At 39.4% G+C, this 72,089-nt stretch overlaps 3 protein-coding genes across 4 annotated transcripts in view; 2 read left to right on the forward strand and 1 right to left on the reverse strand.

Annotated features, from left to right (window-relative positions):
- glis2b (GLIS family zinc finger 2b) overlaps positions 1-17,046 on the reverse strand; it is a 44,488-nt gene extending 27,442 nt beyond the window's left edge. Inside the window, exon 1 of the mRNA XM_048244749.1 lies at positions 16,277-17,046. The gene's annotated coding sequence lies outside the window, so the exon portion shown is untranslated. The remainder of the gene's footprint in view (positions 1-16,276) is intronic.
- A 13,850-nt stretch (positions 17,047-30,896) lies between these two features.
- tfap4 (transcription factor AP-4 (activating enhancer binding protein 4)) lies at positions 30,897-48,994 on the forward strand. Its single transcript, XM_048246734.1, has 7 exons — positions 30,897-31,210; positions 34,381-34,546; positions 34,999-35,097; positions 37,484-37,654; positions 37,948-38,100; positions 41,491-41,658; positions 46,206-48,994. The coding sequence occupies exons 1-7, from the start codon at positions 31,122-31,124 to the stop codon at positions 46,359-46,361; spliced, it is 1,002 nt and encodes a 333-aa protein (XP_048102691.1). The 5' UTR covers positions 30,897-31,121; the 3' UTR covers positions 46,362-48,994.
- An 11,473-nt stretch (positions 48,995-60,467) lies between these two features.
- Positions 60,468-72,089, forward strand: part of srl (sarcalumenin) — a 23,892-nt gene continuing 12,270 nt past the window's right edge. For both annotated transcript variants that reach the window (XM_048246831.1, XM_048246832.1), the window contains exons 1-3: positions 60,468-60,552; positions 69,133-69,231; positions 69,460-69,555. In XM_048246831.1, coding sequence (XP_048102788.1) covers positions 60,495-60,552; positions 69,133-69,231; positions 69,460-69,555 — 253 coding nt within the window. In that variant the 5' untranslated portion in view covers positions 60,468-60,494. The remainder of the gene's footprint in view (positions 60,553-69,132; positions 69,232-69,459; positions 69,556-72,089) is intronic.

Here is a 72,089-nt window from a genome sequence, read left to right on the forward strand (position 1 = left end):
GGCGATGATGTCATTAAAAAAATGACAAGGTATAGTGCTGCAGAGATATCAACCTGAATTAGCATGCTAAATTACTAGCCACAGCCCGACAGGTGTCATAATACCAGTTTCGGCCATGGGAGGCGGTATGCGGGCAACATAACCGCCAGCCAAAATGCAATACACGTGTCTTGGTTATTACTCTAGGGTAGACCAACTCGCTTTCTGGAGGTATACTGCCCCCATCTTTTATGGAATGTGGAGTATGAATTGATTTTTTGGCGGACATTACACATGGCTCCTTTAAAAGTCCAGCCATGACCCCAAAGTAGATACCCTAATTCCACTCCTGTTCTCTCCTTGTTTTCCCTGATCCTTCTCCCCTTTTTCCCCTCCCTCCTTGTTTGCTATGTTGATTCCAAGAGGCGCTCCCTCTACCACTGATGCAATCCATACACTCCTGAGTGCAATACAGGGTTGTTAGCATAAATGTCCAACAGTAAACTCACTACTTTTCATTGCTTTATTTTAACTGTTCTACTTTGTCAAATGTATTTTTGAAAACTTTAAAACTTTAGTTTTAAAACTCAAATTGAAAGATGAATGAACTCTCACTTCAGTTATTTGGGTGCCAGTCAGATTGGTCAGTGGTTGTATGGTAACTGTGTTTTAACATTTTTCTCCATTGGAAGTCTGAACTATTTGGGTGTATGTATCAATGCTCATGCGTATTGCTTATTGATTAATTCAGACAAAACCAATGCTTCCTCAAATATTCATTAGATTAAAAAGGTAGACTAGTCCGCTTTTGTGGTTCTGTTACTGCATGGTGCTCTAAATGGCCTCAGAGATCTCCTGCACACATGCATGCACACACACACACACACACACACTGTAGGCCTCCCATGGAGCCTTAAGGGGAAACAACCACAAGGTCAGCGCAAGAATGTGGACTACTAACACCTGCTAAAACCACCAGGAAAACATAATAGCAAACTTTCTCCATTTGTTCTCAAGCAGGATGGACAGTCTTTGTAACTGTCAACATTGTGTAGGTACCAACCCAGTCTTTGTAACTGTCACAAGTTGTGTAGGTACGAACCCAGACTTTAGTTAATCCCCCCAAAGTCTTTGAATTTGACAAATTTAAGATAATTATATTCATAATTTTTTTCTTACCTCTAATTCTAAGCACCCCTTCAAAATTCAACTTGCATAACTCTAATCTCCAAGTCTGCAGCAAACACCTCATCAAGAGGCTTATGAGGTAAATTGTGCAGGATCAGTGGGTCTCACCTGTCACATCTTCATTACCTTCATAATCTATATTGACGTGTTTGTTAGTGTGAGGGCCTTTGAGAGACCAAATTATGGAATGTGTAAAAACGCACCTATGCTTGAAACCTTGCTTGGCGGTGTGAGGTGGTACCGTAGTAGTACAATGGTATTTCTTAAGGTTATGACCCTGAATATAACTTCAGGACACACTGAGTGCCCCTTAAACCATAGTATGGTATGTATGAAATAGATTGCCCATGAATGCAACCGCATTCTGCCTGTAATGACAGCTTCAAGACATCGCATCAGTCTCAGTATTCAGGTGTGATTTTGGCCCATTCTTCTTAACAGATAGTCTTTAAATCTTGAAGAATCCAGGGGTCCCTTGTGTGAATCCTGATTTTTAGTTCCTTCCAGAACTGTTCAATTGGATTTAAGTCAGGGCCTTCATTTCCTTTCTCTGAAACCAATTGAGAGTTTCCTTTGCTGTATATGCTTTGGATAGTTGTCCTGCTGGAAAGTCTAGCTGTGTCTCCTCCTCATCATCCTGGTGGATGGCAAGATTCTCCTGGACAAAAATGACTCCATTCATCACACCTTTAATTGTACGAAGTCTGCCAGTACCATGAGATGAAAAACAGCCCCACACCATGATTCTTCCACCTCCAAACCTCACTGTTGTTATGGTATTTTTATGGTGATGTACAGTACCATTTCTCCTCCAAACATGGTGTGTAGTATGACATCCAAAAAGTTACATTTTGCTCTCACCTGACCAGACTACATTCTCTCAGTATTTCATAGTTTTGTCGAAATATTGTGTAGCAAACTTTAAACGAAGTATGACATGATTTTCTTCTGTAAAGGAGTTGTGTGGAGTGAGCGTGCAGAGAGGCCATGGCGGTGGAGTGCATTACCTAAGATTTACATATACACTATCTTGTGTAGCCTGCTTCTTCTTCATCAACCAATCAGGAACTAAGAAATTAAACTCCTTCCATTTCAATCAATCTTTCTTACACACACTAGTATACTCTCTCACATACCCAACTATGCTCACACACACACTACTATACTCTCTTATACAACTATGCTATTTTACACACACTATTATACTCTCTCATACACATATCTAAATGAAGTATAGTAGTATTTGTATGTGAGTATAGTGATGAATATGTAAGATTATGATAGTGTGTATGTGAGACTATCATAGTGTGTGTGTATGACCAAGTATGAATTATTTCTCAAGCGGCCCCTTATAGTATGATCATTTTCGTTAATTTCAGACAAATACCTTTTTTACTCCATATTTATTTATTTATTGTTGCTGACACTGTCACTTTTTATCTTTATCCTGCTAGGTGAGTGATTGATGTCATCTTAATTTTGTTTTATGAAATTGGGAATTCATACATGGTGTTACTTTAAAAGCAGGTGCAGGCTAATCCAAGCTGTGGTAATTATTGTTTCAGAAATTATGGAATCAGTATCAAAGCAACAGTTTTGCTTATTTGTACCGAAAGCAACCTTTATTTTTGTTTGCCTTGCCTTTTAATGTCTTTCTTTCACTTTTTCACATCATCCACTTCCCTATGCCTGATTGACTTTTGTAATTGGTATGTTATAGCTGCACAAAACTCGAAATCTTTTAAATGGAGTAATTGCTTCCCTGCATTATCTCTCTGGGGTGCGTTTCTAGAAAGCGTAGTTGGCTAACTTCCGTTGCAACCTTTGTAGTTAGAACCGTGGTTCTTGGATTTGGTGTTTCTAGAAAGGATAGTTTAAATTTTCAATCACAAAATGTTTGGTGGTTGGAACTACTGCCCCTAAGCAGTCACACTTGTGTCGTTCCTTTGTAGTTCCGGTTAGTGATGTCGTCAGTGTCAAAGGATAGGACAGGAGCCTAACCAAAAATCATGAAGTGGTTTTGTTTCTCGTGACTCAAGGATTGTGCTGTGCTGTTGTTGGCTTAATGTTAATTAAAAGATATCAAAGAGAAATAGGCCTAGCTACTGACTTCCTTACTGGGCTTATTTTTGCTATTAATGTTAATTCAAGTGTTGACTTGTGTTTTGATAAGCTAGTGTTATCATCTTCACAGACTCTGGAGATTAGCACATTGCTCAGTGGTACAGTGGCTAAAGCAGGTGACTTGTTGTCTGAACGTTGTAGGTTCGATTACCATGTAAAGTGAGATTCCTCTTACTTCTGACAGGTGGCAATACCAAATAAATCAGTGCTACTTTATTTGAAACACTTGTTTTTGATTGATGTCATGTTCCTAATAGTCTCTTGATGTAGAGTAACTACGTGTCCCCACACACTCAAAACACAGCTATGATTGTAAAAAGGAGAATCATAAATGATCAGACAAGTGCTCTCTTTGAGCAAGCACTTTCACTAAAGTCAAGTCAACTGTCAGACTCTGTAGAAGACTTATTTGATCACTTTAATGCAAAAATGGCACACATTATGGATGACATTGCTCCATTACAATTCAAGAAAGTTAAGGACAAACAGAAAGAACCATGGAGGCAAAATCCAGCAGTTAAACTTCTAAAAAGAGAGTGTAGGAAGACTGAAAGAAAATGGCGTAAGTTATCAACTGGCTAAAATCATATCTACAAGAAAGGAGCTTCTTTGTTGCCATCGGAAACTGTACCTCAACACCAACGTCCTTGACCTGTGGTGTTCCCCAGGGGTCGATCTTGGGGCCACTATTATTCAACCTCTATATGCTCCCACTTGGACAAATCATTCAAAATAATTTGATTTCATATCATAGCTATGCAGATGACACACAAATTTACTCTCACACAAATTTAGCTCTATCACCAAACGACTATGGTCCTCTTGAATCTATGTGTCAGTGTATAGAACAAATCAAGACCTGGATGTCTCAATTTTTTTCAGCTGAACAAAGAAAAAACTGAAGTAATTATATTTGGTAAAAAGGAGGAAAGACTTAGGGTTGCCACTCTCCTTGACACAAAAGGGTTGAAGGCAAAGGATACTGTTAAAAATCTTGGTGTATTAATTGACAGTGATCTAAATTTCAACAGCCACATGAAAGCGATAACTAAATCAGCTTTTTCAAAACTGTTTTTCACCTCATAGCGGCGGATGTCCTTCAAATTGTAAATGTATCAATGCTGTCTGGCACTTTTCCTAAGTCACTGAATACAGCTGTTGTAAAGCCACTTCTCAAGAAGAATAACCTGGATGCCTCCATGCTAAACAATTACAGGCCCATATCTAATTGGTTTAAATTAGAAAAATGTCGACATGTGGCAGAGAATTTCAAGGGGGTGGGGTATTACACGTTGCCACCATTTCCACCAATGATATCTATCACTGCATCATCAATAACATTGTTGGAACCACGTGTTCAAACACCAGCAAATTGCGACATAGGTGAGGCTACGATGCTTTCTAGAAACAGGTGTTACAAACGTGTTGCATCGTACCATGGTGGCTAAACAACGTCGTTGCTAACTTTTCTAGAAATGCATCCCTGTTTGATAACATCTTATTAGCATGTGTTACATTATTTTCTGATCGCTTAAATTTGTATTCCTGTCCTCTGAGTCTGCAGTTGATTCCTTCCAACTTAACTTGTGATTGAATAATATTGTTCAGTTGTGGGCACTGCAAAGTAACGTTAGAGAGCCAGAGAAAAGTGCTGACTACTGTATGCTGTGAGTTTCAGGCTTGGTAAACAGAACGTGAAAAAAAGAGGAGGAGGCACAACATTTGATTTCAGTGGACTGACAATGTTGCTGTTTACACTGCATTTGCATTTGTACATACACTGTTAACAATAGAAATATACAGCAATTTTTGTAGGAACCACCTGTATTTACTAAAATACAACAAATGACTGTAAAGAGAAGTGCATTTTGGGACATACAAACTATGTGTCTGATCATACAGACATAAACTGTAATTTGCAAAGCATAATTGGAAAAGAACAGGTAAAATGTCTGGTTTTACAGGGTGTTTTTAAATTGAGCAGACCGAATTTTTTTTAAGTAGGCGTTACGTTATCTCAGACCCTGGGATTTCTTCTGAGAAGTGCATGGTAAGTTGATTCTCATCTTTTCCTTATCTCATCAATGGAATATTGATTGTAATTGAGTAAGCTATAGTTTATTTGGAAGTTAAAGTTGTTGCTTCATCTTGATGTTCTATTTACAAGTTCTTATTTGACTAAATGTAGGCTGTTAACTTAGGGTAAAGTTGAGGGTAATGTTAATGTTGGCTAATGTTAAGTTATAGGCTATTGTAGAAATAAAAGATGCTACACATATAACTCTGAAATATGCAAAAGCAAAGACAGTCTTTCTTTTTTCTCATTCATTATTAATAGAAGTTCAAATAACACTTTCATTATTCTATTTTTCAACTGTTGATAAGTTAACAAATCCCCTCACAATTAGCCTGAACTTCTCTCAACTAATAAATGCAATGAGTTTTCATCTTTTTTAAAAGGTAAAATTGACAAAATCACTCAACATATCTGCTCAATTACAAATTCAACAACCTGAACTTACAGCAACAAACAGGGAGACTAAACTTGATGTCAGAGTTCAGCTTGATAGACTACTAAACACTTGAAAAAACGGTACAGAATCTCAGCTCTTCCACATGTGTCTTAGACACTCTGCCTACCAATTTCTTCAAAACTGTTTTTCACCTCATAGCGGCGGATGTCCTTCAAATTGTAAATGTATCAATGCTGTCTGGCACTTTTCCTAAGTCACTGAATACAGCTGTTGTAAAGCCACTTCTCAGAAGAATAACCTGGATGCCTCCATGCTAAACAATTACAGGCCCATATCCAATCTACCTTTTATTGGCAAAATTATTGAAAAAAGTAGTCTTTAATCAATTAACCACCTTCCTAACATCAAATGGGTATTTTGATTACTTTCAGTCTGGTTTTCGGGCAAATTACAGCACTGAAACAGCTCTCATTAAAGTTTCTAATGACATGACGCCTCAACACAGATTCAGGTAAAACATCAGTCCTAGTGCTACTGGACCTTAGTGCAGCATTTGACACTGTTGATCACAATATTTTACTACACAGACTAGAACACTGGGTTGGATTTACAGGCATAGTTATCAACTGGCTAAAATCATATCTACAAGAAAAAGGAGCTTCTTTGTTGCCATCGGAAACTGTACCTCAACACCAACGTCCTTGACCTGTGGTGTTGTTCTAGGGTCCATCTTGGGGCCACTATTATTCAACCTCTATATGCTCCCACTTGGACAAATCATTCAAAATAATTTGATTTCATATCATAGCTATGCAGATGACACACAAATTTACTCTCACACAAATTTAGCTCTATCACCAAACGACTATGGTCCTCTTGAATCTATGTGTCAGTGTATAGAACAAATCAAGACCTGGATGTCTCAATTTTTTTCAGCTGAACAAAAAAAAAAACTGAAGTAATTATATTTGGTAAAAGGGGAAAAGACTTAGGGTTGCCACTCTCCTTGACACAAAAGGGTTGAAGGCAAAGGATACTGTTAAAAAATCTTGGTGTATTAATTGACAGTGATCTAAATTTCAACAGCCACATGAAAGCGATAACTAAATCAGCTTTTTTCAAACTGTTTTTTCACCTCATAGCGGATGTCCTTCAAATTGTAAATGTATCAATGCTGTCTGGCATTTTCCTAAGTCACTGAATACAGCTGTTGTAAAGCCACTTCTCAAGAAGAATAACCTGGATGCCTCCATGCTAACAATTACAGGCCCATATCTAATTGGTTTAAATTAGAAAAATGTCGACATATGGCAGAGAATTTCAAGGGGTGGGGTATTACACGTTGCCACCATTTCCACCAATGATATCTATCACTGCATCATCAATAACATTGTTGGAACTACGTGTTCAAACACCGACAAAATGCGACATAGGTAGGCTACGATGCTTTCTAGAAACAGGTGTTACAACGTAGTTGCATCGTACCATGGTGGCTAAGCAACGTCGTTGCTAACTTTTCTAGAAATGCATCCCTGTTTGATAACATCTTATTAGCATGTGTTACATTATTTTCTGATCGCTAAATTTGTATTCCTGTCCTCTGAGTCTGCAGTTGATTCCTTCCAACTTAACTTGTGATTGAATAATATTGTTCAGTTGTGGGCACTGTAAGTAAGCGTTAGAGAGCCAGAGAAAAGTGCTGACTACTGTATGCTGTGAGTTTCAGGCTTGGTAAACAGAGCTTAAAAGAGGAGGCACAACATTTGATTTCTGGTGGACTGACAATGTTGCTTTTTACACTGCATTTGCATTTGTACATACACTGTTAACAATAGAAATATACAGCAATTTTTGTAGGAACCACCTGTATTTACTAAAATACAACAAATGACTGTAAAGAGAAGTGCATTTTGGGGACATGCAAACTATGTGTCTGATCATACAGACATAAACTGTAATTTGCAAAGCATAATTGGAAAAAAACAGGTAAAATGTCTGGTTTTACAGGGTGTTTTAAATTGAGCAGACCGAATTTTTTTTAAGTAGGCGACACGTTATCTCAGACCCTGGGATTTCTTCTGAGAAGTGCATGGTAAGTTGATTCTCATCTTTTCCTTATCTCATCAATGGAATATTGATTGTAATTGAGTAAGCTATAGTTTATTTGGAAGTTAAAGTTGTTGCTTCATCTTGATGTTCTATTTACAAGTTCTTATTTGACTAAATGTAGGCTGTTAACTTAGGGTAAAGTTGAGGGTAATGTTAATGTTGGCTAATGTTAAGTTATAGGCTATTGTAGAAATAAAGAGATGCTCCGCACATATAACTCTGAAATATGCAAAGCAAGACAGTCTTTCTTTTCTCATTCATTATTAATAGAAGTTCAAATAACACTCGTATTCTATTTTCAACTGTTGATAAGTTAACAAATCCCCCCTCACAATTAGCGCCTGAACTTCTCTCAACTAATAAATGCAATGAGTTTTCATCTTTTTTTAAAGGTAAAATTGACAAAATCACTCAACATATCTGCTCAATTACAAATTCAACAACCTGAACTTACAGCAACAAACAGAGGGAGACTAAACTTGATGTCAGAGTTCAGCTTGATAGACTACGAAACACTTGAAAAAACGGTACAGAATCTCAGCTCTTCCACATGTGTCTTAGACACTCTGCCTACCAATTTCTTCAAAACTGTTTTTCACCTCATAGCGGCGGATGTCCTTCAAATTGTAAATGTATCAATGCTGTCTGGCACTTTTCCTAAGTCACTGAATACAGCTGTTGTAAAGCCACTTCTCAAGAAGAATAACCTGGATGCCTCCATGCTAAACAATTACAGGCCCATATCCAATCTACCTTTTATTGGCAAAATTATTGAAAAAGTAGTCTTTAATCAATTAACCACCTTCCTAACATCAAATGGGTATTTTGATTACTTTCAGTCTGGTTTTCGGGCAAATTACAGCACTGAAACAGCTCTCATTAAAGTTTCTAATGACATACGCCTCAACACAGATTCAGGTAAAACATCAGTCCTAGTGCTACTGGACCTTAGTGCAGCATTTGACACTGTTGATCACAATATTTTACTACACAGACTAGAACACTGGGTTGGATTTACAGGCATAGTTATCAACTGGCTAAAATCATATCTACAAGAAAGGAGCTTCTTTGTTGCCATCGGAAACTGTACCTCAACACCAACGTCCTTGACCTGTGGTGTTCCCCAGGGGTCGATCTTGGGGCCACTATTATTCAACCTCTATATGCTCCCACTTGGACAAATCATTCAAAATAATTTGATTTCATATCATAGCTATGCAGATGACACACAAATTTACTCTCACACAAATTTAGCTCTATCACCAAACGACTATGGTCCTCTTGAATCTATGTGTCAGTGTATAGAACAAATCAAGACCTGGATGTCTCAATTTTTTTCAGCTGAACAAAGAAAAAACTGAAGTAATTATATTTGGTAAAAAGGAGGAAAGACTTAGGGTTGCCACTCTCCTTGACACAAAAAGGGTTGAAGGCAAAGGATACTGTTAAAAATCTTGGTGTATTAATTGACAGTGATCTAAATTTCAACAGCCACATGAAAGCGATAACTAAATCAGCTTTTTACCACCTTAAAAATATTGCCAAACTCAGAGGGCTGATGTCAAAACATGACTTAGAAAAACTCATTCATGCATTTATCTCCAGCAGGGTTGATTACTGCAATGGACTGTTCACAGGCCTTCCTAAAAAGACTATTAAACAGCTTCAGGTGATACAAAATGCAGCAGCTAGGATTCTAACAAAAACTAAAAGAACTGACCACATTACTCCAAGTCCTTGCACTGGCTTCCAGTAAGTCACAGAATTGACTTTAAAGCACTATTGCTTGTTTATAAATCAGTAAATGGAGCAGGACCTAAATAGTTGTCAGACATGCTTCAGCAGTACACACCTTCTCGTCCTCTCGGGTCCCAGGTGAAAAACCTGCTAGTAAAACCTACAGTTAGAACTAAACATGGTGAAGCAGCTTTTAGCTGCTATGCGGCTCAGCTGTGGAACCAACTTTCAGATGACATCAAAAAGGCCCCAACTGTAGCCAGTTTTAAATCTAGACTTAAGACCAAACTGTTCTCAGATGCTTTCTGCTAACTGTGCCGAGTTACAAATTCTGAATCTGCCTTGATAATTATTCTACCTTGTCTTTTATTACTTTTTTTACTACTTTTGCCTTTGTTTTTGCTTACTAATTATTCTTTATTTTTAAATGATTTTACCTTGTTTTTCATATTTTCTTTTTATTATGATCTTTACCTTTTAACTATTCTTTGACTATATTGCCCTTCTATGCTTTTATTTGTTATTATTGTTTGGTTTTGTTTATGTAAAGCACATTGAATGACCTCTGTGTATGAAATGCGCTATATTAGTGGTCCCCAAACTACGGCCCGCCACCTCATTTTGGGTGGCCCCCCAAAACATGTCCGTAGTATACAGCATCCGGCCCGCACGGGAGTACAACATCGTCAAACTAAAACCTCCGCAATTTCCCCCATTCATTCTCTATGGCGAGTCTTAACAGTACACATGTAATACTCATTTTGTCCACCGGTAGTTGTTTTGGCGCTGTTTTGCGTTTGCCATCAAACAATGTAAGAGGCCTATGCGGACTGCATCAGTGCTCAAAGTATTTTAAAAGTTTATCAATTAATTGTTAATAACTAACTAACTTCTATTCATGTCATATTTCTGGGACTTTCTGGGATAATTATTTCTATTTTTTATTCACTCGTTCAAATGTTCATTAAAAGAGTTCACAAAGTTCTTAGCAGGTGACTGAAAGTTAAAATGGTGGTCATTTCAGACCACTTCAGCACTTCATAAAATTCTCATAGTTTAAGGCTACGTTTATACGGTGATGATGAAAAGAGAAGACGCAGAAGTGGCGTCTCGTCTTAATTTTTTTATTCGCGTTTAGACGAGCATTCTCAGGGGGAAATCTTTGTTTATATGAAGACGCAAGAGTATGTGATATTCGATTGGATATGCATTCCAGACCGCTTGGTGGTGGTGTGATAGACATTCTAATTTGACAGTTTAGCCAGAGAGGTAATCAAGGATCTTTGGTTTAGCCGTTTAGACGGAGACGCAACCCGGGTCGTCTTCAAAACTCTACACTCTGGAAGGAGTCTTCAGATTTTTGCGTCTTCAAGCCCCGATGGCGGGGTCGCCGTGTAAACGAAAGGCCCTTATGATAAAATATTTTGTCGTCTTCCTTCGCAATCGTTCTTGTATAAACGGCCCCTTAGAACTTTAAATTATTTGTAGGATATTCGCAACTTGAGCTGTGTATGCAAAGACACAGAATTCAGAGTTCACACATTTTTTAATAAAATATACTTTTGGGACTCCCTGCTAATACTTTTGGGAATGCGTATTTTTATTAGTATTATTTAATTTTACACTGATATGGCATGATGACAATATAAACACAGCTAACAATGGTATTAAATTGCAATAGCCTATGATTAAATGTAATAGAATATTCAACTAAGGTAGACTGCTGTTGTTCACAGCACTAAGCTATTTATGGTTACTGATATAGAACTACTCCGAGTCTCTGGCCCTCTCTTGGAGCCAGGCATAGTGAGCTGGCCCTCGGAAGAAAAAGTTTGGGGACCACTGCGCTATATAAATAAACTTGACTTGACTATACATAAATATTTAGGGTCAAAACCTATTGTGTCTCGTAGAAAGGGATATGGAGAAGTAGGAAATTAACTCTGCTTACGCAGTCTCTCCACATTACCGTTGGGCCACCAGACAGATACTAGATAACTATTTTGAAATTGTAGGGTATAAATTTTTGGAAACTTAGATATTTAATAGGCACAAATAATTACAAATATTGGTTGGCTTAAGTAAACTGTGTTATTTGCTCACAGTAGGTTTAGGTTTTTGCTGATGACAATGACAGTGCCAGCATTAAACACTTGTGGTTTAAATTAGAAAAATGTCGACATGTGGCAGAGAATTTCAAGGGGGTGGGGTATTACACGTTGCCACCATTTCCACCAATGATATCTATCACTGCATCATCAATAACATTGTTGGAACTACGTGTTCAAACACCGGCAAATTGCGACATAGGTAGGCTACGATGCTTTCTAGAAACAGGTGTTACAACGTAGTTGCATCGTACCATGGTGGCTAAGCAACGTCGTTGCTAACTTTTCTAGAAATGCATCCCTGTTTGATAACATCTTATTAGCATGTGTTACATTATTTTCTGATCGCTTAAATTTGTATTCCTGTCCTCTGAGTCTGCAGTTGATTCCTTCCAACTTAACTTGTGATTGAATAATATTGTTCAGTTGTGGGCACTGCAAGTAACGTTAGAGAGCCAGAGAAAAGTGCTGACTACTGTATGCTGTGAGTTTCAGGCTTGGTAAACAGAACGTAAAAAGAGGAGGCACAACATTTGATTTCTGCGGACTGACAATGTTGCTGTTTACACTGCATTTGCATTTGTACATACACTGTTAACAATAGAAATATACAGCAATTTTTGTAGGAACCACCTGTATTTACTAAAATACAACAAATGACTGTAAAGAGAAGTGCATTTTGGGACATGCAAACTATGTGTCTGATCATACAGACATAAACTGTAATTTGCAAAGCATAATTGGAAAAGAACAGGTAAAATGTCTGGTTTTACAGGGTGTTTTTAAATTGAGCAGACCGAATTTTTTTAAGTAGGCGTTACGTTATCTCAGACCCTGGGATTTCTTCTGAGAAGTGCATGGTAAGTTGATTCTCATCTTTTCCTTATCTCATCAATGGAATATTGATTGTAATTGAGTAAGCTATAGTTTATTTGGAAGTTAAAGTTGTTGCTTCATCTTGATGTTCTATTTACAAGTTCTTATTTGACTAAATGTAGGCTGTTAACTTAGGGTAAAGTTGAGGGTAATGTTAATGTTGGCTAATGTTAAGTTATAGGCTATTGTAGAATTTTTTATAGCCTATTCCAGTGTTTCCCCAACGTGTTTCTCTGAAGGCACATAATCTAACGTTACTATGCGAAAATATCGATTATATTAAGCATAATAGCCTCAAAGTTGTGTTGCTGTTTCCCAGAAGTCAAAGAAAATCGGTATTTTGACACAATATTCTGATGGATGTATACAAAAAAGGTAATACAGAAGAAATACAGTTTGGCTTGGAAGTAACTTAATGTAATGTGATTTCAAATACCCTACAATGTCGGGCAAATTGCTAATGAATCAATAACGGATTTATGGGTTTGACTGTTTAAGAGTTTGGGAAACACTGGTTTTAAAAAAGAACATGTTGAACCTACTAATGTTATATGAATTAGGATCACACAGAATACATGTGACTATGAATGTTGCTGGTGTTATACATGTCTTTGTGACTGTATTATTTGTACATACAAAGAAGTTCTTGAAGACCCAACTCTTCTAAAGAGCAAGTAGATGGTTTCCACTGAAGGACAAATCATATGTGAAGGGTCCTCATTCCTCCCAGGACTGGCTGTTCTGTTTGCGACTAATTATGTGTTCAATAACAGTATCATGCTGACATTTTACAAGAAAAGATGGAGTATATGCTGTAATTTCACAAAGCCATACTGCAATTGTACAGCTGACTGGGATAAAGCTCACAACTATTTACTGTAATTATATTTTACAGTATCAATACTGAAATAATACAGTATATTGCTGGCGAAGTTGCTACCAGTATGTTACTGTAATTTTACAGCATTATTATGACCGCCGCGCAGCGGTTTAGTCAGATTTTTTATTTTTTTCCTTTCTTTTTCGCATGTCCAAATTTCCGTCAAGGATTCCCGGGACACTGAAAGACCGGGGTACACGAAACTTGGTGGGCATGTAACCCCACATGGATAGCATGAAACCATCGTTTTTCGTTTTGATCTGTAGCCCCCGCTGGACTGGACCCGAAAGGAGGGTAGGGCAGACACAGTTTTCTGTGAATATCTTGAGAACCGTAGGGCCTAGGATGACCAATTTTTTCTGTACGTTTGCCTCCAGGGGTCATGTTAACCCATTACATGTGCACACATGTGCATAAACAGATACATACGCACACACGTACATTCACAGTAATCATACGTATGACACATACTCACACAGTAGACATATGTACGCATGCATGCACATGCACAAACACACATACGCAGACAAACACACAAGCATGCACACACACACACATAAACATAAACGTGTACACGCACACATGCACACAATTCAAGAATTTCTCAGAATTATGAACAGGCAAGATGGGGGTGGGGTTGTATAAAATGAATTTTACATGTGAAATCTATGAACTAATCATGTTTTGGTACTTGTTGTCTAGCAGATACCAGTGAGAATTGAGTGTGGATAATGCAATTTAGTGAGACAGTTAGAATCATATAGGCCTTTCAGGCTGATTTATTTTTGTGGAAAAAATGTGCTGGACTGGGCGGCGGTCATATTTTGTACCGCTCTGCAGTACATCTAGTTTCTTACAGTGTACATCTACCCCTCTTTATAGTGTATCTGATAGTGACAAGTAGAGTATCTAATAGTGCCATGATAGCACATTTCTGATGGGGGTGTTGTTGTGTATTGCCTATGATAAAAGGGTATGTCTGCTTACAGCTTGGATGGAGACAGCTGAGCACGACACACTAAGAATTAAGCAATATGGCATGATGGTGGCATTACCAACCAACGATGATGATTGTCATATTGATTTTATAAAACAGTTCCACTTACAAGTTTGAAGACATCAATTTGTGTTTCCTATCGTTGACTTTGATTTTTGTTTATTCATCCTCCGCCCCCCAAAAATATTTCCAACCAATAGACAAGTTGAGTGAAAGAGGCTATGTGCACAAAAGCATATCTAAACATTTCCCTTATTCATTTACTCAATTATCTCACTCAGCAAATGGGACATTACGAAATGTTTGCTCTCTCTTTAAATGAATGGAACACATCGCATCAGATAATTCAATGCAAAATGTGGAGTCCTGAGATATCGCCACTCATCAAGACTCAAATGCCCCTCCTCCAATCAGAAATTAATAAATAGTTTGACCGGACCTAGCCTAACTGTTGTATAACAACACAGCACTGTCTCGATATCACTAGACAAGAACACAGATACAACACCATTGCAAACACCCCATAATACACATAGGCCTAGTCAAAAGTCGTATTTGGCATGAATCCACAGCATGAAAAACGGCAAATCTTGCCTTGTGTCAGTATCAACTAAAATGTGCCATCAGGATCTGAGAATAAGTACAATGAATTAAGGAAACTATGTTAATAGCAATGCCTTAACACATGACGCAACTTAAACTTCTGTTAAAGCACTTGTTAAAAAAATTGTTCTCACAAAATGTGTGTGTGTATGTTTGTGTGGGGGATGGAAGATTTTAAAAAATCACACACACCACTCATTCAAGAATGAAAACACATAAAAAGATGACCCTGCTCCCTTTATGGGGGCTCTCATCAATATTTGTGAGAATGCATGAGGGCAAGATAGCTTGTGTTGTGAATATTAGAACCGTGCAAGCTGGATCCTGATCATCATCTGTAATGAACCCTGCTTAATCATCAGTTTGAACCATTTCAGTCATGCTTGTTCTTGCTCTAGATGAGATGCCCACCTTGCAGCACATATAGGCAGGCCTAAGCATCTCCTATGTCATTATTGCAATATGACACATTTTTATAATGGGGAGGAATTTTACCAGTATATCAATAATGATAGTCCTATGATATGGCCCATCCCTAGTGAATATATCTCTGGTCTCTGCCCTGGCTGGGCAACTAGCTGCCACTTTCTGTGGTCAATAGACCCAGACACAACGAATGAGAACAGCTAGGGCTCCAGACCCTGTTCACAATTTTGTTTTATTTAAACCTTTATTTTACCAGGATTACCCAATTAGGCATTGGGACCATAGACTGTAGCCTATAAAATAGATTGGGACACAAATCTTAGGCCACCCACTTGGTGGAAATTGGAGGAGAGCAACAGAGAAACAATCAGTTTAATTCGATAGGCTGCCTAAGCCATATAAAATCCCATTAGTTCTGATATTTTAAGGATGATAACTAGATTTCAGGTCAGGATACACCTGACATGTCCTCAGTCCCAAATGTTTGGACTTATTCCTTGACAACCAATCATTAGACTACACGACGTCGATGTAGCTTGCTTCTCTCAATCAAATATTCTATAGTCATAACTCTATAGCCTATTTAGCAGAGGCTTTTATCCAAAGGGACTGGCAGCCATCTGCGGGTCAAACAGCTCCAGTTTGTAAAATAAAAGGTCACTAGAACTGTGCGTTTTGCTAATCCTAATTGAAATACAAATAGCAAATGCCCAAATCATTATCACTGGTTTACAAAAAACCGGATGCAATGCGTTAAAGTGACAGATAGTCTTACCTCTAGCGAAGTCCCCAGGGTAGCTATGGCCGATTCTTTCAAGCAATCCTCTCGACTCCAACTTATTGTGTGTAGGCTACAAAATATGCCTTAATGGCGAATTCTCCTTATTTTGGATTTCACGTTGAGGTAGCCTTGCCCAGATAGTCTAGATGTCACATAGGGGAATGAAGAGATAGAGGCTCTCGAGTTGCAGTCAAAGACTGTTGTCGCGATAAATTAAACAACAAAGCTAGCAGACGGCACAATTTCAAGAAAAAGGAAATGGAAGCAAAAACAAAAACGGACTAAAATTAGCCTATGTTATGCTACTTTCGGCATAACTAGGCTATAAGTCTGATTGTTCTACTCAGCCCTGAACCCCGTTGATAGACTAAACATAATAGCTCTTGGTCGCAGAAATCGGCGTTCAGATTTGAACTATAGCCGAATTGTTACGCTATTTCACACTGACTTGGTCTCCTGATGCATTTTTGTTTTAGGCTATGGCAAAGCCAGTCAAGTTTTTTCCCCAATGATGTGTCTGTGTTCTATAAAGCGGTGGAGCGCAGGGTGATAGGGTGAAGAGGTGTTGCGAGGAGATCCCACACTTGTCCTGATGCTGTCTAACACTTATTTTTCTTCCTCTCAGCTGTGCCACGTTATTTTCCATGCCCGCCCTCTAGACTTCAGTGTAACTTTGCCCTTTGGGGGGACGTTAGGCGTGTGTGGTATGGTGGTCTCCTGCCTCGTTTAAACGCTGACAGCACCCGGACCCCGAATCAGTCCGTCTCCCCGTTCTTCAGTGAGAGGATTCGCCGAGTTTGCCAGCTCAGCGCATGCTTGCCGCTCCGCCCATCCTTCGTGGGCAGTCCTCGGCTTCCATCCAGCGTATTCCCTATCTCTGGCCCTCTGCTTGGCCGCGGTTTTAGGCCTGCTTAATTTACTCTGCTTCAACCACGCTAGAAAGACAAAGCAACAGCTCTTTAATGCCAACTCAATTCCCATATCTCTTCACAGTGCTTCACTTTTTTTACATTTTGTTAAAGTTTCAGACTCATCTTAAAATGGATTATTTATTTTTTCTAATCAATCTACACACAATACTCCAACACCCCACAAAAAAGCTAGTGTTTGGAGTGTTTTGTAAATGTATAAAAAAATAAAAGAATGAAATATCCCATTTACAAGTATTCACCTTACACCAAGTCCACCTGTGCCTAAATTAATTCACTGGACATTATTAGAAGAGGCACACATCTCATTATATAAGGTCTCAGTGGTCACTAATGAGATCTAGAGTTCCTTTGAGAAGATGAGAGAAGTGTAAAGGACAAACATCAGTCCAGCTGAGTGCCTGGTTTCTTCCATTGAGTATTGTGGCCAAATAGTTCAGTCTTTGTTTTGTCCTTCTTTACGCTTCCCTCAGTGTAAGACTGTTTTGTCATTGCCTCAAGTTCAAATACTAGGCAAGTGCAGATGTGTAGGCTATCCTCTGCTTGACACACACACACACACACACACACGCACACACACACAAGCAAAGCTTTAGTGGAATCCTGCTGTTTCATACACAGTCTCGCTTGCAAGCAGATTCCTCCTGGAGAGATGTGCTCACTCCTCGTCAAAATACCAAACACACTGTTTCACGGCCAAATGACTAATTAAGACATATAAGAACAACCATTTTGAACTATGCATCTGGTGGAGAAACAGTTTTTACCATTGTCATTATAGCATATTTTGATTCAGACACGCCCTAAACGTTCATGCACATCACGCTTCAGATTTTGCGCTTAGACTGCTAAAATAGGGCTCTTTGTCTTTAGAAATATTTACAAATATCTGTAAAATATTTAAACATTTAATATCCAATAATAAAAACATGCCTATTTGATATACTGTATATGGAGAAATGCAATGATGAGATGATGCTCCTTTGAGAGAAGAATTTAATACTTTTATGTTTCAAAGTAAACAAAAGTTTGCCTTTCTTGCAGAGATCTTGTTGCTCACCTCCACTTTACTGTACAGTAACGTTTCAGTAACGTATAGTGTATGCCGGAGCAAGCTCTGTAGTGATTGATCAACGAAAAATACGGTCTCCACGGCTTATGTTTTAATGCAGAAAAACACCCTTGGGTCAATTTTCGCTGGAATTACACTTTAAGCTTTTTTTAAGTTGGCAAAAGTCTGATCAACCAGCCAACTAGCTCCGCTGGTGGGAAAGCGCATGGGATTCATGAGTTGTAACGCTATCCTATTGCGTGCAGAGGGAATTTGAAAGACAACCGTTTATCCCGCCCCTGGGATTGAGCACTGCCAATGGTGAGTTCCCAGACCCTACATCTTAATGTGGGTCTGGCTCGTCAGGCTAGTTATGGACCTTACAGCAAACGACTAAACTGCCTAGCCATAATAATAGTTTGATACTGATAGTGTGTGTAATTGGGGGAAGTAGGGAATAGGTTCCTAGTCCCTGCTGGGCATGGAGTTAGCATTCCATTGACCCCCCGTCACTTTTTGGTGTCACTTTGACATCAAGTAACACATCGGTAGCATTTTAAGACTTTATCAAACATCCCCACCACCCTAGAATTTTATTTAATACCATAAACTCAATTGTTAACCCTCAAGTCTCTCCAGAGGTCAAGGCATCTACCAATAGCTGTGAAGAGTTCTTGAAGTTTTTTACTGAGAAAATGAACCACATCAGAGCATAGTTCACTCCTGTTGTATCTGACACTCCACCCCATTAAATGCCCATTTCCCCATTGCTAAAGCTACTTTTGACAAATTCCAAGCAGTGTCCTACACTGATCTATGGGACATTGTAAAGCACATGAAACCATCAACAGCCCCACGATCCTCTCCCTTCACAGATCATCAAAGATGCTTTTGATCCCATTGGTCCCTCCATTCAACTTATTCTTAACTCCTGTCTTGCCACCAGCACCGTTCCTTTATGTTTCAAGCGTGCGATTGTCCAGCCTATGCTTGAGAAACATACTCTGGATGCAAAATGTCCTAATAACTTCCGGCCTATCTCTAAACTGCCATTTTTCTCAAAAATGTTGGAGAGGGTGGTGTTAACACAGCTGCTTCCATACCTCAACTCAACAGAGATTGTCACTTTTCTGTTGCCTTAGATATAATAACAAAAAAAATTCAATGTAATAGGTGAAGTAAGTGAAGTTTGTGCCTTACATGTGGATAAACAATTGCAATAAAGTAATAAGACACTGAGACAGCCCTGTTAAAGGTGACAAATTACCGGTTGCTCACCATTGATTCAGGTGATAATGCAATTCTGGTCCTGTTGGATCTTAGTGCTGCATTTGACACTGTAGACCATGGTACACTACTAGAGCGTCTTGAACAGTGGGTTGGCATTAAGGGTACAGCTCTAAATTGGTTTTACTCCTACCTCCACCAAAGATCTTTCTTTGTATCTATAGGCCAGTACTCCTCATCCTCTGCCCCTGTGTCGAATGGTTTCCCCAGGGATCCATTTTGGGTCCAGTACTTTACTGCCTGTACATGCTCCCCCTAGGTAACATCATCAGAAAATTCAACATTTCATTCCATTTCTATGCAGATGACTCCCAACTGTACATTCCAGCTGTGGAACCAACTGCCACTTGACATCAGAAATGCCCCTTCAATCACATTTTTCCAAATCAAGCTCAAAATGCACCTTTTTACATTGGCCTTCTGTTAAATATAGTTTTTGAGTAACACTCTTATCGATACATTAAGGTAAATTGTGTGTTGGTTGTTATAGCTGGGGTATTACGGTTTCTCGTACCTGCATCTATGCCATGTATGCCAGTTTAGTTGTATGCTATGCAATGTTGGAGACGGATGAATAGAGCCGTGCACAAGTGTGAATAAATAAGTATATAAAAACAGACGCTCTGCTTATACTTTCACGTCAAGTTAAGCCTGCACAAGTCAGTTAACTTAACACCTTCCCTGTGTTTTAATTGTCTTACCCTGTTATGTCTGTAATTAAGTGTTGTCTGTTGATGTCGTCTTAGCTTAAATCATTGATCTGTATGTGTATTTACTTATCTATTTTATTGTATCCTTAGTCAGTTAACTTAACAGGTTATGGGCCCAGGGTTGAAGATAAGTGAGCGTGAAAGTTTGACGCGACGTATAACACGATAACTAACTAGCTGGAGAAGAAGCTCGGAAATTGGCGGGGTGACAAGATGGCCCATCGAGCAACAGGAGTTCCAGCACCGCAGCTTTTATTCGACGGGTCTGAGGAGAAATATGACCTTTGGGAAACACGGTTTCTAGGCTGCTTACACATTCTGAAGTTAAAGGATACAATCTTAAAAGAGCCCACTGATGCAAACGAAGAGCGGCTAGCTGAAGACAGACGGTAGAATGCTGACTGCTATGCCGAGCTGGTAAGGCCATAGACTGTATATATAGAACTGGACAGTGTGCCGTCTGTTAAGAGTGATGCGAGCGTTAGTCCAGAGCCCCCTGGTGGCTGGCTGCAGTACAATGTGTAACTCCGCCCATCCCCATGTATTTCAATGGCCAAGTAGCCAACTTTCCGTGTCACTTTTCTCACCTAAAACTATTTTTGTATCAACAACTTTTTAATCGAAAAAATAGTTTTCAAGATGCTTCAATACACACAATTTTTCTTTTCTCGCTGAAATATTTTTTTTTATGTTATATTAACAAATCTAAAAAGGGCGTGTTTACACCTATGATTGACAGCTGGCTGGCTGCAGACACAACTTTGTCCATTATGTTTTACCGTCTAGGCTGCAGACACTACCACGTCATCGCTCACTTATTTTAACGACACCTGATTTCGACACATAATCTAACCTAAATACGTGTTGCTGTTATTATCATTAGGCTATATCTTATCACAGTCTGACTAAATACATATTGATAGTCATACATTGTGTAGTTGTTTGTAAGAGACATCGTTGTTAGTTGTGACAGATTCTTTGTGAAAAAGGATATGTGCTGTTCTTTCGTAGATGCTAAGTATATTAGCTCATAGCATGCTAAATCATGCTAGCATTAGCCAGTTGATAGGTAAAGTAAAAGGGCTCTGCTATATTGATCCGAAGTGACGTTAGCCATAGTCACCATCATTTACAGTCCTACTTGTTTCTAATGGTTTAACGTAACCAGTGATTGCCGCCATCATCATTGCAACTTCATTTGAATACTCAGAAGTCACTGGAGAAGGCGATGTTAAGTTTCATTAACGTTAACTCTTGCTTAGTTTTGCGAATGGCAATAAACGCCACCTTGCCTGCTAGGTCGACAACCTCGGTATGCCCATTTATGAATCAGCCCGACAAATAACATTTGTGTAGTGTTTTAGTGAACACATTATTGGACCATAGCTTAACGTGAGGAGGGATTCAAAGTTACAAATGGCCAATTTGCTTAGTATGTTCAGAACAGCGGTATCTGCAAATGCGTTAAGCCGGTTAAGGTATCGTTGTTACCTGCGATTGCACTGCTGGAGAAGTATTTTGCATTCATATGATTTGATCAGGTCTTGCCAGTGATGTGTAAATCCTCCCGTAGACGTACATCATTTCAAAATAATACGTCTAAATTGAAAACTGTGACAACTCATTGATAGGCTCTCTCAATATGTCTGTAATCGTATGCCTCTACCCAGGGCTTGAAAACGAAATTATTTTTCAAACGCTCCGTTCCGAACGGTTCAGGTAGGCCTATGTTTAACGTTTTCGTTCTTGCATGCGTTCCGCCACCAACATATCGGTCCTGAACCAGTTCGGAACGCAAAATATCGTTCGTTCTTAAAGTTCCGGCAGTGTTTGGCGGGCCTATCAAGTCTATTTTTGTGGACTTTACCTTAGAATAGACGTAGGCTACTCATTATTTCCCCTTGATTTAGCCTATACCGTAGCTATGCCCAAAAATAATAAATCACAGGCGGCATCCAAAAACATTTAGATGGGCTATCCATCCCATAGCCTACAGACTTACTGTAGGCCTAACCTATGCCTATAAATAATTTCTTATCAAAAAAATATTTCTGGATACGCATAAACTCCTTACCTGGTTGTAGCCTAAGTTTTATCCATATGGAGATCTTCAAAGGCTTGCGCTTATAATTCCAACCCTGTTTATAAACTAACCTGTCTGTTGCTGACAAGGCCTATCTCAAATTTCCCGCTTAACTCTTCTACATAGAATAGGCTATAATTGCGCAAACATTTCAAATCCCGACTTTAAAACGACAAGGCGTGGACAGGCAAAATAGGCTATTACGCATAGGCTACAAACAATTTCCAAATCAGTTTCAGTAGCCTAAGCTACGAGCTGGCCTAAGATCCGAAGTGGCAGACGGATAGGTTACATTACAACAGCAAGACAAAATATACACATTTGGACCAAAGGTCTATTTATTTGTTTTTTTCAAACTGCAGAAATAAAATTATTAGGCTGTTATTTAGAGAACGAAAAAAAAAAAAAGTTATTAACCGGTTTTGTGGATTTCAGAATAACGTTTCTGTTCCGGAACAGTTAAAGACCATTTTGTTTTCGTTTCCGTTTCCGCTCCTCGTAAAATTCCGTTCGTTTTCGGTTTTCGTTTTCGTTCCTTGAACCGGTTCGGAGCCCTGCCTCTACCACAGGCTTGCTAGTCTTTCACCAGAGGGTGCTCCATTATAAATCAGAAATGTAATATTTTAGCCTTCATGTCAGCTGTAAAAATATGAGAACATGGACCTACTACATCAGGATACTCTGTAAACATTTCACACATAATCAGGAAGCTACTTTGCTGTTCAGTGTGTGATGTGTTTAAAGTGGTAATACGTTTAAAGAAACATTTTTATTCTTTGTTTCAAGTGCATAAGAAAATACCACATTATGATGATGGTTATGGTTACCCTTAACAAATACAAAACAATATAATACTTAAAACAGGAATTAATCAATAGCCTAATGAAATAAACAATGAAAATGAGGGGGGAAAGCAATAATAAATAATAATGCCCATTCAATCAATAATATAATAACAATAACATGGTAAGACTACATTAAGGAGAATATCAATAATAAACAATGTCAAATTAATCAACAGCCTATAATGAAAATAAAACAGTACTACTGCATACAAACCATAATGTATAAGAAGTGCTTAAAAGACCAAAAACTATCACAAGAACGAAGAGCACTGGGCAACTCATTCCACCAACATGGAACCACTGAAAAGAGTCTTGAATTTGACCTAGCGTTTAAGACTGGTCGACACAACAGACGCTCATCAGAAGATCGCAGTGGGCGGTTGGGGATGTATATCTTGATCATTGAATTAAAATAACAAGGAGCAGATCCAGTCAGTGTCCTATAGGCCAAAGTGAGAGATTTAAATTTAATTCTGGCTACTGTAGGGAGCCAATGGAGAGTAACTAGGAGAGGAGTTACGATGTGTCCTCTTTGGCTGATTGAAGACCAGTCATGTTACAGCATTCTGAATGATATATCACACAAAAGAAATGAAAAAAAAAACATTCAATATTGATTAAGTATCAACCAATAATTATTCTGATATTAATATTCTTGTAACGTCTACATCTTTGTGTAGGCTACAGCTAAATACTAAGCAATGGCCTCTGACTTAAATACCAAGTCAATTAAATGACCGTGGTATGGTATAGTCTACGTGATACACAGGACTACACAGTAAACCTATTTAAAAAGCATCATCATCTCAGTATACCCATTTAAAATAGGCAAGGATAATGTGATTTAATAACATTTGGGGTTGCTCACAGTATACCCACCACTACAACTAACTAACTAGACTACACCACTGGTTAAATGTCGCATTGCAATTTACAATTTGTGTGAGTTTAGGGGCATACAGAAAGTTAAAGTTTGGGTGACATCAATAAAGAAAATAGAAACAAAGGGTTGTGTACAGCCTCAAGTATGAATTATGTCACATTAACAGAAGGTTCAGAGCAGCGGCAGACCTTTCTTGGTGCCACGCAAGTTATTGAAAGTCATGTGTTTTCAGAACGTATGGTGCTGTGCCATGTCCCATGTATAAGGGGCTTCAGGTTGATCCAGTGACGGTGGGTGATGATGTCAGGGAGATGGATGTCAGGGGACTTGGAGAAAGGGGGAGGACATGCCACCTCAGACCACTCCAGCCAAACCACTTCACGTAGGCATTCCCTTGCTTGCAGACTAATGTAGACCATGGAGACCACCTTGCCGCCACCTCCAGTACATTCAGCCATCACCCATATCTTACCTGCAAAAAGGAAAGTTACAAAAAGGAAAGTTACAAAAAGAAAGTTACAATGACAAAAGTTAGTCAGACAATTTTACAACATTACAAAGCATCTAATCAGGCACTCAACACCACTAGTAATACCAATTAATTAAATATATGTGTGCAATAAACTTCACAGCCTACCCAATGTTAACTACACATTTAAATATGCGGTGTGAATGTTATTAACTTGCGTCAGCTTGAAAAATAACGTTATCAGTATGACTGATCATGGACGTTAGATGACAAACTAAGTCTTTCTCAAATGTTCACCGATATCCCTGGGAAGTGACTGGTTCTTGGCGTAGTGTTTAATGCAGGCGTTTCATTTATCGATCATTCACTTATGCGGTCTACAACTACCGACCTACCGTTCTATTTTTTACAGTCTATGCTACCGACCTACCATCACAGAAGTAGCTCTAACAGAGGTGTCTGTCGTTAACGTTAGAAAAAATGCAACCCTGGCAAACTGGCTAGTAGTTACATTAACATGACGGGTTGATGAGGTCCATGCTTCACATTACGTTAACGTTAACTTGCGTTGCTTTATCACATCATACTGTTGCTTTATCACATCATATACTGTACTGTGTCTAGTGTTATTAATCCCCATGTACAGTCAATGGTTACTCCATGTTGAGATGGCATACATTAAGATTGAGATATTTGAAAACAGCAACAACTAATAAAACCAAGTATATCATGCATTGACTGTTACGGGAGCTGTGGGCTAATCTTCACTTCAACGACTAACTTAGCCTCCCGTTAACGGTAAAGTTAATATAGCGGCTAACGTTAGCATCTAATTCGCTGTCCGTATTTCTGTTGTTAGCTCATTAGTATTCACCATACTAAATTCTCAGTCTATAATCAACATAATAAGCTCTCTTAGACGTATTTAAGAACACCAATAGACAAAAAAACTTTTCAGTTGATAATGCTAACACTTACCAGACAAGAACAAACCGATTGTTGTTTTGTACTGTTTAGCTAACTCACAGCCGTAAAATTCATCCAGCCAGCTAGCCTTCGGCGCCGAAGCCGAATGGGCGTTGTGGAAAGGAGAAGGGGCGGGTTTCACTTGACAAGGGCGTGTTTAACTCACTGAGTGGCAACTGAGTGGGCGTGCCTGACCGCGACTCCTCTTCACTGGCGCGATGCTTCAACTTTTGCCGCGAGCCGCGACTTCAAATTGGCTCCAAATTTTCCAAGATGGCGTCGCCTCTGCGGCTTCAATTCCATAGAACACTGGAGAATGCAGCCACACTGTCCAGTTCTATATATACAGTCTATGGGTAAGGCTAATAGATGACAAGAGCCTATCGTTAATAAGACATGAAGCCCCTGACGATGGCAGGAAAGCCCTGCATATACTTAAAGAACATTATTCGGGAAAAAGCAAGCCGCGGATTATAAATATGTACACTTCATTGACAAGGTTACGTATGGCAGACAACAAGACTGTTACAGACTATTTAATAAGGGTAGAGAACATCATTACAGCATTAAGAGATGCTGGAGAGACCATGAGTGATGGGCTAATCGTAGCCATGGTACTAGGCAGTCTACCAGAATCGTTCAAGCCACTAGCCGTTCATGTAACGCAAAATGAAGATAACGTTACGTTTGCAGACTTCAAAAGAAGACTACGGGTCTATGAAGAATCAGAGAAAATGAAAATGACAGAATCGACTACAGATAATGTGATGAAGACGCATACAAGACAAGGCGGAGATTACAGCAAGCCACGCAGTAACAGAAAAGAAGACGATGCCAACATTACTTGCTACAAGTGTGGAATAAAGGGACACAGAGCGAGAAAGTGTTTCCGAAAAGTTTGGTGTAATTACTGTAAAAACAATACGCATGCAGAGTCACTATGTAAGAAAAAGGGGGGACAAGACGGTGTCAGAAAAGTTGCACAAGATGGCGACCAAGACCACCTCTTCAGGGCCAAATACGTTGAAAGTGAAAGACCACCAGATAACGTGAAAATGAAAGGCATCATGGTGGACGCTGGGGCAACTTCCCACATTGTGAATGACATCAACAAGTTTGAAAACTTCGACAGCTCTTTCCAGCCAAAGACCCACTCAGTGGAATTAGCTGATGAAAGCAAGTGCAGTGGAATAGCACACAGAGAGGAACGGCAGTGATACAGCTTCTAGACAACACTGGACGACAGCACACAGCGCAGCTACGAGATACTCTCTACATGCCATCTTACCGACACAACATCTTCTCAGTGGCAAGAGCAACAAATGGAGGAGCGACAATCACTTTCAAAAAGGGGGGCAGTCGCATGGTCACCAAGGATGGTAGCAGGTTTGACATTCATGAGGATGGAAATTTGTATTACTTACCAACTGTTGAAGAGAATGTTGATCAATGTAAAATATGTCATGATATACAGACGTGGCATGAAATATTGGGTCACTGTAATTATGAAGATGTGAAAAGGTTGCAAGGTGTTGTGAAGGGCATGGAGATCAAGGGAGGTGTAGTTGGGTTAAATCAGTAATGTGAGGTGTGTACACAAGGAAAGTTCACTCAGACAAGAAATAGGAAGCCAAATAGGAAGGCAAAGAATCCCCTAGAACTAGTCCACACTGACTTAGCCGGTCCTATGTCAATACCAAGCATGGAAGGACACAGATATACGCAATCATTTACAGATGACCGGTACTATGTTTGTATACTTTCTAAAGTCCAAGAGCAATACAATGCAGGCCACAGAAAGATTCTTGACAGTGTGTTTTGCTTACAAGCAAGAGAAAGGCAAATTGAATTCTAGATGTGAACAAGGTGTTTTCATTGGCTATGATAAGAACAGCCCAGCCAATCTAGTTTACTATCCAGACACAGAGAGGGTCCAAAAACACAGATTGGTGAAATTCACCACTAAAACAAAGAAAGAAAGGGAAACACAAACATCTGAGTCACACATAGAAAACGAGGATGTACACCCAAGGGTTGACAACAGTGAAGAGAATGTTGTTGATGAAAATGTGAAAAATGTACCAGGTCAGGGTGTTCAAAGTGGTGTTACTGAGACTACCTGAAAAGTCTGAGTACACAGCCAGGTGAAGTCACAGAAACTGTAATCAAAAGGAACCCACAGAGAACTAGAAAGTGACCAACTCATCTACAGGAATTTGAGACAGAGGATACGGAGGACAAACTGCACACATGCATGGACTCTTGTTATAGAGCAGTGTGTGATATACCTCAAACTTACCAGGACGCCATTGCATCAACCAAAGCAACGCAATGGAGGAACGCCATAAGAAGAGGAGATGCGATCTCTGGAGGAGAATGAGACCTTCAGCCTTACTCAGTTGCCACCAGGCAAACAGACAGTTGGGCGCAGATGGGTTTATGCACTTAAGACAGAAATGGATGGATCTGACAAAAACAAGGCGAGATTCGTAGCAAAAGGCTACATTCAGAAACAGGGCATTGATTATGAGGAGACTTTCTCACCCACAGCTGATATGACAAGTGTGAGAGTAGTCATGCAAAAGGCAGTGCAGGATAACCTAGTCTTACACCAGATGGACATTAAGAGGGTTATGAGAAAAAGTCAAACACAGGTGAAAAACTAGTGTGCAAGCTACACAAATCTTTGAAACATGTTTAATTGAGAATGATTTTGTACAGAACCCAGCTGATACCTGTGTGTTCACGAGAAAAGCACAATGAGAAAGTAATCCTAATAATATGTGTGGATGATCTGATCATAGCAGCTAATAATGAGAGTGTTCTGAAAAATGTGGATGCTTACCAAAAGGTTCAAGATGAAAGACATGGGAAAGTTGAGACATTTCTTGGGGATAGATTTTGAACAATCAGATGGTGTAGTCAAAATGTCTCAGGAGAGATAGTGAGAAAAATTCTAGATAGATTTGAGATGCAGGATTGCAAGTCTAGAGAAACTCCATGTGAACCAAAACTTGAATATACAGAAGATGCTGAAATGAATGAATGAACCAAGGAAAAAATGAATGAACCAAGGAAGTACAGAGAGGCAGTAGGAAGTTTAATTTACTTGTCCACATGTACCCGACCAGACATAAGTTTTGTGGTTAGCAAACTCTCTCAGCACTTTGCTGAACCAACAATAGAACACTGGAACACAGTAAAACATGTGTTCAGATTACCTCAAAGGTACAACAGAACAGGGATTATACTTCAAGAGAAATTACACAGAAAAACTAGGTTTAAGAGTCTACAGTGATGCTGACTGGGCATCGGATGCAGCAGATAGACGAAGTATATCAGGGTACTGTGTCAGTCTAAATGAAGGAAGCTCCTTGATATCCTGGAAGTCAAGAAAACAGCCGACAGTAGCTCTGTCCACTTGTGAGGCTGAGTATGTCCTTAGCATCAGCTATACAGGAATGCATTTACCTAGAACAACTGCTCAGGGGTATAGACACATATATGCACAAAGGGTGTATGAAGACAATCAAGGCACCATAGCTAAAAACCCAGTTCACAGACAGCGATGCAAACACATTGACATTAAGTATAATTTTATTAGGGAAAATGGGAAGAATGGGAAGTTTATTTTGGAATATTGTCCTACTGAGAAAATGGTTGCTGATGTTCTGACAAAGCCAGCTACTAAGCTGAAGTTGAAAAGATTTGCACCAGACATGTTTAGCACTTAGGGGTGCAAAGATTGTTTATTACTTTGACAATGAGTAATCCTCATTCTGTTATGTTATATTTTCATGTAAAGCAATGAGATAAGAGCGAGTGGGGGTATTAAATATAGTTTTTGAGTAACGCTCTTATCGATACATTACGGTAAATTGTGTGTTGGTTGTTATAGGGGCATTATGGTTTCTCGTACCTGCATCTATGCCATGTATGCCAGTTCAGTTGTATGCTATGCAATGTTCGAGACGGATGAATAGAGCCGTGCACAAGTGTGAATAAATAAGTATATAAAAACAGACGCTCCGCTTATACCTGCACATCAAGTTAAGCCTGCACAAGTCAGTTAACTTAACACCTTCCCTGTGTTTTAATTGTCTTACCCTGTTATGTCTGTAATTAAGTGTTGTCTGTTGATGTCGTCTTAGCTTAAATCATTGATCTGTATGTGTATTTACTTATCTATTTTATTGTATCCTATTTTATTATTCTTAGCAAATGCACTATGTACAGCACTTTGGTCAGTGCAAGCTGTGGTTATGTGCTCTAAAAATAAACTTTAGGCTACTTACTTTACTTTATATGAGCATTTTTTATTTCCACAATTAAGGCTCACTACAGTTCCATATCCAACCACAGATTTATACGAGGATAATGGTGCTCTGTGGAATTTCTGTGTGATCAGAGATGTCCTCTGATTCACAAGACCCAAATATACCACTTGAGGGGATAGGGATGGGGAGGCTTGCCTTGTCCTGAGAGAGAGGGAGAGAGAAAGAGAGCGAGAGTCCCTTTATTTTCTTTACATACAGGTGGCAACACCATGCGGTGGTCAGAACATGTATTGCAAGCTGTAGTCCTACATCTAGGTTTAATTTATCAGTCAATTGTTTGAGGCATGCGGCTACTTAACAAATTACATGAATTTAGGCTACTTAGGCTTAGGATTTTGTTTTTTATATTGAAGTCACTTTGGATAAAAACAAACATCTCCTAAATATAGCCTACTATAAATGATCTATATATACTTGTTTGTTTGTATTTGCCTTGTTTGTTGGTTTGTTTGAATGTATTGTGGCACATTGTGGCAAGGCTGAAACAAAAGTGGGAGAGCTTAGGCATAGGCTAGTCCTATCCTATGTCAGATATGGTCTAGGCCTATCCTGCTATCTACACCCAAAATGGTGACCATTTTCTAATACTTCAGCCAGTGTCAGTTGCGCAGCTTAGCCTAACCTTTTTACTCCTCCCCGGTTGCTGTTTTGAGAGGCGTTGCCAACTTGTCAGCTGATCCTGCGCAGTTGACATTCGACCTAAACCCATTCACGGTTCACACGACACCCTCGGAGAGCTGTTAGTAGATAGTAGCCTGGGTCTATATTCTAGTGATTGATGTATTAGCATAGGCCTATGTTAGAATAGCCTACATCTGCTTTATTTCATAACGCGCTTGATATCGCACATGGTATAGGCTACTCCCCCTGTCTTCTACCAATATAATATCTCACTGAAGTAGCATTATCCTTTGCTAATGCGGTCGATAATTTTGCCTCCAGCCAGCTGTTTCCCGCCTTGACAGATATTCCATCAGCTGCAAAAACACATTCACGTAACCTTATGCAGAGGGGAGGGGGAGAGTAGGGGAGGGATAACAAGTGAGCGCCACACACAACGAGCGAGGGAACCCCATCAGCTGGAAGTCGAGTAATATTACAACTCCAACCACTAAGCCAAATTCAATTGTGAGGTCAAGATAATTTGCAGTTTTAAAACGTAGTAAGAGCCTTTTCAGTTTCAAAAGGGTGCTTGGACCTGCTCCAATATCTGGACGCATCAGGATTCATACAGTTGATTAGGACGAGGTATCGGTGATTCAAAACTGGAGAGGAAAGCATGGAGTATTTCATGGTACCAGCTCAGAAGGTGCCCTCCTTGCAACATTTTAGAAAGACTGAGAAAGAGGTGATCGGAGGATTGTGCAGGTGTGTATAATGGTTCATTCCTGCCCTGCACTTTCACCCCACTTAGCATTATTTTCTGATTTGTAACGGTAACATTTTCGCCATAGCACCTGTGAAATGTAGCAATGGCAACATTCTTGGCTTGGAACAGATGTTATTATGTACACGAGGTGAACCCATTGAGCAGGCCATTGTCGACAAAAATCTGTGGAACCATAACAATAACTGCGCAATCGCCTGTGAAATGGCAACATAATAACCGTCAATTCTCACGTTTGTAATTTATTTAGGCGAAATCAATAACGTTAGTCGTTTTGTGTGCAACAAACACTAACCACGTGGTGTCATAGCCTGCAAGCTCCTTTCCGTAGCGTGGCTGTTATCTTTAAACGGCTTTTAGTAGAAAATGTGCCCATCGTATCAGTTGATTCTAAGCAACTACGATTAGTGAATAGGGTATGGGTATTTTCCCCATTTCGTTTCCCAGTCTCATGGTCGTCTTCCAAACTGCGAGAGCGGGTCGAAGTTGGAGGCAGTGCGGCCATGCTTGCGGCTCGTGCTACCCATTTCGTGTAGAATGTTGTTTAGAACGAAAATGTGCCTGTGTGTCTTTTGGACTCATTCATGTCCAATTTTGTGAATTTTGTTGTTGTTGTTGTAGTTGTAGGTTATCATAGGTGCATTCGTAGTCGAATGAGCGAACGATTGTCCTCTCTATTCCAGACACTGCCTCATGGAAAGACGTGGAGGAAGCTGAATAGAGTTGTTGTAATGGCGGAGGGTTGGAATTGCCGTTTTGGAAAGCGGTGAATCAGTACAGATTTACTCATTAGATGTGTTCCTATTTTGACGTGACGTCAAATATGTACAAAATTACAGCTGAATTTGAGTCAATGTGGGGGAAATTTAACAATTCATGTAATGAGGGGGTGTGTAGCCTATGTAGTTCGGGCCCGTCACTGCGTCTGTACTCTTGTAGGGGGCGGAGGAAACAACTTGGGCACAGAGCATGCCGGGATATGAAGTTTGCCTCAGCAATGGCCGAAATAGAATGAGGGTGAAAAGAGATTTAGAATGATGCCAATTACTATATGTTTACACAGGCAATGTAACCAAAGTTAGACAATAGACTATAGGATTTGGGTTGGCAGCTACAAATGGGAAAACGGTGGACTGCTGCAACTTGAAACTGAATAAAACTATAACACTACATTTTTCATTGAATTGTATTAGTAATGTAACTGCACTGGATAATTTTAAAAGGAAACATGGAATTAATTTACTGGACATGGTAGCCTACCACTTGACATTGAATGTTCAGATACAGCTGCTATGGTTTATTTAACAGGCATAAATGCAGCAGGTGTTTGAGGGAGGGATGATCTTGCGTCACGCTAATTTGATTGTTTTTAATTATTCTAGAATGTCTTGTTACAGCCTGTCTTGATAATGTGTATCTAGTTATAGGTTTTGTTGCCATAATGACTGCCTTTAAACAGCAATGCCTGGTATCGCTTGTTTGCATCAGCACACAAATCACATGACATTTTGACATTTGTATGCTACTCTATTTATGTTATGGTTCTTAGCCGACACTTTTACCTAAAGCTCCATTGGGATGTGATTATGGTGCGGTTTTCAGCCGATACAGGGGTTCTTCTCCACAAATGCCTTCTTCACAAATTCCTTAACATTGTTTTCTGGTTATTACGCTGTCAATATACTTATACTTACTTATACTCAATATCTTGTACAACAGACGAATGAAACACTTTTTTATTTAAATGTCACAAGACCTTGTACAATACTGAAAGCTAAAATTTTGTCACTAGCAACTTATATCTGTCCTCTGTCAAACACAGTTGCATTTTCAGCTTTGAACAAAACCGTTCAGGAGTTCTGGTTCTGGCTCCACAATGGAACAAGTCCAGACCGAACTTCCTGACCTCAAAAGTTGTGGGCGGGGCTAAGTTCGTCTGGCATCCAGACTAATAGGGCCTTCATGCCACATCGGATATTCGGAAATTCTGACCTCGGATAGAGGAAAATACCTTTCTGGTGTGTTTCATTTGGTCCTTGGTTTAAATATATTGTACGGTGTTTAGGACAAAAGTGTCTGCTAATACATTTTAATATAAACATAAAACACAAACAAATCTTTCTGCGCAATCGCTGACTGAACCTTTAAATGAGCTTGGCTCAGAAAAGATGGAGGCATTTCTGGATCATGCCAGATTTGTCGGTTTCAACATTTGATACGTTGTCTCTTTTTTGCAACTAAATATTAGTGATGAAATTTCCAGTTTATCAAATTATGTTTACAGTTTACATTTTCCACAGCATCCCAACTTATTTGCAAATGGGGTTGTATAATGTAAGACACTGGATATTTCAATTATAAAAGGAAGCAATGGAGTATGCCATTTTTCTAAAATAAAAAATCCTACAAATGGTGTTATTACGCCTCTTATAATGTACATTGAACACTACGATTCATCATTTCGTAACAACACACTCAAGAACACACAATTGGCTTTATCTCCGGTTTATTATGTCTAGAACCAGGTTAGCGTTCTAAGGGTGGCGCTTAGCGACAGGTCACCTTGATTGGTTGCACGGTAATTTGCACGGCTACTCGCCACAACTGCTTGTCACCGTGTATGTATTCTGAAGTTTTGAATACACCCCTCCATAGCATAATTAAGTCCCTTTTGATAGCTTCTGGAGGAAAGTAAATCCGTTATTAACCAAAACGTTCTCAAAGCCTACTTTCATATACTGTCAGCTGCTATTGTCCACAATGTATTTCTAATCAAGTCTGGTTTGTTTGTCCGTGTTTTCACACGTAACAATTGGGGGCGGAGCTTAGCGACAGGTCAATTGGCTTTACCTCCGGTTTATTATGTCTAGAACCAGGTTAGACCAAGTGCATAAGTTGCCATATTTAGGCTCAGTGAACCAGTACTGCCTCTTGCAGTTCAGTCTGCATTATGTATTGTATGATTCTCAATACCAAATAAACATGTCTTCAGGATATTATAGCTTTTGGGCCTCGATCATTGTTACTGTTTTTCCCCCCTAGAGGAAATGGTATTTGAGATTGTCTGTTTCTTTATTAATGCCTGAAATATATTGATATTGATTGTATCTTGATGTCCTGTGTAATGGTGTGACTCAATGTTTGGCTTTAGTTTAGCAAACATCCCCCTGACCCCGGAGACAGCGCGGGATCAGGAGCGGCGTATCCGACGTGAAATTGCCAACAGTAATGAGCGCAGGCGTATGCAGAGCATCAATTCTGGCTTCCAATCACTCAAAACACTCATCCCTCACAGTGATGGAGAGAAACTTAGTAAGGTAAGCAGAAGAGAGTACATTTGAAAAACATTAACTAGAAAAACATATCTAGTTTAAGAGTTAAAGAGCTAGTGCCAAGCCCAAAATCTAGAGTTTACCTGCATTACTCTTAAACAGGTATTGCTAGTTCATAGTGGTATTTTTATGTTGATGTATTGATATTCCATTGATATGGTGATCATTTTTCAGAAAAGTTTACAGTTGTATTTAAACTAAGCATTGAGTTAGTATGATATGAAAGTCTGAATAAAAATCTCAAAAAATTGCCAAGGTTCCATGGGCGGGCACTCATGTTGGTATGGCAAATCAAAAAGGTAGAGAGGAACAGAACATTTTGTTTGGATTGGTGAACCTGTAGTCATCAAGAATGTAAAACAACACTGCAGTGAATGAAAACCCAGTTTCATGCAGTGGTTTAGATTCCCCTTTCTTGATTTGCATCCCTCTTTCAGGCAGCCATTCTACAGCAAACAACTGAGTATATATTCTCTTTGGAGCAAGAGAAGACACGACTCCTTCAGCAGAATAACCAGCTTAAGCGGTTTATACAGGTGTGTGTATGTTTCTGTATTCGAGATGGAGCAGCATGCATGGGAATCGATATGAATCATTTGCCTATATGTAAGTGCCTTTGACACATCTAAAAGTGTTAACGGATGCTTTATGTTAAGCAATATAGCATATAACAGCTATTCCCTAACAGATTAACATCCAGCTTGACTCCTCTTCACTGACCCCAACTAGATCGGCACGTAACCTGGGCATCATAATTGATGAGCGACTTAACTTCTCTGAGCATGTAGCCTCAATTGCAAAATCATGTCGGTTTATCCTTTACAACATAATGAAGATCAAATCTTATCTGACACAACATTCCACACAACTTCTTGTACAGGCTATGGTTATCTCCAAGTTAGACTATTGTAATTTAATCACTATTAGCTGGCATACCTGCTTGTGCTTGTTACAACTGATTCAGAATACTGCAGCACGCCTGGTCTTCGATCAGCCAAAGAGGACACATGTAACTCCTCTCCTAGTTACACTCCACTGGTTCCCTTTAGTGGAGTTTAAATTTAAACCTCTCACTTTGGCCTATATGACACTGACTGGATCGGCTCGCTGCTATCTCAATTCAATGATCAAGATATATCCCCAACCTCCCACTGTGGTCGTCTGATGAGCGTGTTGTGTCTACCAGCCATAAACGCTAGGTCAAATTCAATAATTACAATAATAATACGTTTATTTTATATAGCGCCTTTCTCAAACCCAAGGTCACTTTACACAGTAGGAAGGCAAGGAAATGCAATAACAAACAAACAAAACAATACAACAAAGACAAGTTATCTGTATGGAGCTAGGTGTTGGGTGTGGAGGAGAAGTGATCATTAAACAGAAAGGTCTTGAGATGTGCTTTGAAGAAAGGAACATCTCTACTATACCGCTGCGTCAACGTTACTTCCGTGATTTGGGAAAAGCCCGTAAAAGTCCTGGCAGGAAGCGATTACATCAACGTTTTTTGGTATATCCCAGTTTTTAATAAAAAAAAATTCCAAAGTGTTTACAACTTAGTGTTAACTAATAATTGTTCCAAACTGGTACTACGAACAAAATATTAGTGCATTCCTGGATCTATATCCTTATGCATGCTTCCTGCCAGGACTTTTACGGGCTTTTCCCAAATCACGGAAGTAACGTCGAAGCAGCAGTATAGTAGCAGATAGTAGCATCCATCAGGCAAGTGTTATTTAAATAAACTCCTGGTGTACTTACAAACTTTTCAATGCCTCGTTTTATGAGTAAAGAACATAGTTGTACTACTGTAGAAGTTTCGTACCATTCAGGGCATTATTAGTGGGGTAATTTACGAGATAAAAGTAGGTTCCATTACGCCTGCAGAAAGTCATTAGTTTCTGACGGTGCTACTCGACCAGGGTTCGACCAAAGGAAAACACGTTCTGGGAGGGTGTTTGGCTCGGTCATGGTGCAAAGGACCATAGGGTGAAATTACTCCGAACCATCGCTTTAATAAAAAGGAGATATCAATTATCCTCAACAATGACAAGCCAGCTGAAACATGCCACTCGTTTTCTCTCCCTCTCGTGTGCGCTCAGGCGCGTTCTCAGTTAAATGGAGTATAGGGCCTACATTCAAGTTGGATCTTTATAGAGAGGACCCGAAAAGTATCATCTTTATGTAACATGCTGTTGGTGCATGTTGACATTGTATACTTTCTCTAACGAGAGTGAAAAACAGTTTGCAGTACAGCTACTATTTATTGGCTAAAGTTGGTCCCTCCTCTGTCTCTTGGTGCCCTACGCACAGTGCGTGATGCGTGTGGTGGTGGTGATCACTGATCAGGCAACTTCTTAAAACTGAAAATTTTCGCCTACAATCTCCTCACGTTCCATCTTCAGCTAACTCCATAGACAATAAAAGAAACGATCTGGCTGCTTCAGGTTTTGCGGCCTCCGTTACATGACATCAGCCCCCCACAAAGGAAATAGGTAAACACAATGCATTAATATTTCGTAACACGTTATGTATTTGTGGTATGCACAATATGTACTTTTTACTTTACTTTACTTTACCGGCCAAACTGGCTAGTAAGTTTTTTATTAACACCCGCCAAAATTGGCATTGATTTGCGTATCAATGGAGTGTGGACACATCTTATCTACTGCAAAACTGATACGGCGTTTGTGGACACGGATCGGATTTGTTCCGGAAATCCGTATTAAAACTGATTCAGACTGGTGAGGACTTATCCTGAGACAGAGGGAGCATGTGTGGGGTTTGATCATTAATTTATTCATAATGTGCTTTTCTGACATAACATTGAGCCTTTTATCTAACAAGAAATTGTCTATGGCAATTGTTTGATTTTATCACTCTTGATTTTGTCTACTCAATTAATTTGTTCATATTTTCAAGGAGTTTACTGGCTCCTCCCCAAAAAGGAGACGTGCAGAGGAGAAGGATGAAGGGATTGGCTCTCCAGATGCCTTGGAAGAGGAGAAGATGGAGGACCTCCGCAGAGAGATGATTGAACTTCGACAGCAGTTGGACAAAGAGAGATCAGTCCGTATGATACTAGAAGAACAGGTGTGTGTGTGGGTGTGTGCATGCACATGATTTTCTCTACGTTTAGACGTATCCTCAACAAACCAACAATTTAGTAAGCATGTTAAAAGCTGTATAAGAACCTTTCAGATATATTTGCATATTTTGTTATACTGCCTCACACTTGAATATCAGTTTATGTGTACACCGCATTGGTTTAGTAGGCCCTATAAGGTGTGAATACATTTTAGTAGTAATTTCCATGTATTCAAATGCCTTATTTGATGGCATTTCAGTTATGCTGAACACTTGTGTATGTGTGTGTGTGTGTGTAGATCCGCTCACTAGATGCTCACCTCTATCCTGAGAAGCTCAAGGCCATAGCTCAGCAGGTTCAGGAGCAGCAAGAGCAGACTCAGACTCTCCTACGACTGCAGCAACAACAGGAAACGACAGAGAGAGAAATTCACATGGTCAGCAGTCCACAGGTATATACAGTTCAAAAGTTGGAAATGACTGAGAATTTTATTTTGTTTAAAGACCTCCGGTGGAAATCGAGTTTTTAACCTTGCTAACATGTCCGTATGATGTCTTCTACGTATCATTGACATATCATGAGCGAAAGCCCTTTTTATGGGTACGTGCATTGAAACTAAAGAGGAAAACCTGGCTTGACAAATTTACTCATAAGTGAGCTTCATGGTGCCATTGTGAGTGTCGTATTTGTCGATCCAGGTTATCCAAACAAAGCCTGGGTATGTTCAGCGCGCTTTGTAGTATACCCCACTGGTGGGCCATTTCAGGCATTAGTCCATTAGTGCACAGAACCAATCTTGAGTTGTTGGGGGTAGGACAATTGTTCATAAAGATGCAAACAAGCTAGGTAATGTCAGGTGCAGCAACCAGTAGCAGGTTAACAGTGTGTAGAGTAGGGGTGCACCGATCAGATATTTAGATAGGATATCGGCCCCGATATTGACAAAATAGCTGATCCATTTACATCAATTTCTTGGACTGAGCTGTGGTGTGCACACAGCGTGCAACTAGCCATTTACTGCCACTATAACTTTTGGTGTTTGTCATTAGGTGCAATGTTGGGGGTAACGCATTACAAAGTAACGCGTTACTGTAATTTCGTTACTCTATTGGGTAATGAAGTATGGTAACGCATTACAATTCAAATTTCAGTGATTTGTTACAGTTACTGAATAACTGTAACGTCCATTCCTGCATTACTCACAATATCTCTAATATATTGACTTATTGTTGGCATGCAGTAATTGCTTATTGAAAATATAGATTATTGTAGTATATTCACAGGGTAGAGCATGCATTCTCTCTATGCACCGCTCCCCCTCAAACAGGTTGGCTTCAGCCCGCACCTCCCCTACGCAAATCAAAACAGTGGCTTGTGCAAGAACTGTTCATGCAGACTACAACTGGCGCGGTGTAGCCTACACAACTTTGTTCAAAATTTATGCATTCAAGTTAACTTTGCAAAGATAGTGTTATAGCCTACTTCACAACATTGTCAATCGCAAACGCTAATTTATTCTAACGTCTCTCTATGGAACTACCTGTAGCTTAATTTGCTGAGGACGAAGAGAAAGCACCTTTTTGATAAATGAGCCAGTAGTGGAGAAATAACTTTTAAAAACTAATCTGTAGCCTAGGGTAGGCTTCTGCAAAAAACAATGTTGTTGGCGATTTAAACTACCTAGCGGATGTTTTTAAAAGGCTACAAGCAATAGAGGCTTATGGCCCACGTTTTGGTTTGTAAATTAATTTGCCCTACAGTACTTCCAACTCTTGACTGCAATATATAATAGCCAACTGACTGCTTGACAGGTTATTTATTTTTCTGTACAATAAACAAATGTGTTCGTTCGACTTTATGCAGCAGAATTGCGCATTTGGCCAGCCTATAATGGACACATTTTGGAGAGAGAATACACACGCAAGAATCTGTTGGCTATTTGTGGCGGGTTACCAGCAAACAATGTTACCTAATGCATTAACTCAAGACCTCAAACGTTTAAACAAAAACAGAAAGGATGCAGCAGGCAGCAAATGTAGAAGAGTCATTGCCAATGTAAGAACAAAACACTAAATGAAGCCCAAAGCTTGATGTTGAAGCACACGCACATAACGGTAAAATAAAAGTAAACAAAAGGTAAATTTAGCAAAGGTGACAATTAATATAGGCTATTGTTAGTGAAAGTAGGCCTACTAGGCTACTTTTAGCTGACCAATGCCGAATCTGAAATTGCGAATAACAATGTTGCCTAACTCTTTGAATGTTGCACTCTGGTTAAGTTAGAGACCAACTCAAGTAAAGTAACGATAACGAGTAACACGTTACTTTCCAAAATGACTAACGAGTAAAGTAATTTCATTACAATTTAAAGAAGTAACGAGTAACTTGTAACGCATTACTTTTTTTGAGTAACGACCCCAACACTGATTAGGCTACATCATTATCATTACAGTTTGCCAGGCGTTATATTCCTGGTTTACTATTCATGATGTTATTAACCACCATGTGCCATAGATTAATTACAATCTTCATGGGTTTTTGTTGCATTTTTAGGCAACACATGAAATGTGTGATCAACAGAAAATACTCAAACCAAATACATTGTCGTTTTCATCTCTTATTTGTATAAACTTTGCCTGGTATAAAGCAATGCTAACTTTCACACTGGCTTTTAAAATCTTGTCATTTATTAGTTAAAACTTACAACTCTGTATACCGTTTATTTACGACCATTCAAACTCGGTGTGAACTTCCTAGGTTCTCATGGGGAAACCGGACTGCACCACTATTGGTTAATAGAGGGGATTAGAGGGTGATTAGTGGTGTGAACCATTTTGGCAGGGGTATTTTAGTGTATATCACTAGCATGGGATTTTTATCTGCACACAGCTGCACAATTGTTTTTTTTACAACAACAATAACAACTCATTACATTTATTCTTAAGTGTTATTTTGTCTCAGGAAATAAATGTTTAGTTAGGGAAAGTAATGTGTAAGTCAAGCCTGATGCCTTTAGTCTCTTCAATCTTGTTAATCTTAAGATTGAACATTGGTCTGGGGAGTCCGCTATGTATTTTCTACTGCACAAGAGGCGTGATCAATGGGCATAGTTCAAATGACTGTACGCAATTGGATAGTCATTCACCAATCTGACCAACGAACCGGGTGACGTTTGCAGAACGACGCATAAACTCCAGGCTCTCCTGCTATAGTAATCGTTTTAAACCTGCCAATAGAGCGCCAGGTGGATAAGCCAGCTTGTGATTGGTCCCGGCAAAATTTTAACGGAAGCAGCAGAAAAAGATGCACAGGTTTCCAGCCTGAGCTGCAGGAAGAAAAAGAAATCGCCGGCAGATCAGGCTGGGTTCACCCAGCCTAATCGGATCGGTATCGGGTATCGACTGATACACAAAGCCCAGGCATCGGTATCGAGACTGAAAAAGTCTGATTGGGGGCGCTGTGGCGCAGCAGGCTACAGCGCCCGTACCATGTACAGGTCCGAGTGCCCACGGGGACCCAGGTTCGAATCCGACCTGCGGTTCATCCCACCCCATCTCTCTCTCCCACTTACTTCCTGTCACTCTTCACTGTCCTGTCCAAGTAAAGGCAAAAAGCCCACAAAATATCCTTTAGGTGCATCCCTAGTGTAGAGGAGGCAGGGCCGGATAAAATCACAATTCCAGTTCCATTTCAGGGGGAAAAAACTGTCAACCTATATGACCATAATAATTTGGATTTCAGTGAAGCTCTTATTTGAATATTTCCTGACATTATATTGAAAAAAGTGTGAGCTCACTTTGTGTTAGAGACGACAACTGTTAAAATTGTTCGTAATTTTCAGGTTTTGGCTCCATCCACCCCTCCTACACCTACCAGTCACCCGACAGTTATAGTCCCTGCCCCTGTTCTGTCCTCTTCCTCTCACCATGCTACCGTGGTAACAATGGGACCGGCTTCTGTTATAAACACAGCATCTACATCACGGCAGAATCTGGACACCATTGTGCAAGTAAGTCTTCAAGGTTTACTATGGGTCATACTGACTCTTTTCCCTATTAGCTGTGTGAGCCTTGCAGTTGCTGGTAAGGTACTTCAGCATAAGTCTGTATTTGCTCTTGAGATTTCTGGGATGTGTTTTTAATTAGCTTATGCCAGGGTATCCCAAAATGTGGTACACGTATGCGAGCTGCCACTAGGGGGTACACGAGATAAAAAGGGTAATGTCGGAAAGGTGTTAAAAATGATTAATCAACTAGAAAATTTAATTTCGAGGAAATTACCAGTGCATGAAAATATAAACATACTGTATATTAACATAAGATGCCAAACAAACTTTTATTTGGAAACAGTTGGCAGGAGTCGTAGTTGAACTGACAGTTGAAATGGCTGAACAGTTAAATAGTTGAGAGTAGTGTTTAAATGACAGTTGAAATTGAACAGTTTAATAGTGTTAAAATTTAATTGTAGTGAGGACATTTATTTTGAAACAGTTGTGGGCAGAGGAAATAGTAGTCTTAAGAGAGCCAGATTGTATGCTTAATGCCTGAGACGGAGTATATAGTTTAAAAGTTGAATGTAGATAGTGTAATGGATGTTGATAGACAGAAAGTTGAATGGATGTTGATAGGCAGATTGTTTAATGGATGTTGATGGATAGTTTAATGGGTGGATGAGTGAATGGTTTGAAGAGGATGAATGGATAGAAAGTTGGATGGAATGTGCCTTATATCCTTGTAGAATGGAGAGACACAGAGAGAGTTGGCCTAGTTAAGCAGAAAGCAGTTGATACAGGTGCAATCAGTTTAACTGGCCCTTTGATGGGTCCTAATAGTGAGCAGCTGGAAGTTGATACAGGTGCAAATCAAGTTAATTAGTCCATTGTGATGTCATAGTGCTAATGCAAAGTCTATGGGGGAAAATAAGCTTGTTTTTTATTAATATCTCAAAAAGTATAAAGTTTACAAAAGTGAAATACATTCCCCACGTGTCCTTTTCAAGACCTACGTTACAAAGTTTGAACAGTACAGAACAGTAAAGTTTCTACGTTAAACGGTTAAAGCTGAATTAGACGCAGAAATTTGGTGGGAAGAATAATAATAATAATAATAAGAAGAAGAAGACGACTTCGGATAACAGAACAGTGCATTTTCATGCACTGTAATTAATTCATAAATAATAAATAATTTCGAATCGGGTAATAATGATATGGAAATGTGAAAGGAAATAATTTGTAAACTCTATAGTAGGCTACAATGCACATGATTTCCTGCAGTCAGCCAGAATATCTGGCGCGTTAGTTTTGTGGAAGTAGGCTGGGTAGAAGGCTGCGCAAACATGGAAAACTGGGACACTGTCCAAAAGGCCCAATTAAAGCGATCGAAGAGGAGAAGCGAGAGAAACAGCAGGAGACGGGTAACGATGGAATGGGGGGCAGAATAATGAAGGTGGAGGTGGAGCGCAGGGGGATAAAAGAATGGACTGTTTAGTAGTGTTCTAAATAACTGGATTACACTGGTTCAACAAAAAATGGATTTATTCACAAAAAGCAGGGACATTGGAAGTATTTTCTGAGGGGGGTGCGGATGATGTCAGGAGGTTCCGGGGGTATCTCCACCGGAAAATTGGTGTCCTTTAAGGACACCAATTTTCTTTGTGAATGAATAATGTATCGTAAATAAATAAATGTTCTTCCTCAAAAAAACGGGCCATATACATACCCCTATGTTAAATTCCCATAGAGGCAGGCATATTTTTATTTTCAAGGGCCAGTTATTTCATGGATCCAGGATACTTTGCATTCTGACATACCCTTCACCATACCTAGAGATTGGCATGGTTTTATTTAGTGTTAATTTTGTCACCTATTTTTAATTTAGCCTTAGTCTTAGTCTTGTGACAATGTCCTTTTTAGTCTTTGTCATATTTAGTCATTCAAATATCATTTTTGTTAGTCAAATTTTAGTCGACTAAAAGTCTCGTCATTTTAGTCTAGTTTTAGTCAAAATTTCAGTCAAATGGTAGCCTGGAAACCAGACTCTCTGACTTCGCAGAGAGTCTGGCCTAGATCCATAGGCGTTCGTTTATTTCCGGGTGGGAGGGCACAGTTTTGAGGTTTAAAATCATTGGAGTTCCTTTGAACCGCTTTGAACCAATCACTAACAACCGGCGTTTCGTCATACAGAGAAGTTTCTCTGCAGCACGCCCATAACAAGTACAGGTGCATCTTATCAGCAAACAATCACACGTTTCATCTGCGTAACTCTCGCCAAAATGCATCATATAGTGTTTTGTGAATGTACCCAAGTCAAACTTTCATATAAATGCATAAATACGTCCAAAGCCACTTTTTAAGCTTGTATGCGTTGTCGTTTTCGGGTGAAATTACCTTTTGAATGGGATTCCTATAGGGCTACTACTTTTTTGATACAATCGCGTCAAAATCGCTATTTTTCAAATACTATGAAGGCTCGACACAACATGAAACTTTGATTGAAGTATCATCAGTGTCTCTACACATGAACTCGAGCATTGAGAACATTGTTGGTGTACAGAGTTTACTAAAAGAGAGTTTTTGAACAACTCACCTTGTTTTTTCTGCTTGCTGCCATCTTGCAAGGAGTGAGTTGTCCAAAATCTTTCTTTTTAAGAAACTATGTGTACACGAACAATGTTCTTAATGCTCGAGTTCATATGTAGAGACACTGATGATGCTTCGATCAAGTTTCAAGTTATGTCGAGCCTTCTTAGTGTTTGAAAAATAGCGATTTTGACCCACATTAATGAAGCCTACTAAACTACAGTTTGACTCGGGTAATGCTCAGAGCCTTTAGTGACAAAAATCTATGACTAAAGTTTAACTGACGATATAACATCCTACTCCACTGTGACTTTGTTCATGACACTCCTGTTAATAGGCTAAACTATTATTTACATTTGCTCAAAGATTTCATAAGTATAAGTCCTTTTCGCTCCCTACGTTGATGTATTCCAAGCGATCTGCTTCAGGGCGGGACGAGTAATTGAAACACCATGCCTGGGTACGTAATCGCTCTCAGGGACGCCCACTGTTTGCTGGTTGGTCGGCTGCCCAACTGCCGAAGTAAACGAGCGTGAATCAACCTATTCCAGACGGAGTACTGTAGGGAAAAGAAATCGACCGGAAGTACGTAGACAGGCCAGGGCCAGGCTGGTCAAATGGTGTTTCACACAACTCAATTTTCCAACAATATTGTGTGTCCACAGGGCTACACGTCTGACAAAAAATCAGAATGAGTAATTTTAACAGTCAGTATGTTTACATGCACAGGTAAGTCGAGCTACAGTTATAGATCGGCTAGGATTTGACCATAGACAGTAAAAGATTTGACTGGACCACTGTCATGATCTTCGTAGACCAGTGTTTCTCTAAGTGTGAGCTATCCCAAGTGGTCCGCGACCAGACGTGGTAAAATATAATATAGATGAGTTTGCAATATTGAACCAACTTGTATGTAAATCCAAACAGTTCTGCAACACTGTCTATGTAAGATATGCCAGTTTAAATCATATGAATCCTCTGACACAATAAGTGCAAAGACAATAAGCAAGGTGGTTCAGTGAGTAGGCCTATTGTGTAGGCTAATATACTGTTGAAGTCTTTTTTTTTTTTTTTTTAGCTAGGTGGTCCGTGCGTTTCTTTTTCATTGGTTAAGTGGTCCTTTGTCTGAAAAACTTGGAGAAACGCTGTCGTAGACCCAAGTATTAATGTTTTACTCTGCCACGCTAGATGGCAATATGCGCCCAAATGCAACACATTCCCCAAACTTTTCATCTTAGCTAACTTGCTAGCGAACTTTCCATATTAGCTTACTTGCTAGCAGTCTTTGCATCATCAGTGTAACTAGTTAAATAGTTGACATTATTCCACTGCTTCGTTGAATTTCCCATTGTACTACGTAATTTAGAACAACCATACATAATGTTATTTGAACACCTTACTCCCAAAACCCATTCTATGATCGTTGGTGTTACACCTCACCTGGCGCCAAGCCATCTGGCCTGCCAACATCAGGAGAAATTATATCACTCATACAATTCGGTGTGTACACAGGGGCGTGCTAGGCCACTCCCCATATATAGGTGTGTTTGTTTCATTTATGTTTATAATAAGCAACCAGAAATATTATTTAATGCATTTCTCCCATTACTGTACTAAAAATGAACTGAACCAAGGTACGTACCAAACCAGATTTTTGTGAACTAATACACCTCTACTCACAACCCTTTCAGAACTTCCTGTGGCCTAAAAAACGCTGACCCATAGGAGAAATAAGGCATAGATAGGACTAGATTAAGAAGAATTTTGAGATCTTAAGTTGAATTTAAATTGGACTTGGGCTCTTGCAGAACAGAAACTGCAGGGCGCACAGTTCAAAAACATTGTTCATATTTTTATGATATCCTTTTTATGATTTTATGATATCTGTTAATGATCTCATTAAACATTTTATTTGACAAGGCACCAGTTTCACCAGGCACCAGGTCATAACTCCAAGTCATGTTTTTGCTCTCATCCAGGCCATCCAGCACATTGAGGGCACACAAGAACGGACCATAACCGAGGCGGAACAGCGGAAAGCAGTGATTGTAACGCCTGCGCGCCCTCTCTCTGATCCAGCAGATTCTGAGACAACTTCTGACACTGACGAGCTAGAGGACAGCTTACTGCCTTGATCCACTCAAAATAAATAATGGGTGATGACTTCACATGCCACCCATCAATAGACAAATACACTTGGACACATACAACTGGGTACGGCAAAGTGAACACATGACCACAAAGTTCTACTACTGTGGTCCTTGCATGTTAGGTGAAGACTAACATGCATATAATTACCCAGTTTCCCATGGTAAGATGTAGGAGTTGCATAGCTTTCTGAGTTTATGGAAGTCCATATTTCCTCTACTTCAGGATGCTAAATGGACTCATTAAATGTGATCGTTCAGTGAACATTCAACCCCAGCACTCCTAGAACCTGTGAACACTCAAAATGGTTTGTGGTGCACAGAGTTTACTGACCCATAGTCCATGGGCAGAGATCTTGTATTTTCTTCTCTTGGCCGTGCTATGCTCATTTTCATAGTCTCTTATCAGTAAGAGGTTATGTTCAGCATGACACTGTGAGCTCATTACTTTTAGAATATCATTTGCTTCCAAAAGCAGGGAAAATATATTTTTTTTTTAGCCATTTCCATTGTACTGGACTGATCACTAAAGTATGGTCATGCATTTTTGTTTTGAAAATATCATCAGTGTTCAAGAACATGACTAGCTTCCAGAGGGCTCCTGTTGATCAAACAGCAGATGGATGCAGCAGGAATGTGCACTTCTTTTAAATTCTGTCATATACAGTGATGTTCACACTATTTTGTGAATGAATGCTGCACTGGGCTGGGTTCCTAGTGTTCACTCTAATGGTTCAGGCACCACCTGGCATCCTCAGAGATGACACACATTTTGTTTCAAATTGAACTTGTATGTTTCCCATTCATTACCATTATGTTCAATTGAATAAGCTAACAAGCAGGGGGGTTCTACCTGTAAGGCCTTTTGTATTATCGCATGTGTGTGTTTCCTGCCTTTTGACAAGGCACTCACTCATGGATACACAACTATAGAGACACAAGCTACCATGGATCTGTAAAAGTTTAGGTTAGCACTACTTTTGCATTCACATTACTGTATGTGAATTCTAGGCCATCAGTTGCCCTTTATATACTTTTTTGATTTTTCTCTTGCGCATATGTTATGATTTGATTTATATGTTGTGTATGTGTGCATTCTGTCTGAAGGAGGACTTTCTGTGTCCTCTGTAGTATTGTTTACACGTGCTAAAGAGGGTAGAGCAGCATTACACCAGCGCACTTCGCTCTATGCACTCTATGTTCTGCTCTCTTGTATGAATGTTTCTCAGTGTTAATGTTCCTTGAGTCCATTCTTTTGCACATGCCTCCCTCAAGATCAGTGTGTTATGACATGAGGGCTAGTCTGTGCCCTGAGAGGTTGTCAGTGGTGACCCGACTGAAATCATGCCTACTGCAGCAGAACCAGCCCCTGGTGGGAAGACACTAGCAGACATTATGTGTGTGTGAGTGTGTGTGAAGGTGCTGAAGTGTTACAGAGGCCCTGGTGTTGGTACAGCCCTGGAGTGGGTGTCATTGGGAAAGGGAGATGCCTTTGTTGATGAACTCTGAGGTTTCATTTTTAACTTCAGTTGGGCACTTAGTCAATCTATGTGATGAATCGCAGCAACTTTCAGATTATTCCTTTCATCATGTTGGGGACACTGAAGAGTTCCTGATGGAATGTCCTGTTGTGATACTCAGATGATTTCAGACTGACTCAGACCTTGATTAAATTCAGTGCATTTTTACAAATGGTGGGCAAGGGACATTCCTACCCATCTCCAACATTCCACATAACTATTGGAATTTCGGCATCTCCGTCTTTTACATTGGTGTGTATGTATTGAGTTTGGCTTGCAACTGATCTGCATGTGTCTAGCTGTAAGCAGTTGGAGGAATTGGACCTCCTGATCATGCTCTCATGGATGGCTCTCTGTGGTCCCTGAGCCCTCTGATGTCATCAGTGGCCTTGAGACCCACAGGAAGTTTACAAAGAAGTTTTGTAGGCCCTGCCCGTTTGTGATGTGGAAAAACCAGAACCTGCAGTTCAATCTTGCGATGTCAAAGATGAAATATTATGATTTAAAATTAATATTGGGCGATTAAGCTTTCATTTCACAGCTTTTATTGTGAGCATCTTTAAAGCTTCAATTGGTGAACTTTTCATCTCTTTAGACTGTTTCCACATACAGCATTGAATAAGAAGCGCTAACAATTTCTTATGATCTATATTTGTCCTCTGTTCTAAATCTGTTATGAACCCAGAGGACATATCAGATGTGTAAATGTCTGTTCGGAGAGGAATGATTTGAGTATAATCATGAAGCACTTAATGAAGCCTACAGAGAAGAGTCTTGCCTTTTTAGAGATATACCTTCAAAACTTATTTTATTCTGAACAGAGACCACTGACCTGCGGGACTGTCTCTTCTGTCTTACATGTCACACCTGTATGTCTCTGTGGGAGGTGCGAGACATCTCATATCTTCTTGTCATCTCTCAATCACCCACTCTCACTCATTTTTCCTGTTACCTTTTCTTACCATTTGTTGGACAGTATCTTTCATTGATGTCAAAATATGTGTTTTACTTTTTGTTTTGATTATTCTCTTTTTAACTGGGGAAAGAGGCGTGTGCCTTTGTAAAGACATAATAATAAAGTTTGTACTTTGTTTTTTTACAGTCTGTTGTTGTTAATTGTAGGTTCAGTTTGGATTCCTCAAATACATGTATTCATTTTGCGAGGTCTAAACAAATTGGTATATATGAAAGTGTTACACTTCTCTCCAATCATGTCAAGGACCTGGGGGGCATAGATGTTAAATGGAGTCGCCGCTCTAGTCTATTTTGCCCTTAACCAGAACGAACCTACCCTCTTTATCCCTTATTTCAGATATAAATTCAAATGGAGTTGAGTTTGAAATGAGTATTCCTACCCCACTTTTTTCTGCCGTTTTTTGTATGATGAGAAAAAAGTATTTCTAAAACCCAGCTTGTTTAATTTTTCATGTTCATCTCCTGCAAAAACACTATATTTATCATATCCCTTTTAACCTTGGCTATCATCTTACTGCGTTTTATAGGGTTGTTAAGGCCATTTACATTCCATGACAATATATTATAGTATTGATAATGCATTAACTATGCCATTGGTATCCTGTGATTGTACACTCCAAGACCTCAGACAAGAAGAAAAAGAATAGAGGAAACTAGGAACTATAGTACAAGTCATTGAACAGAGCTTCCCACAAAAAAGGTGACATATCACCTTTAGCAAAGGGGAGGGGGCGGCCACTAGGTGGGGTCCCTGGGTAAGCTAACTCGAAAACAAAAAGGTTTTGTGGCAATCTGTTGACGATACATTGGTATCAGCAATTCCAATATAATCACAAAAAAGGGGGGGACTATTTAGGCCAGTCGTTCTCCTCTTCGGTGGTGTCCTTATCCTTCCTGATAGAGGGAGAGCATCTTCACAGAAGAGAACTTCTGACGGCCAATTTGAGGAAAAGTTGGTAAACCACCCTTCTTACCTAATTTGAGGGTGCTGATTCTGAATATTTTGTTTACCAAGCTCAATTATGAGTTCTAAGCTGCATAATCAGCATTTTAACAAAAAATAGCGATTATTTTTGCTTATTTTTACCTAAATTGGGTTGATTTCAAAAGTAATCACTAAAACCAAATAAAAGTGTTCTCTAAATACATGTTTGAGCATTAAAGAAGGCATACTATAGTTTATTAACGTATTTAATGGGAACATGATTACAGTTAACATGTAATAAACTCGGAAATTCTAATCAAAACACAACCATATTTTTATTGCTAACATAGTGAGTCACTCGTGGTGTTTAATGCATTTCATCACAATAACAAGTTGCACAGATAACCTTCAACTCAGAATATAGCCTACAGTACATATGAACTTAGATAGCGGGAATAAGCCTAATGCAGAACTGCATCTACCGTCAGCAACAACCGACAAGTAAAAAACATTTTACTTCTAGTAACACTGGATTTGGTATGTGTGCTTGCCTCCATACTAGAGCTTGATAATGTGCTCTTCTAATATGCCATTGAGCAGCATCAATTGTTGGTGGTAGAGCCTCCGATCCTCGACATATAGAAAACAGAGTGGCTCTGGCATAGTGTTGTCACGATACCAAAATTATGACTTCGATACAATACCTGCCATAAATATCTTGATACTCGATACTGAAACGATATCCAAATCCTAAAATATCTGGAAAAGAAAGGACGCAGGCCTCCTCCAAGTGTATTGACTCATTTGTGTTGAATTTGGTGCACTTTTGGTCAATTCTGGGTTTTAAACTTCTAAACTTCCTACATAATTGTGTGTGAATAAGTCCTTTATTCTTTGTTAGCTCATTTATATTGTGTGATGTTTTGGCAATAAATTACCTTTAAATAGCCAAAGTAGACTAGATCAAGGTCAGTGTTCAAATTACTGCATGCAAATCACTTAATGCTATGCAGAAGAGCCTAATCTTTAGGCCATCTGATGTAGGCTACCCTAGGCCTTCCTGTGTTTATGGGATTTCTTTGACAGTTGCAAAGGGAAAAAAGTGAACATAGTCTTCTTTGCTCCCAGTGTAATTTAATAAGTACGTTTCAACCACTCTTTGGGTCTTAATCAGATAGGCCTACACCATTATTACATTACATTACGTTACATTTGGCTGACGCATTTTTAACCAAAGCGACTAACAACATGGTAACAGTTAAGTTTTAAAGCAATTCTCTCAACAATTTTAGGACAATTTAAAAACGGTAGAGTATAGTAAGAATAAGTGCATCAGTCAGTGCTGTTTTTAAACAGTTGAGTGTCAGTTCAAGACGAGTGGTAAGTGCTAGGATCAGCAAGACTTGTTGTAAGTGGTGCTATGAGAGGAGATGTTCTCTAAAGAGCTGGGTCTTCTGCTGGAGTTTTTTGAAAATGGAGAGGGATGACCCTGCCCTTGTAGGAACTGGCAGTGTGTTCCACCAACGAGGAACAACAGATGAGAAAAGTTTGGATTGGCCTGAGCGTATTTGTTGCAATATCTGTGTGCATTCCTACATTAGGTCTATTTCTTTGATAGTCAACATCATTTGCTACCACATAACAAATACCAAATAACAATACAAAAGTTAATTACAAACTTTCCTGCATACTTCTTAAATGTGCTGCAGTCAGATAGGTGTCCTAAAGACATAACTAGATCTTGAGCATCTATTACCAGTGTTGAATGAGCAGTTTTTGCAGTGATCACTACTGGACATTCCACATTGCTAGAAAGCACCTGAGTGAGGATAGACTTATTTCCACTTCACAAATAACCATCGCTATCTGCAATAGCTACAGTACAGGGACATTAATCAGTTCATAGCTGAGGATTTGTCCTAGGTCCACTTCCCTTTCAGCATCATATGCAGTAATGATGTACTGAAGAATGTTTCTTTTTGTTGCATTATAAAGGATATCTTGTCTATTTTTTTTTGCAAATAATGCAATCTCCATAGCACTCTTCAGCAACCCTCAAACAGGCACACTCTTCCATTTTTTTGCATGGCTGGAATTTGAATGATAGGAAAGAGTACCAGTGAGATGTTTTAACTCCAGTAGGCAAGCACAGTCGCCTTTACAGTAAAAGAAAAATACAGCGTAAATCCTCTGTAAAGACTGACAACTGTTCATAATAGTGACAAAGTACTTTCTACAGAAAAATGAGCAGTCACCTACTATTCTATCAATTTATTATCAAGGAATCTATTTTGCTTCTAAACGTCATACTGAATTTTAGCTATTCGTATTCAATTTATATTTTAATTTTAGCTTATTTTCATTTGCTACTTGAGGGTCATTGGGGTAATTCCTGTCCTGTCCTACAACATATCTGATACATAAAGAGTATATTAATGCCTTATTTTTTGCAATTCCTATGATTTCTGATGGCAAAACCAAAAAGTATGTGAATGATGCTAATTATGCTAATTAGCAAGCTTAAAACTCAAAATTGAGCTTGGTAAACAAAATATTTAAATTCAGCACCCTCAAATTGTGTAAAATAGCCCCTTTACCGACTTTTCCTCAAATTTGCCAACAGGACTTTTTCTGAATGTTTGTTAGCTATCTGCTCTCCCTATTAGCTATTAGCCCTTTCTTCCAAGCAGCGAAGAGAATTCTTTATTTGATAGTGAACTGGAGGAAACAAACCACCATTGAGTGTGGTGGAGCATCTGCGGATGGTTACGCTGCAAGGGCACGGTGTGCTCGTTCTATCCCCAGATCACTGCTCCATTTCAGTCACTTTGTCCTGCAATGCTCGCTGGTTAGTTAGCAACTGAACTGGAGGAGGCACCATTGAGAGCATCCTCTCCAGCTGTATCGCTGTGTGGGGCGGAAGCTGCACTGAATACAACAGGAAAGCCCTGCAGCGCATAGTGAACACAGCTGGAAGGATTATTGGTGCTTCACTCCCCTCCCTGAAGGACATTTACACCACCCACCTCACCATAAGGCGACCAAAATTGTGAGTGATGCAAGTCACCCCGCTCACAATCTGTTTGATCTACTGCCCTCTGGGAAGAGGTACAGAAGCCTGCGCTCCTGCACTACCAGACTCACCAACAGCTTCATACACCAAGCTGTAAGGATGCTGAACTCTCTCCCTCCTCTCCCCCCTCCACCCTCAGCTACATAACATCCTGGACATTGGACCTACAATGGCCGCCTGCACTACTCCACTTGCACACTTGCACACTTGTACACTTTACAACTTGTTGTTGTTGTCCTGAAAACACAACACTTCTGCTGCTCTTACATAACTTGCACCACTATGCCACTTTCTTTCTTACTTAGGTCAAACAGAACTACCCAAGCCTTTTATTGGCCTGACTTTGCACTAGTATTTTATTGACTGTCTATGCACAATTTCAACCAAATTTTGCTGCTCTTATTTTTTCATTATTATATGTGCCCTCTTATTTACTTATTTACTTACTTTTTTGTTTACTTGAATGTTATGTTTGTCTGTGGACTTAAATTGGTAAAATATGTCTTGTCTTCACCGTGGGATAGTGAGAAACGTAATTTCGATCTCTTTGTATGTCTGGAACATGTGAAGAAATTGACAATAAAGCTGACATTGACTTTGACTTTGACTTTGAACTGGGTGAGTGTACCCAATGTCCCACCGCTCTGCATCTGCCATGTTATGTTCTATCTCTCCAACCCGCTCGGCTACCTCTTCAATCTGGCCTGACACATCTTGGAGTTTTGTGTATATTTCTGAAGTGAATTCGTCCATTTGTTTTTTAATATCTTCTCTTAACCAGTGGGCCAAGTCCCGCGGCCCCCTTCTCTCTAATCGGCATAATTTATTTTTGAAATGTTGCGAGATGGGCATTGTAAGCAAAGGCAGAAAATGTCTTCTCTCATAGGTAGGCTGTGTAGGCCTAACCACCAAAGGCATTATGTCAATGGCAGCCTTTGACTAAAAACATTTAGAAAAATGTCTTCACTGCAAATCATTTCGTGACCCCTTCAAAACTTTTGGGACCCCCAGTTTAAGAACTACTGCTCTAAAGCACTTAGCCTACTATATTCCTGAAGGTCACTTTTAAGCTCGGCTCTGAGGGTTTCGATTCCTTCAGCTAAAACTTCGCTCACTGCTTCCCGAATTGTGTCCAAGCTTTCATTTTCACCATGGGCTCCACCTTGCTTTTCTCCATCTCCCGACTTTACCTCAGTTTCTCGCCCTCTCAAAGTCGTCCTTGCTTTCTTGAGTTTGTCTGCACTCAATCTTACAACTGTATTTGTAACAAACAAAATAAATGAATAATATAATATTAAGTGGGAAAAGTTAAGCTGATACCGGAGCCACCGGAAGTCCAAAAGGCATCAGTTTTAAAATGTTTAAAAAGTAATAATTAAAAGACATTGAAAAGGTAAAAAGAAAAGGTTATAAGAAGAAGAAAAAGCCAGGAGATTTCAAGATAGTGGATTCCATCCACTATAATTACTAATTGTCATGTCATTGTTAACAGTGAAACAACTATTAAAGGAAAATTCCGGTATTTAGCACTTTGAGTCCCTTTTCTGGTTTGTTATATGAACTAGAGTGGTGGACACCGAAATTTGACGATTGGTCCTGTCTCGACTTTTCTGACTCGTTTTGAATCGCCTTTGACTACTCAGAGTGGCTGCCAACAGGCATACTGTAGGCTACTCAAACATGTCCTGTCTAAAACAACCCTTAACGTTCGTTTTCAAAACTGTGCAACTCACCGAGTGGTTAGTGGTGTTCGTTGATTATTAAAAGCAAATATATCGGCGCAATGTATGATTTCCAGCCGTCTTATTTGCTATTGTGGAACTATTTATTCAGACACCTCACAACCGCGTATAAACTTCCGCTCAGTATTTGAACCTGAACCATAGACAGTGGCGCTCTAATATCAACGTGCAATGAGTCTTCCAACAGAAATCAATGGGATTTTACAAAATGCCAAATAAAACACGACAGAAACTGTATTTCGCTACGCTTTTGTTTGTATGGAACAAACACCACTAACCACTCGGTGAGTTGCACAGTTTTGGAAACGAACGTTAAGGGTTGTTTTAGGACATGTTTGAGTAGTCTACAGTATGCCTGTTGGCAGCCACTCTGAGTAGTCAAAGGCGATTCAAAACGAGTCAGAAAAGTCGAGACAGGACCAATCGTCAAAATTCCGGTGTCCACCACTCTAGTTCATCCAAAACAAACCAGAAAAGGGACTCAAAGTGCTAAATACCGGAATTTTCCTTTAACTAAAATGTGCTTCATTACAAGTTACAATTTCTAAGCAATGGTTTTCATAACATGTTACTAGGGATGTAACGGTATGAAAATTTAACCTCACGGTTATAGTGACCAAAATTATCATGGTTTTCGGTATTATCACGGTACACAAGCTGAAATAGTTTCAAAATAGTTTCAAAATGTGTCCCGTTCACTTTTTCATGTTTAATTGGCTATGTGCTTATAGCTTAACTTACCCTACCATGACTTGGAGTTTGCTATTTCTGTTATTTGGATCCAATGAGTGAGACCAAAATAAGTGTTTTTAGACTTTAGGCTACTCTGTTCTCCTGATAACGTGAGTGGAATGGATTTCATGTGGACGCGAACATAAAAAGACGCAGAGTGGCTAAATAATACAGTGCACGTTTTGCTGTGAAAATGTTCCACCTTTTAAAATCAGGAGTAGCCTAATCCGAATCGCAGTTAAAACCATCAATTAGACAACAGAATCAGTAGGGTAGCAGTTTTGTTTAATTGTACTTGGCCTACTGTATGTCTAAAGCAGGCTCGGATGAAGCTGGGAAGGATTAAACACACGGTTTCAACACCGCGATAATCAACCGTGATAATTATAATATTTCAAAAGAAAACGGTAATTGTTATCGTCAACATATCGCGGTTTACCATTATACCGGTAATCGTTACATCCCTACATGTTACCAGCTGGATTCACTGATGTTTGATCATGCCTTGCTTCTGCCCTTCCTGGAGACATGTTTTTCTAATTAAGTCCCTAACCCTAACCCTTGTAAGGTGTTCATATTTTTGTTACACAGCCAAGGTTCCAGGGTCTGGTTTACTAGCTCAATTACCAATGATATAGACATAATTTATGGTTCATATTTGCCATTACCCCTGTGAGATCACATGTATGATCATATGATCATTTTTTTGTGAGAAAACAAGGAAATTCAATTATAAAAAAGGTAAAAAAATAGAAAGAAGATTTTTGATCATTATTGGTGCTTATTTCTTAGAACTTATAACTACAAGTGATGTAACTATGTAACAATTTTGTAACTTTTTGCAGGAATAGGTGCAGAAAGACAACATTTCCACACACAAACACTTACACTTAGACATGCACAGACGCCCAGACACAAAGAGATGCACAGACACACACACACAGCAGGCCCAGTTAAGAAGAGGACACAGTTAAGGTACAAAGCACCTCATCCTAATCATCCTGGTGGATGGCAAGATTCTCCCGATGAAAATGGCTCCATTCATCGTACCTTCAACTGAAGTCTATGAGATGAAAAACAGCGCCACACCAAGATGTGTCCACTTCAAAACTCCACTGTTGGTATAGTATGTGTAGGGTGATGTGCAGTGTCATTTCTACTTCAAACATGTGCAGTAGGCCTATGACACAGTGACGTTAGAATTGGGGGTGCCCCCGAACCGCACCAATTGTCATTTTAAGGGTAGACAGTCACACACAGACCCATCGGACAGGCAACAGTTTTCTGTTCCCAGAGTATGCTTTCTCTATCTATGATCTAGGTAGGCCTCCTTGACGAGGAGATTGCTGGTCCGCGGATAATTTGCAGCAATATATATTACAATTACATTAACAAATATTATGGAACCGCGGACCGAAAGAAAACATTTTCCAGATTAGGAAATATTTTTTAAAAATTTAGCAAATAAAGAGGCACAAAAAAGTAGTCGTATGAGCGCTCATTCGATGTCTGAGCAAGTGAAACTGAACAACTATACGTAGAAGCAACAAACAAAGTTATTTAAAACAACGAACAAAGCGGATTATTTCTGTCCATGAAAACAGCATAGGCTAGTCGAATCCAAAAATTGGAAATACTGTAAATATGCAACACAAATACCTTTGCAAAAATGCTTTATTGAGTTTGTATACTTCAAAAGTTCATCTTGAATATGAGCATACTGTTCTGTCATTAGCATAATCTATTTCCTTACAAAATGGCTATAGCGTAGGCCTATGCATTAGGCTAGCCCAGTGATAGAGACATGGGTCTCACCTAGGCTGCTCGAAATTAGGCTGTTAAAAGTTTAATAGAACTTGTTGTAGGTAAATATCGTATAGCCTTTGGTGATGACACATCATTTTAAAATATGTATTTCACTCTTGCTCGAATGAATGCAGAACATGGGCAGTTGCGCAAAAAAATGTATTTTTTCATTGTAGCAAAGTGTTATTTCTTCAGTGTTGTCCCATGAAAAGATATAATAAAATATTTACAAAAATATTAACTCAGTAAATCCTCATGAGTTTACATTTTGTTGATCACCATCCACTCTCTGCATTGGACTCTCTCTCTCTCTCTCTCTCTCTCTCTCTCTCTCTCACACACACACACACACACTTTGTGTGTAACACACTGGTACTATAATAATCACAGATAGTTTTGTCTCAACATGGTGTGTGTGAGAAAGGACATTTTGCTTGTGTGTGTATTTGTGTGTGTGTGTGTGTGTGTGTGTGTGTGTGTGTGTGAGAGAGAGAGACAGAGACAGAGAGAGACAGTATCAGTGAAGGTGTGAACTTTATTTGTAAGTGTGTGCATATGTGTTTGTGTGGGTGTGGGTGGGTGGGTGGTTGTGAATGTGTTTGTGAGAGAGTCAATGTGCATAGATGTGTGTGTGAGTGGTTTTGAATGTGTTTGTGAGAGAGTCAATGTGCATAGATGTGTGTGTGAGTGGTTTTGAATGTGTTTGTGAGAGAGTCAATGTGCATAAATGTGTGTGTGTGAGAGAGAGATAGATAGATAGAGAAAAGAGTGTCCAACGTTGAGGGTGGACAGTGAGCAACATGTAAAACTCATGAGGACAACATAACTAGTGTCAAGCCTTAGAAACTAAAGTGCCTCCGACTACAGGAGGTGCAGCATAGCACTCTTCGCGGGCATATCTCCAGATCAGAAATTGGCTACTGCTACAAAATCACTAGATGTCCTTGAGTGTGGATAGAAACAAGGAGAACATGATTATGCACCAGTCACACCAGATCCCATTGCACCAGACTACCTTCTGAAGTTTGTCAGCTGCAACTGTGCAGGCGTCTGTGACACTCTCAGGTGCTGCTGTAAAAAGCAAGGAGTCAAGTGAATTTCTGCTTGTTGGAACTGATATGGTAACTCTTGCCAGAACATCAACCAGCCAGAAGATAACAGGAGTGAGTGTGCAGGGGAGTTGAGGGATGAGGTTTGTTAAATTTTAAACTGATTAAGAAAGTTTTGTTTTGTAATTGTTCAATAAATCCACTTGTTATGGATTTTTTATGGACTTGGAGTCATTTTTACTCAAAACTAATGGCTGGGATAGATTCAGCACCCCTAAAAACCCCTAGTTAGACATCTCAAAAGCTAATATTGGTCAACAAAATGTTTTCATTATTTTCGCCCAGTCCCTCTGGGCACCCCAAACTTGATGGGCTCTCCAGGTGTTTCCCCGAGGATTTGGCCATGGATAAATTGGGAGGTGTTACTAGACACCTATAGAAAAGCTATTGGTAAGAATTTTTTTTTGCAGATTGGTGAAAAAAAAGCCTAACTTTCCCTAACTAATTAGGCTACTGCGGTGCGGCAGGGCTGTCAACAATATCGCGAAAGCTCAATTCAATTCTCACAAATCTTGTTGGAAAAGTGTAGCACAGGCTAGGGTAACGTGAAGTGAGTCAGACAGAAGAGGGGCCTGTCTTAGTAGCCTATTCCTGAATTCTGTCCCTTTTAAACTACGTTCACTGCAAAAAATGAATTCTAACCAAGTGTTATTACTCCTATATTAAGATTAAAAAATCTATTTGGTATTGTTTTTAGTATGAAAAGACTTACCTAGCGCCCTCACAAAAGATCATTTTAACTTAATTTAAGAAGACTTTAACTTATTTTAAGGAGTCTTATCAAGACTAATTTGCTCAACGCACTGGCAGACAAATTTGCTTGTTTTTAGGACAAATTTGCTTGTTTTCAAGATGAGATGTCTTAAAATAAGTTAAAAAAAAAATAAAAATTAAGTCAAATGATTTCACAAGAAAGCGCTAGGTAAGTTTCTTTATACTGAAAACAATACCAACTAGTTTTTTTTATCTTGATATAAGATTAATAACACTTGGTTAGATTTTGTTAGATAAGCAGTTTTTGCAGTGTTAAAATTGTGTGATTAGTCACCAGCATAATATATCAAAATCAAAACACAAAATCTTATTAGTCTTTAGGTCCAAAAAATCTAATCTTCAGGTGTAAGTAATTAATCAAAGAGCCATTGTATTCTGTGTAATATAGAAGTTAATAAAGATAGGCTACTCTAGTTTTTATTGCAATTTATTTTAAAATATAAATTTGGGAGACAAATGGAGTCATACCACAAGTCTATGTCCGGGGATGGATTACTGAATGGGCCTACTGGGCCAGGGGGTTCAGGAGGCCCTGAAGCCCAATCCTCTGTGTGAAGTTGCTTCTTCTCCTTCTCTTCTCTTCTCTTTCCACAAAACTCACCAAAACCATAATTTAAGGGGTCATTTTTTTAAAAATCGTCCAGGGTAACATACCCCCGGACCCCCCTATATGAATTGGATGCATCCATGCCTATGTCCATCAACAGTTTGGAATACCCTAATTGACTAACTTAACTAATAACTTGTTTGTGATTTTTAATAATATTTCTGTATGAATGTATTGAAATTCTGTTTGGGAACCCCCAATGTTGCCATCATGACTACCCATCAGGAGATGTTTCTTCTGTGACACCTTGGTAGTGAAAAACCTTTTTTAAGCATCAATATGTACTAAGCCCATTATTTGCACAGATAGGAGGTATAACTACTTACAGATGTCAGCTGTTTTCTTGCATTTCCTAGCCTTGACATACTGCTTTTTCTTAGCGTGTTCATTACCTTTTCTCCTGTCTCACTTCCCTTTCTTACACATAACTTCACTTATGGACTTTAATGTTTGTATTTCTTTATATGTGTGGATTTCTAGCCTAGAAATCTAGACGCACCCTAGCGGCGGCAAATTAATTTGCTCAGCCTGTACATTTCAATGATATAGGATGGCCCGCCAGGCTAGTGGATTTCCTGAGTTAATACTAATATCTGGTGCAAATTCCATGTGAATAGCCTCATTGGTAATATACTTACTGAAAAAATGTTTGACCCGTTCAATACTTCCTCCACTACTTACTCAGATATCCACTTTGATATTCGTTGACAAATATCAATATAAAGAGGCACACGCCCTTGTGACAGACCTTGCCCGCCTACTTGCAGCTCAGCCCCGCCCCCTTCTTGTTGATACCTCTCACCTTTTCCAACAGTATATAAAGAGCAAAATGCTTTGAGCATTCTCCTGGCAGCCACCATGAAGCCCACAGTCTCCATCTGCTGCATGCTCTCTCTGCTGCTCCTCATCACAGCAGGTAAAATCCTGCTTTCTTCTAGTTTTTTTTGATGCTCTTGTTTGGGCCAGGGATGGGGAAGTAGACAGCATTGTAAATGTATAAAACATTATCACCATGTGTGCTTGCTATCAGCTGAAATATTTGATATATGCCTTTAGAAATACATTGGGGGAAAAAACGAAGACATACAAACAGCTAAACAGGGAGATCACTGTTAAGGTCAACGTATCATATGTTCATGCTGCAACATGCTGTGGAAAACTCTGGAAGTAGCCTACTGACTGCTGAATGGAAAACATGCTCTTAATTTTTATGTCTGTAACAGCGCCTAAATCCTGTATGTATAGTGACATTTTGACTGACAGCTGTAAGTTTGTATGTCTGGCTGTGGTGACACACTGTTTTAAACTGTCATACTATCCAGCGCAGGATATAGAGTCTTCTTTCATAGTTCCAGACATGTCTATTTAAAAATGAGTTTAAAATAAGACAACTCTCGGGGCATGACAGTATCTCATACTTATCTTTTTGTTTTCTCCTGGCATATGTTTCAAAGGAGTACATTCAGAACTTCCTGTATTGTTTGTCAATACGTGGTCATATTTTCATTCACACCAAGCAATAGAGTTATCCACTGGCTTGTATGGATGTGTGTACTTTTGGCTGTGACAGTGTGTCAGCTGTTCTGAAGCATGGCACCAGCTGATGGAAACTCATGGCTCATAGAGAAGAGAGGGACTGTGTACCTGTGTTCTTTGCTTTCTTTCCTTCTTAATCCCTCTCACTTTCTCTCATCTCATCTCCCACTGCATCTTTTGTAGTTACCTGATCAATGATAGTGTGTTCATTATTGTAGTCATTATTAATATTATACCTTCTTGTTTGTTGAGTATGTATGTTTACTATTCACTCATGTCATAGCTACGCATATCAAAGAACCCTGAGCCCTGGCATTTAAGCTCACTCTACTGTTAGTTACTGACCAGCATAGTACAGCAAATGATGGTTTTACCCTTGTTTGTCCTTGTACAGCCTTTTCCATGTTGGCCCAGGTGGCCATCAGGTGCCTAAGATTAGAAGGCGTCATGTAACCAAACACCAAACTTCTATAGATCCCCTTCCTCTCTGTGCCCCACACCCCACCCCTTAGTCACACACCACAGCTGCTGTCTCTCTGCACTGTCACAATTGGTCTCCATTCCCCATTGCTGGCCTTATAGGGCCATGCATTATCTCCTGCGGGGCTACAACTCCAGCCTACACAACATTCTGCTGGGTGCTGTGACACTGCTATGTAGAGTTGTCAATTTAGCTCTCAACTTCTGCTCTGTTCTCAGTAATGATAGACATAGACAGATTGCCATAGTAACAAAAAACATAATTTAAACTGAACCAGTTTTAGGGTATGTTAAAGATAAGATTAAACTTGATGTATAATGTCACAAAGCCAACAAAACATGTGGGTAAAAAATGGAATTTCATGTCAGTTCAGACACAAACACAAGAATTGTAACTTTAGTGAAAGACACACATGGAATACAGGCAACTGGTTTATGTGCAACTGTTAACATATTGTAAACGAGAGGCTTGATTGTTCATGTTGTAAACTCAATTGAGCTAGTGGTAACTAGACACTGACCATGATTTAGTGGTGGGAATGCAAGAATGACCCGAGCAGACATGTGTCTGTGTGTGAGAGAGAGGGTATTATAATTATGATGTTAAACACGTTTGCAATTATGTATTGAGTTCCAGAAGAACATTGCCTGAGCCTGATATGATGGGTGAAAATAAAGTAATAATCAATGAATGACAAGACCCATCACATTCTTGGAAATCAAATTCTATATCACACAGCATTACAATACATGACAGATGGCTTAATACAGCTAGCTTTCAAAATTGATTTGTCTAAGTAACTGAATAATCTGTGTGGGGGTTGGTTTAGGGTTATCCGCTCTGGACACGGATCTGATTCCAGTCAGCTAACTCACTTAAACAGCTAAAACAGATATTAATCAAATAAATGAAGTTCTATTTATTATATATTTTTTCATCTGTGCCCCCCCCCTCCCAATGGTGGAACAATATGCCAAGTCCCATGAGAGCAGGGGTGTCACTGTCTATCTTTAAAAAAGTCTTAAAGACACAACTCTTCCAAGAAATCCTCCTATCCTAGCGCTTCTGACAACCTCACACAACTAATACACACTTACCACACTCTTCCCTCCTCTACCTCCTTCCTCTCCACTTCCCCCTCTTTTCTCCTCTACCTCCTCTTCTACCACTTATCCTACCATACTTTGTACTTAATATGTAAGCACTCCTATCCGTACTAGTATTGACTATATAGTAGTACTGTAACTCCTAGATGTATGGCCTTTTTACGCTGCCGGATTTGCTGCGATATGGCCTTTATTGTGGAATGCCCCAAGCAGAACAGGTGGGGTGGGGAGGGGGTCGACGTGGCCCACCAATTTTACCAACAAGGAGGGTAGTCACAGAGTCGAAACATTTCGCTCCGTCATGAGTGTAAAAGCATCAAGGCGAATGGGGGAAGCTGGGTGGGCGTTTTGATGCCTACTTATGTCCAACCCACCACTGGGAGATTTTAAATTTGACTGATCAAAAGCAGCAATAGCAGAGACAGCACATTATGACAATATTTAAATCCACAAAGCTTCCAGTCATTTAACGAGTTGATGGTAGGTTGGAATGCAATGGGATACCGTAAAACAAAGCATGAACTCCCATCCTTCCATACTGTCCTAGCAAGATTTTACATTATCACGTTACCTTAGGCCTTTTGCCTGTTTTGTGCTGTTAAGCCCAAATACACATGCATCACATTTTAAAGTTTGGGATTGTGTACAGCCTTGCCATCCCTCAAGTAGATGTGTATTCAACACTCACTCAATCCATTACATGCAGACCTCATCCGGGCCTATCGGCCATAGCAGTGCTTATGCCCTTTGTCCATTCCCCTCTCAGACTAAGGTTCCCCACAAAGAACATATTTTTATCCTTGGTGATTTTAGTAATGCTACTGACACTTTTTGCTTTACACTGAAATAATAAAGTCTGAGAGAACTGAATCTTGTCTGGATAACTTACATCTTGCTTACTCTATCCACAAGACCTACATACTTACAGTTCAAAACCCTGTCGCCCTAGACTTACTAATAATTAATATTATTAATTGACTTACTAATAATTAATAATACTAAAAAAAGTATAATAGGAACTTTGCTGGGAGAACATGGCATAAATCCAGATGATATGAAGAATTATGGACATTATAGACATCTCCCTTCTTCCTTTTTTTGTCAGAGATTCTTGAAAAAGTTGTCTTCAAGGAAGTTTATGACTATCTGACTCAAAAGAAGTTGCTAGACAAGCAGTTTGGGTACACCGCTCATTCAACTGAAACTTCTTTATTATCTGTGAAGCATTAAGAGAAGCAAACATCTCTGTTCAGTTTTGATTTTTTAGACTTATCAACAGCCTCTGACACAATAGACCATGACATCCTCCTTCCTACAGTGTTTGAAGACGAATTTTGGGTACATCACTAAGTTTGTACCTCAAGGGACATTCATTCAGCATGTATTGTCAGGGAGAAGTGTCAATATCTCATGACATTTCCTCTGGTGTACCTTAGGGACCTGTTCTTTACCTGTAATTTATATCACTTCCTTAGGCGTCCATGGGTTCCTCTACCACTATTATATGGATGATGCTCAACTGTCTAAACTATTGCAATGCAATTTTAATATCCCTACCTGCATGGGTAATCACACAGCTATAGTGCACTCAGGACTGAGTAAAGAGTCAGACCATTGCAGATGATTCAGAGTAAGGTGAGAGTTTTTAACGGTGACAATGAGTCTTTAAAGTGAAACAAGTAGGCAAGGTTATGCAAGTCAGTCAAGCTATAGTATAATAATAGCCTACCAGTTGTTAAATGAAATTATAAAATCACAGAAGTAATTACATTGCCCGGTCTTTAGTGCATATGAAGATCTTTCCCCTAAAGTCTACTGTCATTTCATGTGTAACGTTTAGGGTAAATGAATACAGATAGATAGATAGATAGATACTTTATTGATGCCCAGGGGAAATTCAAGATACTTTATTGATCCCCAGGGGAAATTCAAGAAACAGGATTCTTACAATGTGAGAGACAATTCTCTTTTTTGTTTAAGTTACTCTAGGCAGCTTTCCTGATAAAAAATGTTTAGTTCTCCTGGCTTTGTCAGGCCATTCCTGTTTTGAATCTTGTGCATGCCAAAGAATAGATAGGCCTACTATGATCTCTCATTTCAGGGTACCAAGTTGACTGACAACACCAGGTGCAATCCAAAATAGAGAAACAAATTCAAGTGATTGAAGGTGTGATAGCAAGCAAGTAGTCTGAAGCAGTTAGTGCATACATTTTTAGATAGACAGTTCCAGTATTTGGCCATGTTAGAGCTTTTATATCATGCTCCACTGGGTATTCATCCAAAATAATATGATGTCTTTCAACTGTCAGTAATGGATGTGTTGGAGGGTGCAATATATATGTACCTTGAGGTAGACTTGGGAGGATTTTGTTGGTTTCAGATCATCATAATGTGAATTGATCACCCTCAAACATTTTTAGATTCTCAATTTTAGTGTTACCTACATTTTTTCTTCAGACGTTGTTCCATTTGATGCAACTGATTCATTCATTATCTGTAACTGACTGCTGTCCACTGCTAGTGGACCCTTGGATCAACTAGCAGTAGCCAGCGGTTGCCTACAATGATATCAGTAATCATGCTGCAGATTATTACCATGAGACTGTAAAAAACTAAACAAAAAGTTTCCCACAAAACAGCCTATAATACTACAAACAGTACACTGTGTTACTGGATCCCAAGGAGTGCAGAGTGGAGTTAACTGCCACAGAGTTCAAACCTAAACAGAAATGAAAACTTAAAAGCATTTTTCTATTTCATGTGTTTCTGTAAACAAAGAATCTAATCTTTGTTTACAGAAACATATCATACAAATAATCAGACAAATAACTTACACAGGACAATAATTAAGAGATTTAGGCTTGTTAGCACTTTTGAGATAGCGCTCATTAGAAGTGGTGCATAAATCAAAATCTTAATAACCTTGCTGTAATGCTGTACAATGAGGTACAGTAAGGTGTACCTTCTGGAGAAGATATTGACAGTCTCCAATGTGCACATTCAGAAACCTCTATATATTCTTCCACCCGGAAACACCAACTGTGCAATGCTCTTAGGTAGATTTCCCCTCAACAGACAGAGGTCACCAGGCTCTCCCACCCCAGTTAACAGTGGGAGGTGGGGGAAGGGAAGTTGAGGTATGGGTGAGCTGGGGTGAGGGTGTTGCATTGCATTCCAGGGTGCTGGCAAATGGAGTGGCCTTTATTCTTTCCCCTCCTTTCTAGAAGGCAGAGCTAATATAGCCTACCGGTATGTCTCTACAGTGAAGTAGTGCCACCATGTATCTATTTAATTACATCTTGATTTGAGCATTTAAGACTTCAGAGCACCAAAAGGTGCATCCTATATTACACACTAACTTCCCCTTCTTCCCTGACTTCTTCAAGGCCTTGTCCTTGCTTTTTTACAACAAATACTGCTTTGTGAATGGTCAGATAGAAGACTGAAGTGCATTTGTTTGTGATAAATGTTTGTTGTGGCACAATCATTATCCAACTACTCACTAAAGTTCAGTGTTTCTGATTTGATGTGCATTCTGTATGCACCTACATTTTATTAAGTAGTAGAAGACAGCAAACTATGCCTTGTCTTGCTATTAAGAGTTAGCTTTCTGAGTGTATGTAGTCACCAGCACAGTGTGTCATGCCTTAGCCAAAGAATTGCCCAAATCATATCTGTAAAGTTTGATGTCTGTAATATATATTTTCCATTAAGCCAGACATCACACAACTATAGTGCACTCAGGACTAAGTAAAGAGTCTGAAGTGATATTTCAGTTTTTTCCTTTTCAATACATTTGCTGATATTGCTAAAATTGTGTTTCACTTTGTGATTTTGGGGTATTAAGAGTAGATTAATGAAGGAAGACTTAAATGAAAGGATTTCAGCTTAAGGCTGCTGCAGCATAAAGAAATGTGGAAAAGGTGACAGAATACTCTCTGAATGCACTATAGTTGGCAAATACACAACACTAGTGCACAAAGGCCACAATGGATTTTGCGGTGCCACAAGAGCTGTGTAGTCCACTTAGTCTGAAAGTGTGAGCCATTGCAATCACCCAGCTGTGCCTAATTTTAGATGAAGGGCCAGCCCTATGGTGCAACCTGAGCTCTATATCTCTGTGGTGGTCCTAAAGTAATGCCTGTTCTTTGGCCTACAAGGACAGTCCGAGCAGCTCAATAAGCTTCATCAGTGACTAAATTTAGATGGCTTAAGGCTTGGGGGTGTTGGTGATAGTTGTGGGTGAGGGTAGAGATTCTGCAAGGGTTGTTATGAAACTGGGGAGTCCCCCTACACTCATACAATTCTCAGTGTTGTAAAACCATGGCATCTTCAGAAGCCCCCTTTGGTTACCTATTTATAGGAGATGACTAAAATAAAATTAATCAGGGCAGGAACCAGTAAGCACTGCCTTAAGGTCAAATATTTTCAGCTCATTTGTAAACCCTCATCCTTTTCTCTCTGTGTGTCTTTAAAAAGATCATATGAAGTGTGTACATCAACACTGTTGTTCTCAGTGTTGGGAAATGTAATGAATAGTGGCTCAGATATATACCTCAGTATCCAACAAGCTGAGTTCCCTTTACCTTCATGTATGCCAAGAGTAGATGATTACAGCCAGTCTGGGGGATTGGAGCAGGGCTGTTAAACTTAGCTAGACATAGCATCAGAGCTAAATATACAGTCACAAAGGGTAAGCAAACACGTGCTGGCTAGGAACAAGATGAGGCTTTACTGTACTCCTATTCCTTAACAGCAATATAGGAGTGTGTCTCTGTGTGTGTGTGTGTGTGTGTGTGTGTGTGTGTGTGTGTGTGTGTGTGTGTGTGTGTGTGTGTGTGTGTGTACTGTATGTGTGTGTGTGTGTGCGCATGTGATATATATACAGTACCCTCCAGATTTACACCTTTGGTAAAGTTGACTAAAAACAGGTATAAAAAAATATTCTTTTGGTGATTTATTGTACTCTCACAATGAAGACAATGAGGGGAACATCCACCCTTAAAGGAAGCACATTTATTCTGAGAAAAAGGAAAATCTCATAAAGAAATAAATATTTTTAACGAAATAACACGCTCACAATTATTGGCACCCCTAGAAAAATCTTATATACAAAATCAAACAAAAGCATTTCCCTATCTAATTTCAACTTATTTAAGTTAATCAGAGTGTCTGTGAACTTAAAGAAGTAGTTCTTTTTCACTAAGGTATGAAAATAAAGTGACACAGAGGCTAAATCCCCTAGTCATTTATCAACATTGGAAAGACAAGAGAATACACTAAATTTAAATAAAAAGAAATTGTGTTGGTATTTGTAAGTCAGGGAATGTTGAAAACGCCTATATTTACAGTTAAAACAATGATTAACAGGTTCTAATCAACTGGAAATGTAACAAACATGCTTAGACAAAGACCCATAGTTATCTTGCCTCCATGTACAATATGGAGGATGGTAAGATTACATAATTATATTAAGTTAATGTATGTAAAATTACATAAGAACCACTGTTGGGGAGTTACAGACAAAGGTATCATCTTGATGTCACCAAGTCCTCCAAAAAATCTTCGGTTACACTTTACGACATAAGAGTGACATGACACTGTCATGAATGTGTCATAAACAAGTCATAAACGTTTATGACATAACGCTTCTGTTATTAAGTGACATTCATTTTTTGTCATAGGGTTTTGTTAGGGTTAGGGTTAGAATTAGGTTTAGGATTAGAGGTTAGGATTAGGGTTAGAGTTCATAAATCATGACAGTGTCATATGTTCATGACAGTGTCATGTCACTCTTAAGTGGATACTGTCAAGTAAAGTGTTACCAAATCTTCAAAAGTGACCTCACTGAAAACAGTGTGGTGAGTCAAAGAGGAGAATGCACAAGTGTGGACCTAGGAATCTAGACGATCTGGGGAGATTTTGTAAAGACGAACAGTCTTAAATCCCTTGCTTTGTATTCTCCAACCTTTTGGGGTGGCATAGGATAAATTACAAGGATAGGATATTACAAGCTGTTTTATTGGCAAAGGGAGGCTTCATAAGGTATTACAAGCAGGGGTGCCAATAATTGTGAGTGACGTGTTTTTGTTAAAAATATTTATTTTTCCTTTTTCTCAAAATAAATTTGCTTTCCTTCAAGGTTGGATTTTTCCTATTTTTTTCCATTGTGAGATTACAATAAATCACCAACAGATTATTTTTTATACCGGTTTTTAGTCAACTTTAGCAGAGGTGAGATATATATATATTGTAATTATATTTAGTTGTAATAGCAGAATATACACATATGTAGACATATATGTTTATGACCCCTATTCATATCCGAAGTAGAAAGATATATTGTTTATCAGACATGTTAACTTTTCTGTAGAGGAAGAAGAGGACGTCCTCTCGTCTATTCTGAGGGATCGCTCCCACATTGAAGAGACTCTGAGACTGGCCTCTGAGGAAAACTCTGGAGATTATGCAGGTAGGCTATTCACTTACACTCACTTACAACTTATACATACCCATGCTCATTGACCAATTTGCAGCAACAGCAATTTGCAACACACACACACACCACACACACACACACACACACACACACACACACACACACACACACACACACACACACACACACACATATATAAATCTCATTGTACTCATGTAAATCAGAAATTGACCTCTTACCCTCTTTGCCTACTTCTCTCAGCTGCTCTGCAGAAACTGAGGAAGATCTATCACTCCTCCATAAAGCCAATGGAGCAAGCCTACAAGTACAATGAATTAAGACAACATGAAATCTCAGGTAGGGGAGTTGCCTGGTCGTACACTATGATCTGATTGGGTGAAATGCACGTGCAATTTGGTTTATCTTTAGTGCTGAATGGTTCCCTCCAACCCCATCCCCATCCATGTTCATTCATGCCAATTGATTGCTGCAGAATTTCTAAATGATTCAGCACAATCATGCACCATGCCTAACAAATAAATATCCTCACAGGAGCACACATACATAGGCTATTTTAGGAAATTAAATATGGTCTATAGGATTCAAAGTTGCTAGCTATAGCTATAGTGTCATAGTTGAGCATGTTTTTTTTTCTGAACTGATAATCTATTTACCAGCCCTCAGTCTTGTTCACACTATTGTTTCACAAAGTAAGGTTAAGTTGGAATGGGAATGCTGGAACCTTTACTATACTGTGCAAATCCGTAATGGAACCACCAAATTATAAAATAGGTTAGAATGAAGGTTGAGCCAGTGTGTAAGAATGTATCCTCAGTTTTCTCGAAGGCGAACACAAGACATTATGGGATAAGTGTATCTCTGGTGTGCTCACAATGCCAAAACTACAAAGTGCACACAAGTGGGCTGGACAAAGGAGTTGAATCACCTTGAATCACCAAGTAAATTGAGGTTAGCCATTTTCAACAACAGTAATTTCAGGGTGATCCCCTCTAGGTATTTGAAGCCACCAGGTATACTTTCAGCATAGATGCAGTGTCCTTTCTAAAATGAGTATTGCAACATCAAGATAGACTCAATGTAGCATGTAGGTGGGTCTTGATTGCAAAGCGTACCAGTTAGTGAATACTTTCCACTTCAAAGAGTAGAGTGGCCAGGTCGTTGGCACTCTTGCACTCTGAATAGTCTCCATCACATGACATGGAGTGATAGACTATCACTCAACAAACGCTCCTGTTTAGGGGCTAGACTGTCTGCTGCCACTGCTCAGGAGTCAGATGCCATATCATCCCCTGTGCTTGGCCCAAGGAAATCATTGAGAGCCCCTCCTGCTGCACTCTGTCCAGTATCATTTGGAGGAGTGTGAGCCATTCATGGACCAGCAATGGGCGCCCCCTGGAGAGATAGATCAGCGCTCCAATTCTATCAGGCAGATGACCCATCTGTAACAAAAGCAAGTGTGCTTTGAGCACACAACAGTCTCCAAGCCAGATAACACATATGGACTGAGTGCAGCCCCCCTTGATGGTTGAAGTCACCATGGCCATGTTATCCATCCTCGCTTGAATGTGCGAGCCACTCAGAAGTGAAAAACACTGTAAGCAGTTCCAGTGCAGTGAGGTGGAGACATCTCTGCGTACCTGTCCACACACTACTCACTACATTGCCTTTGTAAATGCCCCTCCTACCATAAAGTAAGGCATCTGTTGTCAGAACGTGCCGAAGTAGGCTACTGCCAATCCATCAAAACGTTGCTAAAATATTGTGTTCTGATGCTTTCATGGACACTCTTTGGGCTTCTCCCTTGATTGTTCGCCTCCACGTCCACCCACGATTGCCTGCGAACTTCTCCTAAATGTATGGTAATTTCTCTAGCCTACTGCGCGACAGAAAGTTGTGTGGTCATGACATCATTGTTAGCCTATTTTTACAAAAACGGCTGCTACGGGGCCATAAGTAAGTATATAAGTATATATACTTTTTTGATCCTGTGAGGGAAATTTGGTCTCTGCATTTAACCCAATCGGTGAATTAGTGAAACACAAACAGCACACAGTGAACACACAGTGAGGTGAAGCACACACTAATCCCGGCGCAGTGAGCTGCCTGCTTCAACGGCAGCGCTCGGGGAGCAGTGAGGGGTTAGGTGCCTTGCTCAAGGGCACTTCAGCCGCGGCCCACTAATACCTAAATACCCTAATATTAACTCCATGTGGGTATCGAACCACTAGGCCTACTAAATTAAACTAACTGACGGCGTGCAGTGAAATTTACTTTACTAGGCCTACTATTAAAACAAGTCAGCTACTATATGGTATTATGATTGTAGCAAGTTAACACGGCTTATCATGGTATCTGGCTACCGTGTTATCTTGCTACAGTTGCCCAAACCATTTAGTAGGCCTTCAAAGTATCATGGTTAAGTTTTACATCTGTCGAAGAAACATCATCAATCGTGAAACATCATCAACACAGCCTGGTGCAGATTGCGCACGTTAAAGTTCTGATTAGATGCATTAATAAAGACTGCGGCACTAAAAGCCAGATTTCCAAATTTGTTGGATTTTTTTATATGGACTAGGCCTATGCTATCTCCTACATCGTTCACATACAAAAGTTTACAAACCTTCTTTTTTCTAAATGGGCTTCTTTCGATAGCCTACCACTATGGCGGCAAAGAGAAAGAAGTATGATTCAAAAATTAAGCTGACTGTGGTCAAATGTGGCGAACAAAATTTGGGTGAAACTGTAGGCCTGTTTCATTCGACCCTCATGCTGTTTCATTCGTCCTGACATGGGCCCGATTTCCCGAAAGCATCGTAAGCTTAAGTAGGTCGTAAAGTCCCTTTTAGGAACATTTTGAGATTTGCTGA

The sequence above is a fragment of the Alosa alosa genome, chromosome 6 (assembly GCF_017589495.1).
Source record: "Alosa alosa isolate M-15738 ecotype Scorff River chromosome 6, AALO_Geno_1.1, whole genome shotgun sequence".
Classification (NCBI taxonomy): Eukaryota; Metazoa; Chordata; class Actinopteri; order Clupeiformes; family Clupeidae; genus Alosa; species Alosa alosa.

Bases quoted from the DNA above. Each gene is read 5' to 3' on its own strand.
- tfap4 (XM_048246734.1), top strand. From the start codon at position 31,122: ATGGAGTATTTCATGGTACCAGCTCAGAAGGTGCCCTCCTTGCAACAT. The intron at 31,211-34,380 runs GTGTGTATAATG...GTTTGGCTTTAG, and splicing joins GTGATCGGAGGATTGTGCAG to TTTAGCAAACATCCCCCTGA. The intron at 38,101-41,490 runs GTATATACAGTT...CGTAATTTTCAG, and splicing joins ACATGGTCAGCAGTCCACAG to GTTTTGGCTCCATCCACCCC.